Consider the following 72,089-nt stretch of genomic DNA (forward strand, 5'->3'; position numbering starts at 1 on the left):
TCCCTTAATGTCATTACTCCTTTAATGTCATTACTCCTTTAATGTCATTACTCCTTTAATGTCATTACTCCTTTAATGTCATTACTCCCTTAATGTCATTACTCCTTTAATGTCATTACTCCCTTAATGTCATTACTCCCTTAATGTCATTACTCCCTTAATGTCATTACTCCCTTAATGTCATTACTCCCTTAATGTCATTACTCCTTAATGTCATTACTCCTTTAATGTCATTACTCCTTTAATGTCATTACTCCTTTAATGTCATTACTCCTTTAATGTCATTACTCCCTTAATGTCATTACTCCTTAATGTCATTACTCCTTAATGTCATTACTCCCTTAATGTCATTACTCCCTTAATGTCATTACTCCTTTAATGTCATTACTCCCTTAATGTCATTACTCCCTTAATGTCATTACTCCCTTAATGTCATTACTCCCTTAATGTCATTACTCCCTTAATGTCATTACTCCCTTAATGTCATTACTCCCTTAATGTCATTACTCCCTTAATGTCACATTTTTAGGTGCAATTGAAAATGTCATGGGATGCATTTGCTCCATTGTTTTCTTTTGTTGAAATATTCCACTGTTTTATCATAAGTGCCTATATGTTTTACAGTCTAAATGATAAATTGTGCATTGCCTTGCATGTTGTTGCTGCTACATTTGTACATCTGGATGTGAAAATCATTGCGTTAAGTCTTCAGGGATTCTAACACAAATGAGTGTCACTATTGTCAAATGAATGCTTCTTAAATTCCAAAGACGGACCCCAATGCCCAGGGGCGGACTGGGACCAGAAATTGGCCCTGGCATTTCTAACACTCCAGCCCACACTGGCCCAGGCCCCCACAGTGGCCCATTTTGTTCATCAAGGCGCCCACACCGGCCTCCACACCGGCCCCCACACCGGTTCCCACACCGGAATTGTTTTTTTCTTGAGGACCCCATTTTTTGCCAGATAATGATAATTTTGTGCAAAATACCCTAGTTAGACAGGCACACTGGGTTAAACATGGACCAGCCCATCTGGCATTTGCCGAAATGCCCGAAATGTCCACCCCTGCCAATGTCATTTAGGACAACCTGTCACTCATCAGTCAATTTTGAAAGTTTCCCAATTCTATGGGTGCAGGACAGATTCCATTGATTATTTTATGCATACATCTGACTCCTTTTACGCATAATACAAAATAGGGGCATATTAGAAGTGAGAGAAGAGAAAGAGGAGGATAATTCCTTGTGGAAATGTCCATTCACTGCTTATCAACAACACCATCAAAATAAAAATAAATGTAAGCTCCATATCACTAATGATATGTAATGACTTGAAATGGCCTCTTGCAGGTTCGAAACCTTGTCTGAATACAGTAATACAATGCAAACTGGACAAACTACCCTCCAGTCCATTCTGCATTCTGCCTTGTTCCCTCCCTCTTGCTCCCTCTCTCTCTTGACTTGGTGACAGACCTAAAAGCCTTTTGTTGCAATCTTAGCCAATGGAGATGGATTACGACACGGAGGAGCAGAGATATATAAAGAGCCCTTTTAGGACGTACTTGCACACTTTTCAATGACACATCTTAACATTCGCACCAATGGACTTAATTGTTATCAGATATGGCAACCAAAACAACAACCATAGCATAAAAACGGCTTATGCTTAAAATCGATAGATAGGCTAAAGTAAAATACTGAGAAAACCCACTAGGACGGGCGCACCTTCCTACATTCACTGCTGTCCTACAATACAACCGTTTTAAGAGGCGACTATTTGAGTAGTTGCATATCATTGGTACCTTTGCAAGGTAAGGATACACAGGTTAAGAGAAGCAACATTTCAGAGGAGGGGATAACTCGAGCAGAAAGTTCTATAGTCTCACCAGTCATCATCATGCCGAGGTATAACTTTTTTCTGTGTTTGATGGTTTATATTTGTCTGGAACTGTCTGGGAGTGACGAACCTAACCTTTTTCTGCCACCAACGAGCGAGATGCCCACGGACGCCGGGCTGTCACTCCTTGACGAGGAGGCAGGCGCTCACGAATGTTCAGCATGCGTTTGGAGAGAGCAAAGTAAAGTCCTGAGGCTGGAAACCATCAAATCTCAGATCCTGAGCAAGCTGCGGCTCAAGCAGGCTCCTAATATTAGTCGGGAGGTGGTGAACCAGCTGCTCCCAAAGGCGCCCCCGCTCCAGCAGCTTCTGGACCATCACGACTTCCAGGGAGATGCGTCCTCCCAGGATGAGTTTATGGAGGAGGACGAATATCACGCCACTACAGAGTCCGTCATCACTATGGCCTCGGAGCGTGAGTAATGCAACTTTGCCCCATAGCTGCTGAAAATGATTAATTAGTTTGTAAACCAATACTGAGAGTGAGCAGCAAGTCGCTGTCAAATGTGTGGTGATTGTTATTATTATTGACATGCTTGGACAGAGGATATCCTGGTAACAACATCGGCACTTTGGACTTCTGAACATACTGCTGATGATTTTATGACCATCTTTTTACTCAAGTAAAATATGACAATCCACCCACAGAACCGTTTAAATAGGACAAATGATGCAGTGTCAGCTGTTTGTTACGGCTGTCAAAATATCCCAATGGATTAAGTGTGAATTTGATAAATCACTCAAGTCAATAAAGGGCCTCGTCACTATATGACAGAACCAGAGTAATTCACTTTGAGTAAGTCAAGCCATTATTATTATTATTATTCATATGATGCATGAATGCAACTCTCTTGCACATTCTATCTAGGCCTATGTGCATGAAGAGGGTGATTTGTTGTAGGATGGACTTCTAGGCTACAGCTGTGGTAGCCTGCACTGACAGCTCGTACGCGGCTTTAGCCAACGCGGTGCCTATGAACATAGACCGCAGAAGTATAGCCTACCCCAAATGATAGCATATGTTCTTACTTTTCCTATTATTTCAGGACCATACTTCTTGCGGTCTACTTTTAAGTAACTCTGTATCATGTTCGTATAAATAACTATTTTAAAAATCGTCGTTTAGGTTTTCTGACAATTCGGTGACTTCTATTTGTAATTTCAGTCATGTTTTGTGATTTGACTTTAATTAACCGTTTGGAGTGCATAAATCAATAATGATAATGTAACATTTGGTAGGCAGATGCATTGCACCGAGCCTATGCACATGATCCCTTATTTTACATATCCTGCATTTGTATGGCCAAAGTATAGGCAATCCTAATCGGCCTATATAGTTTACATAGCAGAGGGACCGTTAAAGCCTAATATGCCCTATCAAATAAGTATAAAATATCACGTTCAATGTCAACAGGAAGGTAGGCCTATAACCTACTGAACAAACCCTAACAACATTCCCTAAAATTATAGAGCCACAGCAGCTGTTCTCTATCGGTCCTTTATATGAGGGCTCTATCGGATTCCCTGCTGTTCATCGCAGTGAGAAAAAGTGTGTCCAAAAAAGCTGCCATTGTTTCCCGCATGCAGCAATCCCCCTAGACCGCACTTGCCTTTTTAAATGCGAGGTTTATAGGCACAGCTTGTTTTTTCCCTGTGAGAACACAAAGCCAGAGAAACAGTTGGGGTCGAGGGGAGTGTGTGACCTTTTCGCTGCGAATTGCTGGGGTTCAACAACATTTACACACGTAATGTATTCCGCACAAGGCGGACGAAAAGCCGTGCAAATAATCCGTTTTTTTCCAAGAGGGAACAAAGGATGCGTTTACACAGGCAGCCCAATTCTGCTATTTTTTTCACTAATTGGCCTTTTTACCAATCAGATCAGCTCTGAACAAGAGCTGATGTGAAACTATCTGATGTGATTGGTCAAAATACCAATTAGTGGAAAAAATATCAGAATTGTGCTGCCTGTGTAGACGCAGCCAAAGATTTGTTTGTGTTGCCTTAACTAACCTCTCCGTCAATTGTCATACAGCCCACGTCGTGCCCTTTCTTTTCTCGGCATAATGAACTTCACCAGTTTAACTGCTGCTTGGTGAGCGCCAAACGCATGTGAGATGATTTTTCAGTTGGCTATTATTGTCAGAGATGTTCGTTCTTCAAATAAGCAGTGGTTTAAACGTCAATAAATTACTTTTAATCGCCCTTATCCGTTAGTGTTAATAGACTGTCCCCTCCAATTAATCGCCAATTTTACTCATCAGAACTCCTTGTGATGGTAGCTGATCGTTCATGAATGATCCTCGTTATGCACATATGCCTACTTTGTGATGAATGACCTATTCTTGAATATCTGCTACCAAAACAACTGTGGCCCATGGTAATGAATATCTCAGTGTCAGTTGCTATTGACAACCTTCTAAGCAAGTTCAGCCTTTGGTTTGGTCCTCTGAGGGATGCATCGATGTTCTTGCCAGGCATGAGATCTTGACTGCTGTTGCATGCTGGCAGGCAGCTCACCATTGTGGAAAATGATTCCTATGATCAAGGACAATGTTTTTTTTAACAAGTAGTGCCTATAGTCTATGTTAGAGACTGGAGATGTGGAGGAAACATGCACAATTGTAGAACGGTAGCACATTTTGAAGCCTTTATCAAATCCTATGCATCACCATTTACATAGACTGAGCCTCATGCAGAGCATCATAAAGTTGTAGGATAGAAGCATTTATCAATATAATGATATGACTAATGTGATTATTTTATGTGATTGTCATGGCTCAGGTTTTTGAGGTCAACAGTGTGACGTGGAATGGTCAATGTAGGCTCTCCTCCGGGCTTAGTATGTCCAGCTGTCTCAACCAGTTAACAACATAGCTGTTTCCCCCATCACTCTGCATGTATGTTGTTAGTGGGACAAACCGGCATGGTTTTTTCCCCCTCTTCTCATGACCGAACCTGCGTAACAGTGTGTCTTGTTTGAGGGTTAGATAGCTGTGGTGCCTCCCTTTCAGTATGTTCTATCCAGGGTTGTTCTCTTTTTGTGTATGGACGTGTTGAACCTGTCTCTGCACTCTTCCTCGGGCCGGACGTGACATGACACAGCTGCTCCTGTCCTTTAGAGGAGAGATATGATGGGACTGGGCATTTAGCAGAGGCTTTTGTTTTGCTGGGGATTGGGCTTTGAGCGGGATGGATGGAAACCCCATGTTTCTGTTTCTCAATGGCTTGTTTATTAGACAGTTGTGGGCCGTGGTTATTGATAGGTCCATAAGATATCTCTATTAAAATGTCAGGCGTGGGAGCTGCTGCTTTGTTTTGAATGAATGGGAGTGCACTCTCTGACACTGGTGCAAGAAACATGTACTGTGCCGCTCTGCTCTGCACTGTTAGCAGGATGCCATGGGGCTACATTAGCATCTTTCCCTCTCTCTGTTTTCTCCTCTTCCTCCCACTCTACATTTTATCCTTTTTCATTTCTCACTTCGCTCTCTTCTCTCTTTATTCCTCATCTCTTTACCTCTCCCTCTGAACTCCCTCCATCATCACTCTCCTCTGGTGTTCACATTGAGAGGAGAAGGACTGCATCTCTCTTGCCTGTGGCGCTTCAGCAATCCCACAAGATGAAAAGCCCCTTTTCCGTCTCAGATAAAGCCAGGGAGGACTTCAAACGCTATTCCCTGCGCACCTCGAACCCAATCACCCTCTCATGGGCGTGCACACTGCCTTTGATGGGCCGTGCAGGTTCACACAGTACATGCTGAACTGGACCGGTGCCAGAGTTGCTTCTTAGTATTCGCTCAAGGTACGTGGGTGCCGCAGTGGGGGTTGAGAGGGGCCATGCTTTCTGGTCGCTAATTACACTATGAAATTTAATGGAAAAGCTATTTATATCCCAGTGCGGCACTGTAACGTACTGTAGCATTCCCTCCCCATACCGTGTGTTGAAAAGAATATCGATGCAGTGCACTACCCATGTACATGGAGCGAAGCTGCACACATAGAAACTGCATTGGTCCTATGTGGTTCATTTGTATCACAACATTGCGAATCACAGTGCAAAGGATTTGAAACTGTTTGTATATGTTTGATACACAGAAAGCTGTCTTATTTTGTACTTGAGCTGAGTCCTGTAAAAACAGGCTGTGTGTGTGTGTGTTGGTGCATGGTCTGCCTGGGCCAAGGAGGGGTATGACCCCAATAGGCCCTCATTTGTTACCTGTCCATGGCATTGAGACCAGATCTCTCTCTGTCTCTCTCTGTCTCTCTACAACTGCGTACATTTGGAAAACGTTTGTTGATAATTTGTCATTCCCCGTGTTTCTGGATTGTTTCAGTAATTGGCCCATCTTATTGCAATTTGAACACTTAAGTCCAACATCTGTTTAAGTTGCCATTTTAGCGCTAGTCTTAAGCAGGGTTCACACAGAGCAAACAGTTTGAGTTTCAAACAGGTTCTCTCCTTTGACTCGAGAACAATCAAATCAAAGTTTATTTATTTATTAAGTGCCTTTCAATGGGGTATGGTAGTAGGTGCCAGGTGCAGGTGTAAGGTGTCAAGAACTGCAATGCTTCTGGGTTTTTCACGCTCAACACTTTCCTGTGTGTATCAAGAATGGTCCACCACCCAAAGGACATTCAGCCAATTGTGGGAAGCATTGAAGTCAACATGGGGCAACATCCCTGTGGAACGCTATTGACACCTTGTAGAGTCCATGCCCCGACGAATTGAGGCTCTTCTGAGGGCAAAAGGAGGTGCAACTCAATATTAGGAAGGTGTTCCCCATGTCTCATGGCTTAAATATCCTTATTTAACCTGTCTCCTCCCCTTCATCTACACTGACTGAAGTGGATTTAACAGGTGACATCAATAAGGGTTCATAGCTTTCACCTGGAGTCACCTGGTCAGTCTGTTATGGAAAGAGCGTGTGTGTGCGTGTAGAGAGTATGTGTGCATATGACGAACAATCCTCTTCATTCTTTTCATTAGCACCTGTGCATCAAACATTTGAATGGAGTTATTTGAATGGAGTTATTGCTTTATCAGTCATCCTCAGTGCCATGACACAAGTTTCATCAGAGCTTATTGACAGGGGAGCCAGCAGAGTGCAGAACTTCTCTCTCTCTCTCTCTCTCTCTCTCTCTCGACACTTGCATTTTCAGTTGCTGTATTGGTAATGTTGGTAAAGTTCTTTCTATTTTTGTACACTGAACAAAAATATAAACGCAACATGTAAAGTGTTGGTCCCATGTTTCATGAGCTGAAACAAAAGATTGCACAAATTTGTTTACATCCCTGTTAGTGAGCATTTCTACTTTGCCAAGATAATCCCTCCACCTGACAGGTGTGGTATATCAAGAAGCTGATTAAACAGCATGATCATTACAGAGGTGCACCTTGCGCTGTGGACAATAAAAGGCCACTCTAAAATGTGCAATTTTGTCACACAACACAATGCCATAGATGTCTCAAGTTGAGGGAGCGTGCAATTGGCATGCTGACTGCAGGAATGTCCACCAGAGCTGTTGCCAGAGAATTTCATGTTTATTGTTCTATCATAAGCCACCTCCAATGTCATTTTAGAGAATTTGGCAGTACGTCCAACCAGCCTCACAACCGCAGACCACGTGTAACCATGCCAGGCCAGGACCTCCACATTCGGCTTCTTCACCTGCAGGATCATCTGAGACCAGCCACCCAACAGCTGCTGAAACTGTTGGTTTGCACAACCAAAGAATTTCTGCATAAACAGTCTCAGGGAAGGTCATCTGCGTGCTCGTCGTCCTCACCTGGGTCTTGACCAGTTCGGCATCATAACCGACTTCAGTGGGCAAATGCTCACCTTCAATGGCCACTGGCATGCTGGAGAAGTGTGCTCTTCACGGTGAAATCCCGGTTTCAACTGTACAGCTTGTATGGCATCGTATGTGCGAGCCGTTTGCTGATGTCAACATTGTGAACAGAGTGCCCCATGGTGACGGTGGGGTCAAGGTATGTGCAGGCATAAGCTACAGACAACGAATACAATTGCATTTTATGGGTGGCAATTTGAATGCTCAGAGATACCGTGACGAGCTCCTGAGGCCCATTGTCGTGCCATTCATCCACCTTCTCATCATGTTTCAGCTTGATAGTTGAGCATGTTTGGGATGCTCTGGTTTTGACATGTATGATGGCGTGTTCCAGTTCCCGCCAATATCCAGCAACTTCACACAGCCATTGAGGAGGAGTGGGACAATATTCCACAGGCCACAATCAACATCCTGATCAACTCTATGCGAAGGAGATGTGTCACACTGAGGCAAATGGTGGTCACACCAGATACTTATTGGTTTTCTGATCCGAGCCCCTACCTTTTTTTAAAGGTATCTGTGACCAGCAGATGCATATCTGTATTCCCAGTCATGTGAAATCCATAGATTAGGGCATAATTCATTTATTTCAATTGACTGATTTCTTTATATGGGCTCCCGAGTAGCGCAGCGGTCTAAAACTGCATCTCAGTGCAATAGGCGTCACTGCAGTCCCTGGTTCGAATCCAGGCTGCATCACATCAGGCTGTGATTGGGAGTCCCATAGGGCGGCGCACAATTGACCCAGCATTGTCTGGGTTTGGCCGGGGTAGGCTGTCATTGTAAATAAGAATTTGTTCTTAACTGACTTGCCTAGTTAATTTATTTTATTTAACCTTTATTTAATATGAACTGTAACTCAGTAAAATCTTTGAAATTGTTGTGTTTTTATACTTTTATTCAGTGAGTATTAACAATGGAGAAACATAAGAAAATAGGTAATCTGGTCTACACACGTGTGGGCACATGCAGGTACACGTATGCCACACACACACACACACACACTGGACAACTGTCTCCCTTTTGACAAAAAGGGTCAGAGTTCACAGCTATGTGATATATTGGACGAGGAGCCAATTAACCTCACCGGGCCTCTTTCTTTGGCAGCAAAGGAAACTGGTAGTAGCTTACACAGCATTACCCCCACCCCCATGCACACACACATGCGCGCACACACACACACCAACCACTCCCACCAAAAAAAAACAAGTCTTTTATAGTGTTGACCCTATAAAAGGGTCATTTCCTGAAGGTGCAGGAACCATAAACATTAAGAGGGAGAGCGCTAAAAGAACAGGCCAGCAGAAGCTGGACTGTCTTCAGCCTACTGGCCAGTGTTTGCGGGAAGTCGATGAGTATGTGAGGTTTTTATCCATTCCATGGAAGGCTATATTTGATGGTAACACCTGTTCCCGTCCACTGAGGGAGCCATAGAAGGGAAAGACATACCACTGAGGGAGCCACAGAAGGGAAAGACATACCACTGACGGAGCCACAGAAGGGAAAGACATACCACTGACAGAGCCACAGAAGGGAAAGACATACCACTGACGGAGCCACAGAAGGGAAAGACATACCACTGAGGGAGCCACAGAAGGGAAAGACATACCACTGAGGGAGCCACAGAAGGGAAAGACATACCACTGACGGAGCCACAGAAGGGAAAGATAAACTTTGGTGATGACTTGTTGGGACGCCTGGTCATTACTGGTTTGTTTAAGAAGAAAATAAAACTTTCTAGGCCTGTTGAAATAGCACAACACGCTGTCAATTATATGGCTAATAAAATTTCAAAGGGCCAAAGTCTTAATACGAGGGGCGAAATTTCACCAGCACTTTCAGGAATCTCACTCCCTCCACCTTTCATTCCGTATTCCCACGCTCCCATGTCCCCACCACACCAACTAGTGCCCACCCTTTCTCTGGGAGACTTAACTTAAAACATGGGTCCCACACACACGCACATATGCATGCACATATGCATGCATGTACACACACACACACACACACACACACACACACACACACACACACACACACACACACACACACACACATACACTATACATTCAGGAATCACACTTATAATACAGCTTCCTTACCTCAGCAGATAAAATGTCACAGTACATTGCACCAATATCAACTATACATTGAGTTTGATGTGCATAGCAGTATAAAAGGGACATTTTTATGAGATCCTGGATCATTGTCACAATTATGGACCAATAAATGCATAAATTCCTCCTGCCGTGTGTGTGTAGTGAGCTGGAATGCTGCTGAGTGCCTGTTAAAAGGGATTCAGGGAGCTAGCATCCAGCTTGCTGCGCTGTATGTGCCCCATAGTGCGTGGGCATGTAGTGATGGAGGGATTCATGGAGGAGTGTTGAGGAGGGGGTCCACAGGGAGCAACAAGCAGCCTAGTCCTATCCTTAAGGGACAAAATCACGGAGGGGCTTTTATAGGTACACTTAAAAAGACCTGAAACACATGTTATGTCTCACTAATAAAGGAAATAATTACTTCCCACCAGTAATTAAGCACTGTGTACAGGAGGGACACAAGGGAAGAAAGGAGAGAAAATATAAAATGGAGAGCATTGAGGGGAAATGACTGACTGGCGAGTCGGGCTTTGCTGCGGAGACGTTTTATGGAGGAGCCCATTAATCCTAAAAGAAGGCGTCTCTGATCAGAGGAAATACAGCGTGGACACAACGTCGGATCCCACCAGGATTCCGATGTGCCTGAAAGAGGTTTGGACGGTGCGCATTGAGTGGCTCGCCGGCGCCACAGCTGATGAATATCTAAATTAAATGTTAATTAGAGCCCTTCTAAGTGGCCCTGAGAGTTACTGTATTCATCCATCGCCTATGGTTGCCTGCACTTCAGTTTCAGTATGCCGAGAGCCGAGATCAACTCAGGAAGTTCATTATATGGAAGCAGCACATTGTCCAAACGTCAAAATGTTCTTTAGGCCTGGAGCCAAGTTTGATTCTATTAATGTACAGTGCTGGTGGAGAAAAAAAAGAGCTGTGACAGATTTAGAATGGGATAACAGATACTCCCACATTGTATGGACATTGTCGAGTGAATAGTATGGACAGAAAAGGGATTGAAAGGAGGGGGGGAACGTCACTCTGGCTGACAAGGCCTGGTCACGCTGACTTTGTCCACAGTGAAAATCCTTGGCTGAGGCTTTGGGCTTTGAGTGTGCTTCAGGGAGGCCTCAATAGCTCAGTGAGGCAAACAGAGAGGCCAAACTCACATCATCACCCAAAGACAGGGGGCAAGGAGGGAGTGCATCAAAACATCTTGCCTTTTGTGGGTCCCTCTGGCCTCTGCACCCCCTCAGCCCATTTGGGTGCAGGAGAGAGGGACGGGGAGAGGGAGTGATAGAGGGATATGGGGAGAGAGCAAAAGGGTCAAAGGACACACTAAAGCAAAGCTTTGTCAATGTCATCAGTCCTTCTCTGTGTTGTTTGTGTTGTACACTGACTTAGCTCACCTCATGCACTCACTAAGGGACTTTAACTGATATATCATCTCATGCAGTAGGGTGGCAGGTAGTCTAGCGGTTAAGAGCATTGGGCCAGTTATCAAAAGGTTGCTGGTTCAACTCCCAGAGCTGACTAGGTGAAAGATCTGTCGATGTGCCCTTGAGCAAGGCACTTAACCCTAATTGCTCCTGTAAGTCACTCTGGATAAGAGCATATGCTAAATGAATAAAATGTAATGAATTATGGATTTTGGTGCAGAATACTTTTTAGTTCTAAGTATGACGCTGTATATGACGCAGATTGCCTGTGGGCTCAAAAACGTTAATTTCATTAGTGACACTACTGGTGTGATTCACTTAGGTGAGAATCTCCCATGCAGGAGTTTATGGGTTACATTCAACAGCTAATTTTACTAACTCCATAGAGGACGCCATGAGGACATAATGCAGGGTATAATGTAGGAGAGATTAAAAAGACGTCATTCAGATCACAACGCTTCTGTCAGGAGACAGAATGTAGCTGAAATGAATGGACATTGTGGTGTTAAAGGATTTGGCAGTAAAAACCCCAACTATTTTCCTTTGCACAATCAGTTGCTTTGCAGAATTGATCATAATATCCCTTCTCAGTCAGAATCTATCAGAACACACATGCGCACGCACACATACAAAACCCTGGTCGTTTCCTGCTGTCCGGCTTATTTCAGCTCACTGCTTTCTCTCTCTCTTTCTCCCTCCTGCAGTTCTGCATGCATTTCTGTGGTTCAGTTATTTTCTGTGTAAGGGTTATATTATTATTGTAAGACTCCTATCGCTGTCTTGGGGAGAGAGTCTGTTTGGGGCCTGTGTGTGTGTGTGTGTGTGTGTGTGTGTGTGTGTGTGTGTGTGTGTGTGTGTGTGTGTGTGTGTGTGTGCCCTCACTGGGTTGGAACAGGCAGTGGCCGTTCTAGACCATTTCAACTGGGGGGGCCAAGCTGGGGCCAGTTGTACTGTTAGAGGGGCCAGTTACATTAGACGTTATTGTTGTCATATCGTTTTCTTCACTGCATTGCAGGCATTAGCAGACAAAAGACCATGTTCATAATCATTCAACAATTTATTTGCATTTTCTGTCTAATAACGGATGTAAAAAACGAACGATAGCAAAAATTAGTTATGTAAAATTATTTCATACTCCACATTTAGGGGGGCCACAAGGGGGTCCAAAATTGTTGTCACAGGGGCACTGCCCCCCCCCCCCCCCCAGAACCGCTAGTGGGAACAGGGAGTATTAGGAGGTGTCTTTTGTTGCTCCTGGGGGGCTCCTGTGCTCAGTCCTAATAGGAGTCTTGTGCCTGCCGTTGTCCCAGGGGAGGGGGCCTGAATGAGGGGTCCAACTTCACCCCCCCCCACTCTCCTCCCCCTTTGGGACAGGCTGAGAGACAAAGAGGGAGTGGGGCTGGGATGGTTGAGGGGGTGCACTGTGGCCTCTGTCTTATTAGAAGGGTCGTGAACGTGTCACAATGATTAATTTGCCGAGGTGCGCAGGGATACCCTAGAGTCACATTTATCTAACGCCAGGGCTCCCAAACGCGCACTCACCACAAAATGGCACATTTGCATTTCCCATTAAGAAAAGAAAATACAGATATATATATGCAAATGCTATCCCCATCTTGGTTTATGCCATTATGCTCTGTCGTTTCGGACATTCACAATGGATGACCGTTTTTCTTTATTTTTTCACAATTTTTTTGGCAGTCTATCTATTGAACCTGATTGGCATGCTGTTCCTTTTTTTACTGCACGTGTGGACACGGACACACTCTCACACAGCCCAGAGTGCCTTCATACAAATAGGACTGGAGAGGTTGGATGTGGTGTCTCCATCAAATATTCCATCAACTTAATCTACATTCTCTATGTGCCTCCTATCAGACCAAGCAGAAGGCTCCATTGTGAACTGTGCATAACAAAGCAATGGGATTGTCTGTTTGCCATCTTTCAATCTAATGTCAGCCTAGTTTTTTTGTGTCTGGTTCGGGGACACTCTCTGAGGTCAGCTCATGGTGAAATGTTCTGATGTGTTGTTGTGTTTTGCAACACAGCATATGGTGTGAATAATATAGCCTACACTCTTCTCTCTCTGTGTAAAACGTATATACTGTGTGTGGTCATCACGTTCATTCTTCTCTTGCCATGTTCACGCAGCACCACCTGGTAGTATTACTGCCAACCATTAAAACATGGCATGCTTTGAAATGGCCTCGGAGGTATTTGAATGAACAGATGACAATGGTGAATAAACCCTTACACTTAATAAGTGTTCCCTTACATGAACATAGAGCGCCTCGAGCTAGCGTTGGAAAACATGTACCCAGGGAGTGGGCCAGATGTTCAGTAGTCCCACCTGCAGACCTGCTGTGCCTTGGCAGTTAAAACTCATGTGCTACATATCTCTCATCACACCGTAGGGAAATAAGCTGTTACAGTAATGAAGCAGAGCAGCACTCCACACTGCAGTAGTGGAAACAGGAGAGAAGAACAAAACAGGCACATGTCCTATAGGAAAAACACTGCTCACACTCACATGTATGCGTCCTTCTTGGTTGTCTTTGTAACCAGAAGTAGGTGAAGGTTGATATCTCAGTCAACAATTGAATTGTGTTTGAGAGGTGGTAGGTAGGAGGGACTCCGATGAGAGAGGGGTTGTCATTGCACCAGTAGGTGGTGCTGTATGCAAAACCTGCGCTTGTGCCCCCAGGTTTGGATAAAGGGGTAAAGGGACTGGGGGATTGGGGAGGGGTCTTCTGTTATAAAGAAATGGGTACAGGAAATGAAGACACATAAATGTTACTACACCCCACGGGCAGGAAAATACTCAACTCTTTTCATCAGTAATATTTCCTGGCAACGGGGATTGAGCTATTTCAGGTCAGGGCTTAAAATCCCCTTGGTTTTGAGTGATCTTTACAAGCCTCCCTCATTTAATATGGGTGGAAAGTTCTGCCAAGATATATGGCATAATTAGGCTGCAGGTATGCACGTTTCACTGAGTTCCCCTCCATTGTATTCCCATTCACGCTCTATGAAGGCACAAATTGATATTACCCATCGATGCTCTCATTGTTTAGCATGATGTAGCTCATATGTTGTGCATGTGTGTTTAATAACTTCCTGTTATATGGCACTAAATTTAGCATGACCAGCAGAACCTGCATCTCAGATTACGTAGGAAACTGTAGGGCTTATCTTATTGCAGGCAACATCTAGGAGAAAGTGATTTGCCAAAGCAACTCAAACCGGTTGCTTCAAGTGAGTCTTTCAATTCAGCTGTTGGTTAGTGGTTCATGTGGATAAAAGAAAGTGCGTAAAGCCATTGTCATAGTTTCACCATTCACTATGCAGCAGAAAAACCACAACAAATAGTAACCTCAAGTAAGCCCGGAGAAACTGCAGAATCATTCATTCCCGGTTTGGTGATGATGAGCAAACACAACAACACGTTAATTGCTGCGACCCCAGCAACCTACCAAAAGGAACATTGACATATTGTTTGTCCAGCGTGAGACACTGTTTAATTTACACTCACTAATGACTGGCCCTCATAATACAGGCTGAAGGACCTTGGCACTTATTCAATGTTCCTCTGGACTCTTCTAATGGATATGGTTTTATCTCATTGAATTCATATCCCTCTATGCATGCCTGCTAAATCAATTACAACACTCTGATAAACAAATCACCATTGGCTGCTAAAACCCCGCCCCAAACACAACAAAAACAAATTGCGGCTGAGTAAGTTGAGTTGTATATCTTTGAAATATGAAATGGGTGTGAATAGGTGAAAGAACTGTTGTGAAGAAAAACATATATTACCATCGCCATAGGGTCGACCTTGACCTTCAAACTCAATTTGGCTATTAGGACTGCCCCTCCCCAGCACCGCGGGATGTAAAAGGCTGACGGTTTTGACCCCTGATCCCATTTCTTAACTAGGCCGAGGTGCCAAAATGACCTTTTGACCCAGGAAGCCTTTGCAGGTTGCCTGAGCAACCTCAGATTTAACAATGATTGACAGGTCCCTGCGCTTTCTGTTTAAAATGAGGCAGCAACACACTTCTCAGCAGAGAACAATGAGCGGGAACACAAGCCTCCATTCAGCTCAGTCTAGATCATTAACACTCTCGGCTGTCTGCTTCAAAACCAAACTATCGGCAGTCTACCAACTGGTGAATTCGGTGGAAAGTTGCTGTCAATTTTGAATGTACAGTACCTCATTGATAATATTTGGCTCCATTTAAATGTAAGCACTGGATTTAGGAAGGGGCCCTTCAATGCATTGAAATAAATATGTCAACAGAATAAATGCATTTTTTAAATATGCATGCCTCCTTTAAAAACAACGTGATGCCATTTATGGGCGGCAGGTAGCCTAGTGGTTAGAGTGCTGGACTAGTAACCAAAAGGTTGCAAGATCGAATACCCCGAGCTGACAAGGTAAAAATCTGTTGTTCTGCCCCTGAACAAGGCAGTTAACCCACTGTTCCTAGGCCACCATTGAAAATAGGAATTTGTTTTTAACTGACCTGCCTAGTTAAATAAAGATAAAATAAAAAATATGTTATCTGGTATGGTGTCGTTAAACAAGATTATCTGCTAATAAATCTTGACGGCATACATTTTCACCTAATTCATGATAGACAGAATGCATTACATTGAAATAGGCGTTGGGTACATGTCATTATTCTTGATGGGCAGTCTATACAAATGAGTCAGAATGCGAATGACAATATGTTGTACACAACCACAGCCAGTCACATAAGTGGTAGCCTACATCAGTGAAATACTCTGAATGAAGGCCAAGTACTAAGATATGAATAGTCAATGGATATCCAATGGTTTAAAAGCTTCTCTTTTCTTTCAAATGTTTTTTTTGCTTCTGAGACTGCAACAGTAACCATAACTTGTCATTTGGGTATTGTCCCTAAATTACTTTATAATACAGCTCAGCTCTACAGAGCCCATTAAAATCTCCACAAATGTTAGTTAATCTAGACTGGTAGTGGCTCCAAAACGGCTAATTATTTCAAACTGATGGCTCCATCATGAGTTTGCTCAGGGGATCTAGTAACCATTTTATGGTTAGTGCTGCTTAGCTGTTTTCCTGCCTCTTCTGTCTCCCATCTAACTCCCCCTCACTCCTCCTGCCTGTGATTTTGGTGGCAGCTGTGCAGAGATCTGTTTTGACCTGTGAACCCCACAGGCGGGATCTCCATGCTGCGTCAGACATTTACTGATGTAAACCAATGGCAGCTCTTGGATTTGGAGTGGAGAGCTTCTATCATTCGGTGATATAAGTCAGTTGCAAAATGTTAAATCGACCCTAGCCACTTCCCCCTAGGCACCGTGTATAACTGAAAGGATTGGATAGGTATAAAACAATGCGATAATATCTCCCGTGCTCCACCATGATATGTGATATCTTCATTATGACATCTGGCAAATCCACTCATTGGATTTAGAGGCTTCGTTTGACCAGTCCTCTTAGTTAGCTGTAACATTTACTACATTTTGTAGTCTCTCAAATGTTTCTTTGAAGCTGTTTTTTCAAAGGCATTACCTTTTTTTCATCTTAAAGTATGAAAGATATTGACAACATAGACAAAAGGTTTAACCTTTTTTTAACTAGGCAAGTCAGTTAAGAACAAATTCGTATTGACAATGACGGCCTGACCAAAAGGTAAAAGGCCTCCGGCGGGGACTGGGCCTGGGATTAAAATAAAAACTAATATAGGACATAACACACATCATGACAAGAGAGACACCACAACACTACATAAAGTGAGACCTAAGACAACAACATAGCATGGCAGCAACACATGACAACATGGCAGCAGCACAACATGGTAGCAGCACAAAACATGGTACAAACATTATTGGGCACAGACAACAGCACAAAGACAAAGGTAGAGACATCAAGCGAAGCAGCCACAACTGTCAGTAAGTGAACATGATTGAGTCTTTGAATGAAGAAATGGAGATAAAACTGTCCAGTTCGAGTGTTTTTTGCAGCTAGTTCCAGTCGCTAGCTGCAGCAAACTGAAAAGAGGAGTGACCCAGGGATGTGTGTACTTTGGGGACCTTTAGTGTTGTATGTGGAGGATGAGGGCTGCAGTGGAGGGTGAGGGCTGCAGTAGGTATCTCAGATAGGGGGAGTGAGGCCTAAGAGGCTTTTATAAATAAGCATCAACCAGTGGGTCTTGCGACGGTATAGAGTGCAGTGATGTGTCCTATCAGGAGCATTGGTGGCAAATCGAATGGCCAAATAGTAAAGAGCATCTAGCCGCTCGAGAGAACCCATACCTGCAGATCTATAAATGACGTATACGTAACCAAGCATGGGTAGGATAGTCATCTGAATCAGGGTTAGTTTGGCAGCTGGGGTTAAAGAGAAGCGATTACAATAGAGGAAACTAAGTCTAGATTTAAACTTAGCCTGCAGCTTTGATATGTGCTGAGAGAAGGACAGTGTACCGTCTAGTCATACTCCCAAGTACTTATATGAGGTGACTACCTCAAGCTCTAAACCCTCAGAGGTAGTAACCACACCGGTGGGGAGCGGGGCATTCTTCTTACCAAACCACATGACCTTTGTTTTGGAGGTGTTCAGAACAAGGTTAAGGGCAGAGAGCTTGTTGGACACAAAGAAAGCTTTGTTGTAGAGCGTTTAACACAAAATCCGGGGAGAGGCCAGGTGAGTATAAGACTATCATCTGCATATAAATGGATGAGAGAGCTTCCTACTGCCTGAGCTATGTTGTTGATGTAAATTGAGAAGAGCGTGGGGCCTGGGATCGAGCCTTGGTGTACTCCCTTGGTGACAGGCAGTGGCTGAGACAGCAGATATTCTGACTTTATACATTGCATTCTTTGAGAGAGGTAGTTAGCAAACCAGGCCAAAGACCCCTCAGAGACACCAATACTCCGTAGCCAGCCCACAAATATGGAATGGTCTTCCATATAAAAAGCTTTGGCCAAATCAATAAAAATAGAGCACAACATTGCTTAGAATCAAAAGCAATGGTGACATAATTTAGGAGCTTTAAGGTTTCAGTGACCTGAGCGGAAACCAGATTGCATACCAGAGAGAATACTATAGACATCAAGAAAGCCAGTCAGTTGATTATTGACAAAGGACGCACTGAGGCTGCCTTCCAAGCAATGGGAACCTCCCCAGAGAGGAGAGACAGGTTAAAAAGGTCAGAGATAGGCTTGGCGATGATAGGGGCAGCAAACTTAAAGAAGAAAGGATATAAACCATCTGACCCCAATGTTTTCTGGGGGTTAAGTTTTTAAGGAGCTCCTTTAGCACCTCAGAATAAGTGAATGCCTGCAGAGATAAGCTTTGTAGCGGGGCAGGGGAAAAAGAGGTAGTCGCATTAGAAGGGCTGGGAGATGAGGAAATGTTGGACGGGCAATGAGGCATGGCTGAGTCAAATAGGAATCCTGACTTAATGACGTGGCGATTAAAGAGCTCAGCCATGTGCTCCTTGTCAGTAACAACCACATCATCAACATTAAGGGACATGGGCAGCTGTGAGGAAGAGGGTTTATTCTCCAGGTCTTTAACTGTTTTCCAGAACTTCTTGGGGTTAGACCCACAGAGAAAGAGAACTGCTCCTTTAAGTAACTAACTTTGGCCTTCCGGGTAGCCTGAGTGCACTTATTTCTCATTTGCCTGAACGATAGCCAGTCAGCCTGAGTATGCATGTGCTGAGCCTTTCACCAAATAGAATTCTTGAGATGGAGTAACTCTGCCAAATCACAGTCGAACCAGGGGCTGAACCTGTTTTTAATTATCATTTTCTTTATGGGGGCGTGTTTGTTAACAATACCACTGAAAATAGAAAAAAAGAAGGTCCAAGCGTCTTCGACAGAGGGGATCAAGCTTCTATACCAATTTACAGAGGCCAGGTCATGAAGGAAGGCTTGCTCATTAAAGTTTTTTAACAAGCGTCTATGACAAATCAGGACAGGTCGTTTCACTGAGCAGCCATTACGAACACAGGCTGTAAAACAGTGATCACTAAGGTCATTACAGAAAACACCAGACTGATACCTATCAGGATTATTTGTGAGGATAACAAGGAGAGTAGCCTTTTCTGGGTGTTTGGAGTCATACCTTGTGGGATTGGTAATAATCAGAGAAACTTTTAGGGAGTCCCATTGCTTTAGGACTTGGTCAGGGGGTTTAAGCATGTCCCAGTTTAGGTCACCTAGCAGGACAAATTCAGACTTAGTGTAAGGGGCCAGGAGAGAATTTAGGGTACAGGCCAGTGCTGATGGTGGATGATAACACCCAGCCAACAAAGAGCTATTTGAAAGTTTAATGCTTAAAACCAGCAAATCAAATTGCTCAGACTTGACGGAGACAACCGAGCACTGAAGGTGTTCCTTGGTAAAGTTTGCCACTCCACCACCTTTGGATGATCGCTCTTGCCGAAAAAGGTTATAACCAGAAAGGTTAACATCAGTGTTCAAAACACTCTTCCTTAACCACGTCTCAGTAATGACCAACACATCTGGATTGGAGCTGTGAACCCACACTTTCAACTGATACATTTTAGGTAATAAGCTTCTAGTGTTAACGTGCAGGAAACTCAGGCTTTTACGAGAGCAGAAATCTGTGAAACAGATATCAGAGCACAAGTCAGAATTGGGGCCAAGGTGTATATGCACATTTGAAGATATCATCAGCAGTAATGCAATCAGGCCATGGCAGAGGACAAGGAGAGCACTGCAGTGTTTTTTAATGACATTTGAATGTGCATCAGATGGAAACAAGATAATATTGTACAGCAATTTCATCAGGTAACATGAATACAAAGCCAGCAGGAGGTGGTTAGAATAGGATGGGAGGCCAAGAGTCCGTGTAACAAATAGAGTCAGAGTCCCGAGGATGGGACCAAACAGTCTGTCCCACGGTTGGGTAAACAAGCACGTTCATAGTCAACAAGGCACACAGGAGTCATGAGGCAAATAGCATAAAACACAAGAAAAAAATATAAACCTTTATTAATGTAGAAACCCTGTCTGTGTTTCTCTATCCCACAGCGGAGCCCTTGGTGCAGGTGGACGGCAAGCCCAGCTGCTGCTTCTTTAAGTTCAGCCCCAAACTCATGTTCACCAAGGTGCTGAAAGCTCAGCTGTGGGTGTACCTTCGGCCGCTGCAGCAGACTTCCACCGTCTACCTGCAGATCCTCAGGCTGAAGCCTGTCACGGAGCAGGGCAGCCGCCACATCCGCATCCGCTCATTGAAGATCGAGCTCAATTCACGTGTGGGCCACTGGCAGAGTATCGACTTCAAGCACGTGCTGCAGAACTGGTTCAAGCAGCCGCACACCAACTGGGGGATCGACATCAATGCCTTCGACGAGAGCGGCAACGACCTGGCAGTGACCTCGCTGAGACCAGGGGAGGAAGGGCTGGTAAGGACCCTCAGACCTGTCGCAGCCTTACACACTGACACTTTGTCAATTAATCTATCCTCAATTCCTGGCATCCTCTCTCCACACCTCATATTCAAAATGCATTGGAGAAGTAGGTCCAAAGGGAGGTACCTTGGACCTTCTCCTCCAATACGGTTGAGAATTATGCAGGGAGATAGGATGCAAGGAATCAAGGAAAGACCACTTGAGATACAGTTGAAAGTTTACATACACCTTAGCCAAATACATTTGAACTCAGTTTTTCACAATTCCTGACATTTAATCCTAGTAAAAATTCCCTGTCTTAGGTCAGTTAGGATCACCACTTTATTTTAAGAATGTGAAATGTCAGAATAATAGTAGAGAGAAAGATTTATTTAATCTTATTTATTTCGTTACATTCCCAGTGGGTCAGAAGTTTACATACACTCAATTAGTATTTGGCAGCATTGCCTATAAATTGTTTAACTTGGGTCAAATGTTTCGGGTTGCCTTCCACAACCTTCCCACAATAAGTTAGGTGAATTCTGGCCCATTCCTCCTGACAGAGCTGGTGTAACTGAGTCAGGTTTGTAGGCCTTCTTGCTTGCACACGTTTTTTCAGTTCTGCCCACAACTTTTCTATGGGATTGAGGTCAGGGCTTTGTGATGGCCACTCCAATACCTTGACCTTGTTGTCCTTAAGCCATTTTGCCACAACTTTGGAAGTATGCTTGGGGTCATTGTCCATTTAGAAGACCCATTTGCGACCAAGCTTTAACTTCCTGACTGATGTCTTGAGATGTTGCTTCAATATATCCACATAATTTTCCTCCCTCATGATGCCATCTACAGTGGGGGAAAAAAGTATTTGATCCCCTGCTGATTTTGTACGTTTGCCCACTGACAAAGAAAGGATCAGTGTATAATTTTAATGGTAGGTTTATTTGAACAGTGAGAGACAGAATAACAACAAAAATATTCAGAAAAACGCATGTTAAAAATGTTATAAATTGATTAGCATTTTAATTAGGGAAATAAGTATTTGACCCCCTCTCAATCAGAAAGATTTCTGGCTCCCAGGTGTCTTTTATACAGGTAACGAGCTGAGATTAGGAGCACACTCTTAAAGGGAGTGCTCCTAACCGCAGCTTGTTACCTGTAAAAAAGACACCTGTCCACAGAAGCAATCAATCAGATTCCAAACTCTCCACCATGGCCAAGACCAAAGAGCTCTCCAAGGATGTCAGGGACAAGATTGTAGACCTACACAAGGCTGGAATGGGCTACAAGACCATCGCCAAGCAGCTTGGTGAGAAGGTGACAACAGTTGGTGGGATGATTCGCAAATGGAAGAAACACAAAAGAACTGTCAATCTCCCTCGGCCTGGGACTCCACGCAAGATCTCACCTCGTGGAGTTGCAATGATCATGAGATCGGTGAGGAATCAGCCCAGAACTACACGGGAGGATCTTGTCAATGATCAAGGCAGCTGGGACCATAGTCACCAAGAAAACAATTGGTAACACACTACGCTGTGAAGGACTGAAATCCTGCAGCGCCCGCAAGGTCCCCCTGCTCAAGAAAGCACATATACAGGCCCGACTGAAGTCTGCCAATGAACATCTGAATGACTCAGAGGACAACTGGTGAAAGTGTTGTGGTCAGATGAGACCGAAATGGAGCTCTTTGACATCAACTCATCTAACCGTGTTTGGAGGAGGAGGAATGCTGCCTATGACCCCAAGAACACCATCTCCACCGTCAAACATGGAGGTGGAAACATTATGCTTTGGGGGTGTTTTTCTGCTAAGGGAACAGGACAACTTCGCCGCATCAAAGGGACGATGGACGGGGCCATGTACCGTCAAATCTTGGGTGAAAACCTCCTTCCCTCAGTCAGGGCATTGAAAATGGGTCGTGGATGGGTATTCCAGCATGACAATGACCCCAAACACACGGCCAAGGCAACAAAGGAGTGGCTCAAGAAGAAGCACATTAAGGTCCTGGAGTGGCCTAGCCAGTCTCCAGACCTTAATCCCATAGAAAACCTGTGGAGGGAGCTGAAGGTTCGAGTTGCCAAACGTCAGCCTCGAAACCTTAATGACTTGGAGAAGATCTGCAAAGAGTCGTGGGACAAAATCCTTCCTGAGATGTGTGCAAACCTGGTGGCTAACTACAAGAAACATCTGACCTCTGATTGCCAACAAGGGTTTTGCAATCAAGTACTAAGTCATGTTTTGCAGAGGGTTCAAATACTTATTTCCCTCATTAAAATGCAAATCATTTTATAACATTTTTGACATGCGTTTTTCTGGATTTTTTTGTTGTTATCCTCTTACATCTAGACGTTCCGCTAGCGGAACACCTGCTCCAATATCCAATGATGGGCGTGGCGCGAAATACAAACTCCTCGAAAATCCGAAAACTTCCATTTTTCAAACATATGACTATTTTACAGCATTTTAAAGACAAGACTCTCGTTAATCTAACCACACTGTCCGATTTCAAAAAGGCTTTACAGCGAAAGCAAAACATTAGATTATGTCAGCAGAGTACCCAGCCAGAAATAATCAGACACCCATTTTTCAAGCTAGCATATAATGTCACAAAAAACAAAACCACAGCTAAATGCAGCACTAACCTTTGATCTTCATCAGATGACAACCCTAGGACATTATGTTATACAATGCATGCATGTTTTGTTCAATCAAGTTCATATTTATATCAAAAACCAGCTTTTTTACATTAGCATGTGACGTTCAGAACTAGCATACCCCCCGCAAACTTCCGGTGAATTTACTAAATTACTCACGATAAACGTTCACAAAAAACATAACAATTATTTTAAGAATTATAGATACAGAACTCCTCTATGCACTCGATATGTCCGATTTTAAAATAGCTTGTCGGTGAAAGCACATTTTGCAATATTCTCAGTAGATAGCCCGGCATCACAGGGCTAGCTATTTAGACACCCAGCAAGTTTAGCCTTCACCAAACTCCGATTTACTATTAGAAAAGTTTGATTACCTTTGGTGTTCTTCGTCAGAATGCACTCCCAGGACTTCTACTTCAATAACAAATGTTGGTTTGGTCCAAAATAATCCATAGTTATATCCAAACAGCGGCGTTTTGTTCGTGCGTTCAAGACACTATCCGAAGTGTAAATAAGGGTCACGAGCATGGCGCATTTCGTGACAAAAGATTTCTAAATATTCCATTACCGTACTTCGAAGCATGTCAACCGCTGTTTAAAATCAATTTTTATGCCACTTTTCTCGTAAAAAAGCGATAATATTCCGACCGGGAAAGCGTTTGTACGTACAAAGAGAGAGAAAATAAAAGCATGCTATCCCCTCGTGCACGAGCCTGAGTCTCATAGTACTGTTACTGGCCACTACCCAAACGCGCTAATGTTTTTCAGCCAGAACCTGCAAAGCCACGATTCTGCTTTTTGCCGCCTTCTGAGATCCCATGGGAGCCGTAGGAAGTGTCACAGCAGAGATCCCCTGTACTGGATAGAGATAATCAACAAGGGCAAGAAATGGTCAGACAGGGTACTTCCTGTACAGAATCTTCTCAGGTTTTGGCCTGCCAAATGAGTTCTGTTATACTCACAGACACCATTCAAACAGTTTTAGAAACTTTGGAGTGTTTTCTATCCAAAGCTAATAATTATATGCATATTCTAGTTTCTGGGCAGGAGTAATAATCAGATGAAATCGGTTACGTTTTTTATCTGGCCGTGAAAATACTGCCCCCTAGCCATAACAGGTTATTCTGTCTCTCACTGTTCAAATAAACCTACGATTAAAATTATAGACTGATCATTTGTTTGTAAGTGGGCAAATGTACAAAATCAGCAGGGGATCAAATACTTTTTTCCCCCACTGTATTTAGTGAAGTGCACCAGTCCCTCCTGCAGCAAAGCACCCCCACAACATGATGCTGCCACCCCCGTGCTTCACGGTTGGGATGGTGTTATCCGGCTTGCAAGCCTCCCCCTTTTTCCTCCAAACATAACGATGGTCATTATGGCCAAACAGTTCTATTTGTGTTTCATCAGACCAGAGGACATTTCTCCAAAAAGTACAATCTTTGTCCCCATGTGCAGTTGCAAACCGTAGTCTGGCTTTTTTATGGCGGTTTTGGAGCAGTGGCTTCTTCCTTGCTGAGCGGTATGTCAATTATAGGACTCGTTTTACAGTGGATCTAGATACATTTGTACCTGTTTCCTCCAGCATCTTCACAAGGTCCTTTGCTGTTGTTCAGGGATTGATTTGCACTTTTCGTACCAAAGTATGTTTATCTCTAGGAGACAGAACGCGTCTCCTTCCTGAGTGGTATGACGGCTGTGTGGTCCCATGGTGTTTATACTTGCGTACTATTGTTTGTACAGATGAACGTGATACCTTCAGGCGTTTGGAAATTGCTCCCAAGGATGAACAAGACTTGTGGAGGTCTACAATTTTTTTTCTGAGGACTTAGTTGATTTCTTTTGATTTTCCCATGATGTCAAGCAAAGAGGCACTGAGTTTGAAGGTAGGCCTTGAAATACATCCACAGGTACACCTCCAATTGACTCAAATGATGTCAATTAGCATATCAGAAGTTTCTAAAGCCATGACATCATTTTCTGGAATTTTCCAAGCTGTTTAAAGGCACAGTCAACATTGTATATGTAAACTTCTGACCCACTGGAATTGTGATACAGTGAAATAATCTGCCTGTAAACAATTGTTGGAAAAATGACTTGTGTCATGCACAAAGTAGATGTCCTAACCGATTTGACAAAACTATAGTTTGCTAACAAGAAATTTGTGGAGTGGTTTAAAAATGAGTTTTAATGACTCCAACCTAAGTGAGTGTATGTAAACTTCTGACTTCAACTGTAGTTGACGTTTGTATTTATTTGGGATCCCCATTAGCTGCTACTCTGCCTGGGGTCCAAAAACATTAAGGCACTTACATCACACATAAAACAAAAGATAACAGTACATCATATAACATTATTACACCACTGCATATCTACAATACAAAGTGTATAATACCACCATACAATATTTCAATGTACGTGTGTGCTAGCTTATGTATGCGTGTGTTTGTACGTGTGTGTCTCTTCACAATCCCCACTGTTCCATTTTTATCTTTTTTTACCTGATGTGGAATAGAGTTCCATGTAGTCAAGGCTCTATGTAGTACTGTGCGCCTCCCACCGTCTGTTCTGGACTTGGGGATTGTGAAGAGACATGTCTGGCATGTCTTGTGGGGTACGCATGGGTGTCTGAGCTGTGTGCTATTAGTTTAAACAAAAAGATCAGTGCATTCAGCTTGTCAACACTTCTTACAAAACAAGTAGTGATGAAGTCAATCTCTCCACTTTGAGCCATGAGAGATTGACATGCATGTCTTAATGTTAGCTCTCTGTTTACATTTAAGGGCCAGCCGTGCTACCCTGTTCTGTGCCAAGTGTAGGCCAATTCACCATCCCTCTTGGTGAACAGACATTTTAGCTACTGTTGTATTAACATGTTTTGACCATGACAGTTTACAATCCAGGGTTACTCCAAGCAGTTTAGTCACCTCAACTTGCTAAATTTCCACATGATTCATTACAAGATTTAGTTGAGGTTTAGGGAAATATTTTGTCCAAAATACAATGCTTTTAGATTGAAATATTTAGGACTAACTTATTCCTAGCCACCCATTCTGAAACTGCAGCTCTTTAAGTGTTGCAGTCATTTCAGTCGCTGTAGTAGCTGACGTGTATAGTGTTGAGTCAGCCGCATAGACACTGGCTTTCCTCAAAGCGAGTGGCATGTCATTAAAGATTGAAAAAAGGGGCCTAAACAGCTGCCCTGGGGAATTCCTTATTCAACCTGGATTATGTTGGAGGTTTCCGTTAAATAACACCCTCTGTGTTCTGTTAGACAGGTAACTCTTTATCCACAATATAGTGGATGGGTGTAAAGCCATAACATACATTTTTCCAGCAGCAGACTGATGTCAAAAGCCACACTGAAGTCTAAAAAGACAGCTCCCACAATCTTTTCATCATCAATTTCTCTCAGCCAATCAGTGTAAGTGCTGTGTTTGTTGAATGTCCTTCCCAAAAGTTTACGAAGGGTTGGTAACTGGTTGATTGGATGGCTATTTAAGCCAGTAAAGGGGCTTTACTATTCTTAGGTAGCATAATTACTTTGCTTCCATCCAGGCCTGAGGGCCCACTTTTTGTAGGCTTAAATTGAAGATGTGGCAGGTATGAGTTGCAATATCGTCCGCTATTATCCGCAGTAATTTTCCATCCAAGTTGTCAGACCCCGGTGGCTTGTCATTGTTGATAGACAATTTTGTTCACCTCTTCCATACAAAATTCAAAATTACGATGCTCGTCTTTCATAATATGGTCAGTTATACTTGGATGTATAGTGTGTGCGTTTGTTGCTGGCATGTCATGCCTAAGTTTGCAAATTTTTTTATAACTTTTAGCCCATTTCTCAATCGTGGTATCCAATTGATAGTCTTGTCTCATCGCTGCAACTCCCCTACAGACTTGGGAGAGGCGAAGGTCGAGAGCCATGCGTCCTCTGAAACACGACCCTGCGTTACTTTTGACACAAGCTGACACGGAAGCCAGCCGCACCAATGTGTCGGAGGATACACTATCCAACTGACGACAGAGTTCAGCTTGCAGGTGCCTGGCCCGCCACAAGGAGTTGCTAGAGTACGATGAGACATGGAAATCCCGGCCGGCCAAACCCTCCCCTAACCCGGACAATGCTGGACCAATTGTGCTCCACTTCATGGGTCTCCTGGAACCAAAGGCTGTAGTGACGCCTCAGCATTGATGCAGTGCCTTAGACCGCTGCCCTACTCGGGAGTGGAAGTTTGCTAATCTTGCCAATGAAATGGGTGGGGGGAAGCAGGCGCTGAGACACAAAATGCTGGTTGACTTGAACAAACAAGACAAATTGGCACAGACAGACAGAAAACACAGGTATAAATACAAAGGGGATAATGGGGAAGATGGGTGACACCTGGAGGGGGGTGGAGACAATCACAAAGACAGGTGAAACAGATCAAGATGTGACAATATTAGGCTCAGCCTTTGGAACTTTGATATGGCTACTATATTGTGATCACTACAGCCAATGGCTTTACATACTGCTTTAAAGCAAATTTCAGCAGCATTAGTAAAGATGTGATCCATACATGTTGAGGATTTCATTCCTGTGCAGTTTGTAACTACCCTTGTAGGTTGACTGATACTGGATACATTTTGAGGCCTTTTCTTGAGTGGGCAGCTTGATAAAATCCAGTAAATATTTAAAATCACCCAGAAAATGTACTTCTGTGGAAATCACATATTATCAAGCATTTCACACATATTATCCAGATACTAACTGTTAGCACTTGGTGGTCTATAGCAAGAATGGGCTTTAGGTGAGGCAGATGAACCTGTAGCCATATTACTTCAACAGTATTTAACATGAGATTCTCTCTAATCTTTACAGGAATGTGGTTCTGAATATAGACCGCGACACCGCACCCATTGGCATTTCTGTCTTGTCTGTAGATGTTAAAGCCATCTTCTGCACATCTACCATTCCAGTGTTTAATTGCTATATTGTAATTACTTCGCCACCATGGCCTATTTATTGCCTTAACTTACCTCATTTGCACTCACTGTATATAGACTTTTTGTTTTCTTTTGTTCTACTGTATTTTTGACTGTGTTTTGTTTATTCCATGTGTAACTCTGTTGTTGTATGTGTCGAATTGCTACGCTTTATCTTGGCCAGGTCGCAGTTGCAAATGAGAACTTGTTCTCAATTAGCCTACCTGTTTAAATAAAGGTGAAATAAAATAAAAATAATTGTTTTTTTATTGCTACCACTGTATCAAAGGTATTATCTAAGTGAGTTTCAGAAATATAATATTAATGTCATCTTTTACGAGCAAGTTATTGATTTCATGAAACTTGTTTCTTAGGCTACATCTGTTAACGTGGGCTATTTTTAGCACTTCTCTGGGATGCTTGTTTTAATTGCTTTACTGGGAAGCTTATCAGAAGTAGACATGACAATGTTATTTATATTCGAGCTGATAGTACAGGGTGAGCTGCACACAGTGGACTTCCTAGTAGGGCACGTCCGTGGTATTAGTAAAACTCTGGTTTATAGGCACATGATTACTGCATACAATAGCTGTAGGATCAACAGAGACATGCAGGGCAGTTAGAGGGACATAAATTAAGTTACTTACATTGTGTCTTCCAACACCCCTGGGACAATGTACATTAGCAGCAGCACTACAACAACTTAGCGACACAATGGTAGGGATCATCTGAGCTGGGCTTGGGTCATTTGTCTCAATGCAGCCTTGAAATGTGTGGACAGGAGCCAAGATGATTTGGATGGACTCCGTCATTCCTGTAGAGCATCTTCTGTTTCCAGAAACTGTCAAAGTTATCTATGAAAGTGATTCCAGCAGAGCTAGCGTAATCTTTTAGCCAAGTGTGTAATGCCAGTAGGCAGTAAATATTTCACACCCACGGCCCAACGATGGTACCGGACCTGAAATAATTGGCCGCTTTTTAAAAATCTTTCACTGCTAGAATCAGTTCTTTAAAATCAATTTTCAGCAGTTCCGAGCTACAACTCCTAATATCGTTTGACCCCACATAGACTACGACAGCATCAGCTCCCGCCATCTGTTGTAGAACGGTCGAAAGCAGCCTTGTAATATCCTGTACTCGTGCTCTAGGATAGCACAGGATTTTTGCCCCAGGAACCATGATGTTTCTTACCATAGAACTGCCAATGATGACAGCTGGTGCAATGGCTGAGGAGGTCCAGCCGTTGTTTCGCCTCAAGTGGTTTCAAAAACCCCTCGAGGACCGAAGGGCGGTGGGGCCAGATGGACCCGAGCCAGCTGTAGTATCCACCATGGATGATGAATTGGCCGGAGTCTTGGACAGTCTCACTGTCTGATGAGGGTGAAAGCTCTGAGGATCTGAACCCGATGTAGAAGCCACCGGAGAGGGAAACAGAAAAGAGGATGAAGGCGCAGGTAACCTCTGGATACGATCTCGAATTGGAAGCCCCCAGGGAAGAAGTTGCCGGAACCTCTGGATCCTGGGCGGCGAAGCTATTTCTGGTCTGTGTCCGGTCCGGGCTTAACATCTCCAAGGAGGCCCCCGTTGCCAGAGGACGCTGTTTTCGACTTCCACAGCAGGTGACATATTTCCATGGCTGATTGGTAGGATCGAGAACAGGAACATCCACCAAGTCATCAAGGAACATCCTACTAGCTCCATTCTCCAGGGAAGGGGGGGACCCCTTCGGGGAGGGATCCCTGCAGAGTACCTGCCAGTCGGCTGCAGAGATCTGACACGGTGGCGACACTTCCACCAGGCCAGAGCGGCGTCTGGCTACTGTGGTTGAAAAGAAAGAAATGTAGGCAGGTGTGGATTCCCCTGTAGCTTGTGTAGGTTCGCTACTTGTTTGCTGAGAGTAGCCACTTAGCCCCTGTAGTTCTCTGCAAGCAAACAGTTGCTACATTGTAAGTCAGGACAGTCCACATTGTCTCAGAATAAAGCAAAATAAACACATCCTGCAGCTTTTAAAATGTTTGTTAGTGTCCTTCATTTGAGGCTCCAGGCCTGCTAGGCTAGTTAAGCCTCCTGGGCCTACATGTCACTCGTTTTGACAGGGAATTCTCAACTTATCCGAGAGAGAACCACACGGCTATTAAAAAACGTCAGGCCAAGGTAAGCCTACACCAATCACACAATTAATTTGATTTGTTTTTACATTCACGATGTGAAAAATGAATGGTGGTGTAGAGTATTATAACTCAGGCTAGCAAAACACGTTTCATCAACAACATAGTGTGTTGATGGAGTAATTTGGTTTGTTAAAATTAGATTGACCCAGCCAATGGTTGTTTCTGACTATTAAAACAAACAACAAATTAACCTCTTTTCTTGGATAAAAAAGTATCCAAGACATGGTTTTGTCTACTCAAATATAGCTTAGCATTAGCATCGTTACGGGCAACACAAGCCAATGCCAGCAAACAAGTTATTTTACATGACAATTTAAAGTAACAGTTTACTTGAATGATGCAAAATCCAGCCTGCAAACTGTCTTTATAGAACTCACCACCTTCTATTCCTAAAAATTTTTTTTTTTAAATGATCTTGTTCGTGCAGCCATTCATATTGGCAAAATTAATGGGGAAAGAATAGAGTTTTGGAATAAATGCCGAAAAGGTCTGCGAATAACAGGTTTATGAAATCTTATAGGTTTTGTTCTATGAGATATCAGTCAGTTAACATGACCTTTATGTGTATGTTTATTTTATTACATAAAGCCTTCAAAAAGTGACATTAGCTGTTGAAGATTATCTCATAGAACAAAACGTATAAAAAAGCCCATATTTACCACGGACCTTATTTTCAGCATTTATTAAATAACCCTACAAAAATTACATTAATTTCCCCATAGGCTTTGTTCAACGAACCATGGCAGAGTTAGTGCCTACAAAAAGACACCATTACGATTGCTCTCTATAATACCAATCCTTTTATCAATGCAATTTTTTTTTTATCTGATGTGCATTATGCATCTGAAGTCAGCTTCACTATTCATAAACTGTCTGTACTGTCATATATATATATATATATATATATATATATACATATATATATATATATATATATATACACATACATACACATACATATATATACACATACATACAGTGGAGGAAAAAAGTATTTGATCCCCTGCTGATTTTGTACGTTTGCCCACTTAAAGAAATGATCGGTCTATAATTTTAATAGTAGGTTTATTTGAACAGTGAGAGACAGAATAACGGAAAAATCCAGAAAAACGCATGTCAAAAATGTTATAAAATGATTTGCATTTTAATGAGGGAAATAAGTATTTGACCCCTCTGCAAAACATGACTTAGTACTTGGTGGCAAAACCCTTGTTGGCAATCAGAGGTCAGACGTTTCTTGTAGTTGGCCACCAGGTTTGCACACATCTCAGGAGGGATTTTGTCCCACTCCTCTTTGCAGATCTTCTCCAAGTCATTAAGGTTTCGAGGCTGACGTTTGGCAACTCGAACCTTCAGCTCCCTCCACAGATTTTCTATGGGATTAAGGTCTGGAGACTGGCTAGGCCACTCCAGGACCTTAATGTGCTTCTTCTTGAGCCACTCCTTTGTTGCCTTGGCCGTGTGTTTTGGGTTGTTGTCATGCTGGAATACCCATCCACGACCCATTTTCAATGCCCTGGCTGAGGGAAGGAGGTTCTCACCCAAGATTTGACGGTACATGGCCCCGTCCATCGTCCCTTTGATGCGGTGAAGTTCTCCAGTCCCCTTAGCAGAAAAACACCCCCAAAGCATAATGTTTGACGGTGGAGATGGTGTACTTGGGGTCATAGGCAGCATTCCTCCTCCTCCAAACACGGTTAGTTGAGTTGATGCCAAAGAGCTCCATTTTGGTCTCATCTGACCACAACATTTTCACCAGTTGTCCTCTGAGTCATTCAGATGTTCATTGGCAAACTTCAGATGTGCATGTATATGTTTTCTTGAGCAGGGGGACCTTGCTGGCGCTGCAGGATTTCAGTCCTTCACAGCGTAGTGTGTTACCAATTGTTTTCTTGGTGACTATGGTCCCAGCTGCCTTGAGATCATTGACAAGATCCTCCCGTGTAGTTCTGGGCTGATTCCTCACCGTTCCCATGATCATTGCAACTCCACGAGGTGAGATCTTGCATGGAGCCCCAGGCCGAGGGATATTGACAGTTCTTTTGTGTTTCTTCCATTTGCGAATAATCACACCAAATGTTGTCACCTTTTCACCAAGCTGCTTGGCGATGGTCTTGTAGCCCATTCCAGCCTTGTGTAGGTCTACAATCTTGTCCCTGACATCCTTGGAGAGCTCTTTGGTCTTGGCCATGGTGGAGAGTTTGGAATCTGATTGATTGATTGCTTCTGTGGACAGGTGTCTTTTTTACAGGTAACAAGCTGCGGTTAGGAGCGCTCCCTTTAAGAGTGTGCTCCTAATCTCAGCTCGTTACCTGTATAAAAGACACCTGGGAGCCAGAAATCTTTCTGATTGAGAGGGGGTCAAATACTTATTTCCCTCATTAAAATGCAAATCAATTTATAACATTTCTGACATGCATTTTTCTGGATATTTTTGTTGTTATTCTGTCTCTCACTGTTCAAATAAACCTAACATTAAAATTATAGACTGATCCTTTCTTTGTCAGTGGGCAAACGTACAAAATCAGCAGGGGATCAAATACTTTTCCCCCCCACTGTGTATATATATACTCCATTTTACATATAAACTCCATTTTGATACCCATAATTTTGCAATGAGATATTCGATGACCAGGTGTCCACATACTTTTGGTCGTGTATGTGTGTGTGTGTGTATATATACATTTATACACACACATACACACACGACCAAAAGTATGTGGACACCTGGTCATCGAATATCTCATTGCAAAATTATGGGTATCAAAATGGAGTTTGCTGCTATAACAGGTTTCACTCTTCTGGGAAGGCTTTCCACTAGATGTTGGAACATTGCTGCGGGGACTTGCTTCCATTCAGCCACAAGAGCATTAGTGAGGTCGGGCACTGATGGTGGGCGATTAGGCCTGGCTTGCTGTCGGCGTTCCAATTCATCTCAAAGGTGTTTGATGGAGTTGAGGTCAGGGCTCTGTGCAGACCAGTCAAGTTCTTCCACACCGATCGACAAACCATTTCTGTATGGACCTCTGTGCACAGGGGCATTGTCATGCTGAAACAGGAAACAGCCTTCCCCAAACTGTTTCCACAAAGTTGGAAGCACAGAATCATCTAGAATGACATTTTATGCTGTAGCGTTAAGATTTCCCTTCACTGGAACTAAGTGGCCTAGCCCGAACCATGAAAAACAGCCCCAAACCATTATTCCTCTTCCACCAAACTTTACAGTTGGCACTATGCATTGGGCAGGTAGCATTCTCAGATTCTTGCGTTGGACTGCCAGATGGTGGAGCGTGATTCATCACTTCAGAGAACACGTTTCCACTGCTCCAGAGTCCATTGGACGCAAGCTTTTTTTCCATTGCTCCAGCCAACGCTTGGCATTGCGCATGGTGATCTTAGGCTTGTGTGCGACTGCTCCGCAATGGAAACCCATTTCATGAAGTTCCCGACGAGTTCTTGTGCTGACATTGCTTCCAGAGGCAGTTTGGAACTCGATAGTGAGTGTTGCAACCGAGGACAGACCATTTTTACACGCTACACGCTTCAGCAATCGGCGATCCCGTTCTGTGAGCTTGTGTGGCCTACCACTTCGCAGCTAAGCCGTTGTTGCTCCAAGACGTTTCCACTTCACAATAACAGCACTTACAGTTGACTGGGGCAGCTCTCGCAGGGCAGAAATCTGACAAACTGACTTGTTGGAAAGTAGTATGACGGTGCCATGTTGAAAGTTACTGAGCTCTTCAGTCTATGGAGATTGAATGGCTGTGTGCATGATTTTATACACCTGTCAGCAATGGGTGTGGCTGAAATAGCCGAATCCACTAATTTGAAGGGGTTTCCACACACACACACACACACACACACACACACACACACACACACACACACACACACACACACACACACACACACACACACACACACACACCCACACACGTATATATTGCCTTCGGAAAGTATTTAGACCCCGTGACATTTTCCACATGTTGTTACATTACAGCCTTATTCTAAAATGTATTAAATTATACCCCATAATGACAAAGCAAAAACAGGTTTAGAAATGTGTGCTAATTTATTACAAATAAAAAAATGAAATACATTTACATAACTATTCAGACCTTTTACTCAGTACTTTTTTGAAGCACCTTTGGCAGCAAATACAGCATAGAGTCTTCTTGAGTATGACACTACAATCTTGGCACACCTGTATGTGGGGAGTTTCTCCCATTCTTTTCTGCAGATCCTCTCAAGCGCTGTCAGGGATTTTCAGGTCTCTCCAGAGATGTTCGATCAGGTTCAAGTCCGGGCTCTGGCTGGGCCACTCAAGGATATTCAGAGTGTTTCCCATGCTTGTTCAATGAACCATTAACAATTAATGAACATGCACCAGTGGAATGGTCGTTAAGACAATAACAGCTTACAGACGGTAGGCAATTTAAGGTCACAGTTATGAAAACTTAGGACACTAAAGAGGCCTTTCTACTGACTCTGAAAAACACCAAAAGAAAGATGCCCAAGGTCCCTGCTCATCTGCGTGAACGTGCCTTAGGCATGCTGCAAGGAGGCATGAGAACTGCAGATGTGGCCAGGGCAATAAATTGCAATGTCCGTACTGTGAGATGCCTAAGACAGTTCTACAGGAAGACAGGACGGACGCTGATCGTCCTCGCAGTGGCAGACCACGTGTAACATCTGCACAGGATTGGTACATCCAAACATCACACCTGCGGGACAGGTACAGGATGGCAACAACAACTTCCCGAGTTACACCAGGAACACACAATCCCTCCATCAATGCTCAGACTGTCTGCTATAGGCTGAGAGAGGCTGGACTGAGGGCTTGTAGGCCTGTTGTAAGGCAGGTCCTCACCAGACATGACCGGCAACAACGTCGCCAATGGGCACAAACCCACCGTCGCTGGACCAGACAGGACTGGTAAAAAGTGTTCTTCACTGACAAGTCGTGGTTTTGTCTCACCAGGGGTGATGGTTGGATTCGCGTTTATTGTCGAAGGAATGCTTGTTACACCGAGGCCTGTACTCTGGAGCGGGACCAATTTGGAGGTTGAGGGTCCGTCATGGTCTGGGGCAGTGTGTCACAGCATCATCGGACTGAGTTTGTTGTCATTGCTGGCAATCTCAATGCTGTGCATTACAGGGAAGACATCCTCCTCCCTCATGTGGTACCCTTCCTGCAGGCTCATCCTGACATGACCCTCCAGCATGACAATGCCACCAGCCATACTGCTCGTTCTGTGCGTGATTTCCTCCAGGACAGGAATGTCAGTGTTCTGCCATGGCCAACGAAGAGCCCGGATCTCAATCCCATTGAGCACGTCTGGGACCTGTTGGATCGGAGGGTGAGGGCTAGGGCCATTCCCCCCATAAATGTCCGGGAACTTGCAGGTGCCTTGGTGGAAGAGTGGGGTAACACCTCACAGCAAGAACTGGCAAATCTGGTGCAGTCCATGAGGAGGAGATGCACTGCAGTACTTAATGCAGATACTGACTGTTACTTTTGATTTTGACCCCCCCCCCCCTTTGTTCAGGGACACATTATTCAATTGCTGTTAGCCACATGTCTGTGGAACTTGTTCGGTTTGTCTCAATTGTTGAATCTTATGTTCATACAAATATTTACACGTTAAGTTTGCTGAAAATAAACGCAGTTGACAGTGAGAGGACATTTCTTTTTTTGCTGAGTTTAGAAAGGTGCCTTTCCAAATCATGTCCAATCAATTGAATTTACCACAGGTGGACTCCAAGTTGTATAAACATCTCAAGGAGAATCAATGGAAACAGGATGCACCTGAGATCAATTTTGAGTCTTACAGCAAAGGGTCTGAATACTTATGTAAATAAGGTATTTAAAAAATATATATATAAATTAGAAAACATTTCTAAACCTGTTTTCACTTTGTCATTATGGTGTATTGTGTGTAGGTTGCTCAGGATTTTTATTCGTTGAATCTATTTTAGAATAAGGCTGTAATGTAACAAAATGTGGAAAAAGTCAAGGGGTCTGAATACTTTCCGAATGCACAGAACAAAAATATAAACACAACAATTTCATTGATTTTACTGTTACAGTTCATATGAGGAAATCAGTCAATTGAAATAAATTCATTAGCCGCTAATCTATGGATTTCACATGACTGGGAATACAGATTCGCATCTGTTGGTCACAGAAACCTTGAAATGAGGCTCACAATGGGCCTCAGGATCTCGTCACGGTACTTTTGAGTGTTCAAATTGCCATCGACAAAATGCAATTGAGTTCGTTGTCCGTAGCTTATGCCTGCCAATAACATAACCCCACCATGGGTCACTGTTCACAACGTTGACATCCGCAAACCGCTCGCCCACATGACACCATACACGTGGTCTGCAGTTGTGACGCCGGTTGGACATACTGCCAAATTGTCTAAAACGACGTTGGAGGTGGCTTATGGTAGAGAAATTAACATTAAATTCTCCGCCAATAGCTCTGGTGCACATTCCTGCAGTCAGCATGCCAATTGCATGCTCCTTCAAAACTTGAAACATCTGTGGCATTGTGACAAAACTGCACATTTTAGTGGCCTTTTATTGGCCCCAGCACAAGGTGCACCTGTGTAATGATCATGCTGTTTAGTCATCTTCTTGATATGCCACACCTGTCAGGTGGATGGATTATCTTGGCAAAGGAGAACTGCTCACTAACAGGGATGTAAACAAATTTGTGCACAAAAATTGAGAAATACACTTTTATTTCAGCTCATGAAACATGTTGTGTTTTTGTTCAATGTATATATTCTGGACTCTGACATTGCTCATTCTTTAATTTTGCTGGACCTGTGATTCCATCTTAAAAATATGCTTACATGACCAATACAATTTTATTTGATATGAGCTATCCAATCTCAAACCCAAATTACTACATACAGTATGTCAAGTTTATGCTAGTAATACAAACACATGAACTGTCTGTTACAGGCTTTGGTTTTTCCATGTATTTTTTAGAGGTTGAACATTAGCATGTTAGCACGTGGGGCGCACAGATTGGTGTCACCTCGTTAGTCAGTATGCGTTATACCTGTGTTGGTTTGTCCATATTGTTAGTCGGACGCTGTTTCACTTGTGCTGTCCCAGGTGATATTTAAGAGTGGCTGGCCCAGAGCTCCAGTTGGCTTGAGAGATGTGGAGGGTTAATAACACCATTAGTTGGAGCTCCCTATTTAATTTATTGAAAAACAATCCTTTATCTGATCTTCCCTGTGTTCGTTTTGCTTCCTGACTTTAAGTTTGGTGTGGGGTTTTATTTTGTTTGCATCTTCTTTGTGGGCGCTCATGGTGCGTGACTTACATCCCAGTTGTTGTTGCTCGTCACCTTCAGTGGACACCCCCATGAGTGTCTTTCTGAACCCCTCCTAAAACCACCTGTTTTGGTTGTTAGTGACTCTGTTAGCTCCCCTTTCAGTTTGAGTGACAATTTTTTATTTCCTTGCTGGGGAACGTAACAAAATGGGGGCTCGTCCAGGATATTGTTTCCCATGAGTATGGTAGTTGCTCTAATCACCTACTCTGAAGCTCTGCTGTGTCCAGATATTTAAGTGTCACTGACGGGTAACCCTGAAGGGTTATAAGATTGGTGGAATAATTTTGAAAGTTGCATAAACACACAAGATAATAAAAAAAGAGCCATGGACTTTAAGTTGGAAGCGTTGGTGGAAAGCTCTACATGGGAGATGCTAGATAAATGTACGAAGGCGAATCAGCTCGTCATTGCAAAGCGTTGACATAAAAGTTGCACATACATTTACGTCATTTAGCAGACGCTCTTATCCAGAGCGACTTACAAATTGGTGCATTCACCTTATGATATCCAGTGGAACAACCACTTTACAATAGCACATCTATATCTTTTTTGGGGGGGGTGGGTAGAAGGATTACTTTATCCTATCCCAGGTATTCCTTAAAGAGGTGGGGTTTCAGGTGTCTCCGGAAGGTGGTGATTGACTCCGCTGTCCTGGCGTCGTGAGGGAGCTTGTTCCACCATTGGGGTGCCAGAGCAGCGAACAGTTTTGACTGGGCTGAGCGGGAAATGTGCTTCCGCAGAGGTATGGAGGCGAGCAGGCCAGAGGTGGATGAACGCAGTGCCCTTCTTTGGGTGTAGGGACTGATCAGAGCCTGAAAGTACGGAGGTGCCGTTCCCCTCACAGCTCCGTAGGCAAGCACCATGGTTTGTAGCAGATGCGAGCTTCAACTGGAAGCCAGTGGAGTGTGCGGAGGAGCGGGGTGACGTGCGAGAACTTGGGAAGGTTGAACACCAGACGGGCTGCGGCGTTCTGGATGAGTTGTAAGGGTTTAATGGCACAGGCAGGGAGCCCCGCCGGCAGCGAGTTGCAGTAATCCAGACGGGAGATGACAAGTGCCTGGATTAGGACCTGCGCCGCTTCCTGTGTAAGGCAGGGTCGTACTCTACGAATGTTGTACAGCATGAACCTACAGGATCGGGTCACCGCCTTGATGTTAGCTGAGAACGACAGGGTGTTGTCCAGGGTCACGCCAAGGCTCTTAGCACTCTGGGAGGAGGACACAATGGAGTTGTCAACCGTGATGGCGAGATCATGGAAAGGGCAGTCCTTTCCCGGGAGGAAGAGCAGCTCCGTCTTGCCGAGGTTCAGCTTGAGGTGGTGATCTGTCATCCACACTGATATGTCTGCCAAACATGCAGAGATGCGATTCGCTACCTGGTTATCAGAAGGGGGAAAGGAGAAGATTAATTGTGTGTCGTCTGCGTAGCAATGATAGGAGAGACCATGTGAGGATATGACAGAGCCAAGTGACTTGGTGTATAGCGAGAATAGGAGAGGGCCTAGAACTGAGCCCTGGGGGACACCAGTGGTGAGAGCACGTGGTGCGGAGACGGATTCTCGCCACGCCACCTGGTAGGAGCGACCTGTCAGGTAGGACGCAATCCAAGAGTGAGCCGCGCCGGAGATGCCCAACTCGGAGAGGGTGGAGAGGAGGATCTGATGGTTCACAGTATCAAAGGCAGCAGATAGGTCTAGAAGGATGAGAGCAGAGGAAAGAGAGTTAGCTTTAGCAGTGCGGAGAGCCTCCGTGACACAGAGAAGAGCGGTCTCAGTTGAATGGCCAGTCTTGAAACCTGACTGATTTGGATCAAGAAGGTAATTCTGAGAGAGATAGCAAGAGAGCTGGCCAAGGACGGCACGCTCAAGAGTTTTGGAGAGAAAAGAAAGAAGGGATACTGGTCTGTAGTTGTTGACATCGGAGGGATCGAGTGTAGGTTTTTTGAGAAAGGGTGCAACTCTCACTCTCTTGAAGACGGAAGGGACGTAGCCAGCGGTCAAGGATGAGTTGATGAGCGAGGTGAGGTAGGGGAGAAGGTCTCTGGAAATGGTCTGGAGAAGAGAGGAGGGGATAGGGTCAAGCGGGCAGGTAGTTAGGCGGCCGGCCGTCACAAGTTGCAAGATTTCATCTGGAGAGAGAGGGGAGAAAGAGGTCAAAGCATAGGGTAGGGCAACGTGAGCAGGACCAGCGGTGTCGTTTGACTTAACAAACGAGGATCGAATGTCATCAACCTTCTTTTCAAAATGGTTGACGAAGTCATCCGCAGGGGGGGGGAGGGGGAGGAGGATTCAGGAGGGAGGAGAAGGTGGCAAAGAGCTTCCTAGGGTTAGAGGCAGATGCTTGGAATTTAGAGTGGTAGAACGTGGCTTTAGCAGCAGAAACAGAGGAAGAAAATGTAGAGAGGAGGGAGTGAAAAGATGCCAGGTCCGCAGGGAGGCTAGTTTTCCTCCATTTCCGCTCGGCTGCCCGGAGCCCTGTTCTGTGAGCTCGCAATGAGTCGTCAAGCCACGGAGCAGGAGGGGAGGACCGAGCGGGCCGGGAGGATAGGGGACATAGAGAGTCAAAGGATGCAGAAAGGGAGGAGAGGAGGGTTGAGGAAGCAGAATCAGGAGATTGGTTGGAGAAGGATTGAGCAGAGGGAAGAGATGATAGGATGGAAGAGGAGAGAGTAGCGGGAGAGAGAGAGCAAAGGTTGCAACGGCGCAATACCATCTGAGTAGGGGCAGAGTGAGAAGTGTTGGAGGAGAGCGAGAGGGAAAAGGATACAAGGTAGTGGTCGGAGACTTGGAGGGGAGTTGCAGTGAGATTAGTAGAAGAACAGCATCTAGTAAAGATGAGGTCAAGCGTATTGCCTGCCTTGTGAGTAGGGGGTGACGGTGAGAGGGTGAGGTCAAAAGAGGAGAGGAGTGGAAAGAAGGAGGCAGAGAGAAATGAGTCAAAGGTAGACGTAGGGAGGTTAAAGTCACCCAGAAATGTGAGGGGTGAGCCATCCTCAGGAAAGGAACTTATCAAGGCGTCAAGCTCATTGATGAACTCTCCAAGGGAACCTGGAGGGCGATAAATGATAAGGATGTTAAGCTTGAATGGGCTAGTGACTGTGACAGCATGGAATTCAAATGAGGAGATAGACAGATGGGTCAGGGGAGAAAGAGAGAATGTCCACTTGGGAGAGATGAGGATTCCAGTGCCACCACTCCACTGACCAGATGCTCTCGGGGTATGCGAGAACACGTCGTCAGACGAGGAGAGAGCAGTAGGAGTAGCAGTGTTTTCTGTGGTAATCCATGTTTCCGTCAGCGCCAAGAAGTCGAGGGACTGAAGGGTAGCATAGGCTGAGATGAACTCTGCCTTGTTGGCCGCAGACCGGCAGTTCCAGAGGCTGCCGGAGACCTGGAACTCCACGTGGGTCGTGCGCGCTGGGACCACCAGGTTAGAGTGGCAGCGGCCACGCGGTGTGAAGCGTTTGTGTGGCCTGTGCAGAGAGGAGAGAACAGGGATAGGCAGACACATGGTTGACAAGCTACAGGAGAGGCTACGCTAATGCAAAGGAGATTGGAATGAACACTCAATGACACTCAAATATAACTTTCCAACTTCCACTTTAGAAATTATAATTGATGTAAGCTACAGTGGTTCAATGTTCCCAGGAATAGGCTCAAACTTAGTTTATTCAGCTAGATAACTTGGTACAGTATTCTTCCAGCTTCTTCCAGTGCACCGTATCCTATGACGCCGTAGCTAACTAGCATGCTAGCATCCAATAACACACGGTTAGCACCAATACTTGGTTACAACAAACTACTAATGGATCATTCGTGTCCGTGTCTAGTACCTTTTATAACGCAGAAGTGATTAAACGTGCTGATTCAAAAGCAGTAATCAGCTTTGGTGGAGGAGGAAATCTGTCCGGAGAGGGAGGATGATGAAATATGTCCTAAAGATGGTAGAGTACACTCCATAGATGTGCACCGGTGAGAGGTAGAACTAAAAGCAAAATGGGAGCTTGAGCATAAGGAAAATGAAAGCGACTGTGAAGAGATTGGAGCAACAGAAATTAGAGTTTAAGCACAAGGAAAGGGAACAGGAATGTGAGCATGCCATTCGACTAAGAGAGAGATCTGGAAGCATTTCGAATCCAGGCAGGCTTGGTCGGAACAGCCAACTTGTACCGCCTTTCAATGAAAAGGAGATGGACGTATATTTTACTCTGTTTGAGCGGATTGCCACATCCCTAAAATGTCTGCGAGACATTTAGTCACTGCTCCTCCAAAGTGTTCTTGTGGGAAAAGAAAGTGTACGCTACTTTCTCTTGACCAGAGTTCAGATTTTGACACTGTTAAAACCTTGATGATTTAAAGACACTCATACTTCTCGAGCAGTTCAAGAATTGCCTTCACGAAAGGGTTGCTACCTACATTTGAGCACAAGGATCTCGCTCTTGAGAAAGCTGCAGTCCTTGCAGATGAGTTGTGTTGACACATAAAACTACCTTGATAAACAAAGCACCCAGTAGTTATACCTATGCAAAATCCAGAGAAGTCACCTCCTACCGCGAGGTTTCAATCTTTTTTTACAGTGCACAATGATCGGCAGAAAACTGTTTTTTCGTATCCGCCAGTTTTTCATTATTTCCATGAGAAAGGACACATTGCCCTAAATGAGTGAGGAAAAATACATTTTTTTAAATTTATTATGGATCTCCATTAGCTGCTGCCAAGGGGCTTTACTATTCTTAGGTAGCAGAATGACTTTTGCTTCCTTCCAGGGCACACACTTTCTAGTAGGCTTAAATTGAAGATATGGCAAGTAGAAGTTGCAATATCGTCCGCTATTATCCTCAGTAATTTTCCATCCAAGTTGTCAGACCCCGGTGACTTGCTGAAGTATCAGACAAAGACAAAACACCCTCCTAAATGGTCTGCCCCACTCCAGCCCATTAAGTCTCTGGATGGGACTGGTGTTTCTCCTTAACAAGATTTTGGATCAGATGTGAAACCGTTTGTTTCAGATGTGTTCTTGTCTCTGTAGAGTGGTTAAGCAGCCAGTGAAGATACTGTGACAATCCAGTCCTTCATTTTGGAGGGTGTTTTGCCTTTGTCTGATACTTCAGCAACTGGTTACAGTGTGTTAGGACAAGGCGTGGAGATTGGTTGCATGGAAGTTCCTTTCTATAATGTGGAACTCAAGTATGATCTTATTTCTGGTTCCGTTGTCGTTGGAGTGAGGTCTAGCCTACCGGTGAAGGGATCTCATTAATTTTGAGAAATAATTTGGCTGGAGGGAAGGTCGTGCCAAAACCTGTTGTTTGGAAGGAACACAGAGTAGAGGAACCTAATGGGTTATCAGAAAAGTACCCTAGCATGTTCCCAGCGTGTGCCATTACACGCGTTATGTCTAAGAAAGTTTCTGGGAGCAAGTTTAGTGTTGAGGAGGTTGTCAACGATCCCACCATGGTTGATCTCTCTGAGACGTTTATGGGTGATCCTGATTTCGGTAAAACCCCTGAGTTGACCTCTCCTTTGAAAACCCCCCTTTGAAAAACCCAAAGGTGAGTGAGTTTGTAGGACCGCTGAAGGAAGAGGGTCCCTACAGTTGACACGTCTAGGAAGCAGCTGATTGCTGAACAGAGAAACGCAGTTTCCCTCTCCTCTCTTTTTGCTGAGATACATCCAGAGGAGGAGTTTGATTAAGTTTGTGGGGGTTACTTTGACAGAGATGGTGTTCTAATGAGGAAATGGTGTTCTCGCACCACTTCTGGGCAAGACGATTGGCCCAGTGTACCTCAAATTGTCGTTCCAGTTACGCTTCGACAAGAGATACTGAGGTTGGCTCACAATGGTAGTATGGCAGGTCATCTTGGGGTCAAAAAGACGTATGACCGTATCTTGCGTAACTTCTTCTGGCCTGGTCTAAAACATGATGTTGTGTCTTACTGTAAATCCTGTCACGTTTACCAGCGGATGTGTAAACTGAACCAAACTGCACTGGTTGCACCTTTGTAGCCAATTCCTGCTTTTGACAAACCTTTCCACAGGGTTCTGGTGGTCTGTGTTGGTCCTTTGCCCAAAGCCAAGAGTGGTAACCAGTTTCTCTTAACCATCATGTGTGCTGCCAATCGTTTTCCTGAGGCCAATCCACTGAGGAAAATCACGAGGGGAAAGTTACAATGGATATTGCAGGAGTTTCCCCTTGAAATCAAACATGTCTGTGGTAAGGACAACTTCATTGCTAATTGTCTTTCGAGGGTGGGCAGTCATTACGTTTTGTGTTCAGCCAGTGTGTAGCCCTGGCTCACAATTTATTTTGACTGCACGCTTTGCCATTTTGGAGATTCATTTTGTTTTGGTTGGGCTTGCTCCAAGGGGATGAGAGTTATAGAAACGTATGTGATTTTACCTATGTTTCTCAACTTTAGAGTTTTAGGCAGTAAGGTTGTAAAAATAAAATTAAAATATATACAGTATATATAAAATAAGTGGCTGTTTTGTCTTGTATTTAATTGTCCAACAAAAAATATAACAGGCTTTCGTTTTTTCATTTATATTTCGAAGTTGGACATTAGCACGTGGGGCGCACCGATTGGTATCACCTTGTTATTCGGAAGTTGTTTCACCTGTGCTGTCCCAGGTGATATTTAAGAGTGGCTGGCCCAGGGCTCCAGTTGGCTTGAGAGATGCGGAGGGTTAACAGTTTTAGTTGGCTCTCCCTAGTTGATTTCTAGATAAATAATCCTTTACCTGATCTTCCCTGTTTCGTTTTGCTCCACCTTTTAGTTTGCTTCCTGTCTTAAGTTTGGTGTGGGTTTTTATTTAGTTTGCATCTTCTTGGGCAAAGGGGAAACTAACAAAGAGTCACTGACAACAACCAAAATGAAATAGGTGGAGTTTTAGAAAAGTTTCTGAAAGACACTCATGGTGGGTGTCTTAGATCCCAGTTGTTGTTGCTAGTCAACTTTCAGTGGACACCCCCGAGTGTCTTTCAGAAACCTTTCTAAAACCCCACCTATTACATTTTGGTTGTTGTCAGTGACTCTTTGTTAGTTCCCCCTTCAGTTTGAGTGACAATTTTTGGTTTCCTTGCTGTGGAACGTAACACTGTCATGAATGCATATGAAGTGTCATGTGTGTGACAGCACTATATAGGCCACATGATTGGCCCCATTAAGCATTACGAAATGGTATCCCACTGGTCATTTCATTTGGGTCAGTTCTAAACAGCACGGCCCAGGGGTTGACTCTGGCCTCTCGGCCAATGAATCCTTGCACAGCAGCAAGCTCTGTTTTCCTTCAGGAGAAGAAAGAAAAGATCAGAGATACAGAGGCCCGTGTACAAAAATAAAACAAAACACAAATCTAAAAACAAGGTTAACCCCCCAATCCTTTGCCCCCCAAAGAAAGCCCTAAGCTGACGTGGGTTGACCCTTCTGGCCTTTCAGCTTATTTCTTCTGTTGAAAGCGTCACAAAAAACTGTGCTCAAGTCCAGCTGGGTTTTCTGTGGAGAGATGAGGACTTTGTAAAATAAACATGCTTGTCACGTATACACCCTCTCCAACTCTTGAGGTCGTCAGGCTGCTCATTATTACGCACACGAGCCACCATCGTTACGCGCCTCATCAGACTCAATCACCTGCCTGATTACCTTCCTTATATATTGCACTCCCTTTGGTTCTTTCCCTAGGCGTTATTGTTTCTGTTCCGTTGTTTCATGTCTGTACGCTACTCGTGTTTCTTGTTTTGTTCCTTGTGTTATTTATTATAAAAGTCACTCCCTGAACTTGCTTCCCGGCTCCCAGCGTACACGTTACAGAATAATGCCTCACCAAAGGGGAGCATCAGGGAGTTTTTTTGTTTGTTTTCTGTGACTGTAGGTGACGTCGGATCCGGGTGCCGCAACCGGGGACGCCTCAGGTGGCTCGTCAGGCTTCCATGCCTCAGCTGGTTCATCAGATTTTCAAGACTCGGTTGCCCTGTCAAGCGTCTGTTGTCGTGTCTACTGAGGACGCCTCAGCTAGCTGGTCAGGCTCCCACGCCTTGGCTGGCGCAACAGGTTTCCCAAGACTCGGTTGGCTCGCCAGGTTCCCGCTCCTCACCAGGTCCCCGCGCCTCGGCCGGCCTCGCCAGGTCCATTCCTGGTCCCCGGGATCATCTCTCTGGTCGGCATCCTGCAGCTGGAGCCACGCATCAGGGAGGGGGTACAGTCACGTATACTCCCTCTCCGACGCTCAAGGTCGTCAGGCTGCTCATTATTACGCACACCTGTCACCATCATTATGTGCATCAGCGCCTCATCAGACTCACCTGGACTCAATCACCTGACTGAATAGAGGAAGATCATCATCCACGGCAAGATCCCTGGTATGGTGGTTGACAGGTGTGGCTGCTCTTAGACCCAACGGAAGTCATGCATACTCATGCACACCCAACTCTGCATTATTTCCACCCAGAACCCTGACTGAGACCTCCTCTGGCAGCAGACTTTATTCCCCCCTCTCACTCTACCACAAAACATCCCACTGGACCTCCATTCTCTTAGTTATTCATTTTAGTCCAACATGTAAAAAGGTAATATGAAATAGGAGTGAGGCTGAGTGGTAGATATATACGATTACGAAGGGGGTGTATCTGTGGAGCAGCTTAAGAAATTGATGGTAAACCTTCCCTACATATGTCACTCCCTTTTGGTTCTTTCCCTAGGATTTATTGTTTCTGTTCTGTTTCATGTCTGTACGCGTGTTTCTTGTTTTGTTCCCTGTTATTTATTATTAAAGTCACTCCCTGAACTTGCTTCCCGGCTCCCAGCGTACACGTTACAATGCTGGAGTAAAATAGTCACTGCTCTTGCAGTGCATAAGGGTCAAGGTTATGGTAACCTGCGGATCACCTCAGAGGTCATAGATCAAGCTAAGCGTATAGAATGTTGGCATTTCCATTGATGTTAAAAGGTCAGCTTTGCATCAACCGATACTACTCACATCTTCCTCGGTACTCCGTGTCTTTGAAACCAAAGTTAGTAAGGGGTATTTAGAGGAGTGCATCTTTTTTGTTTTCCTCCAGTGATGTTAATTGGTCCCAGTAACCCAAGATTTTTCTTAGAAGCGTTACTCGCCTCACTGTTTGAGTTCTCTTTTAATCACCTCCATTCTCCTCCTGTCGTCCCCCCCCCCCTGACTCCAGCAGCCGTTCCTGGACGTTAAGGTTCTCGAGACGACCAAACGTTCCCGACGTAACCTGGGACTGGACTGTGACGAGCACTCCACCGAGTCCCGCTGCTGCCGCTACCCGCTGACGGTGGACTTTGAGGCCTTCGGCTGGGACTGGATCATCGCTCCCAAGCGCTATAAGGCCAACTACTGCTCGGGTCAGTGTGAATACATGTTCATGCAGAAGTACCCACACACCCACCTGGTACAACACGCCAACCCCAGAGGCTCAGCAGGGCCCTGCTGTACCCCCACCAAGATGTCACCCATCAACATGCTCTATTTCAACGACAAGCAGCAGATCATCCATGGCAAGATCCCTGGTATGGTAGTAGACAGGTGTGGCTGCTCTTAGGCCCAATGGAAGTCATGCATACTCATGCACACCCAACTCTGCATTATTTCCACCCAGAACCCTGACTGAGACCTCCTCTGGCAGCAGACTTTATTCCCCCCTCTCACTCTGCCACAAAACATCCCACTGGACCTCCATTCTCTTAGTTATTCATTTTAGTCCAACATGTAAAAAGGTAATATAAAATGAAGATAGGAGTGAGGCTGAGTGGTAGAAATATATATATTGACGATTATGAAGGGGGTGTATCTGTGGAGCAGTTTAAGAAATTGATGGTAAATAAGACAACTATGTTTTCGTTAGTTTTGTGTTTTTTTTCTTTGAAAATGTTTATCAGGTTCTTTGAAAAGATGGTGTCTTTATTGAGATGTCTGGGATAGTGGATCCAGGCTGATGGAGGGAGACATTCCTAAGCAGTTACAGTATATTATAATTTTTCCACAACTTTCACTTTTAGCATCATTACAACAAAAAAATCCTTGTCTACTTTTAGACTAAAAGTTCATGAAATGAATACAAAATGTTGTTTAATAAAATAGTCATGTTCTAGAGATTGTGTTGAGATCCAAAAGCAAACTGTGTGCCGTCTGTAGATGTAACTTGCACCCCAGTGTGAAATTCTTGAGAATCCAAGAACCCTTTCACAGTTACTTTGATCTTATTTTACCTGTAATCTTGTAAAACATTAAAATAAGAAAATAGAGTTTTCACTACCTTAAAGTGAACAGGAAAGGGTTTCTATACTTTCTCCCTATGTTTTACTGCAGAAGCTCACATAACAGCTCAGATGACCTCAATATCAACCTGATATTAGATGAACTAAGACAAACATTATGTCAAAGTAACTCTTAATCTAGACCACACAAAGTTTTAAGAACACACAAAATAATTCAGGTTTTGGCTTGTTAGATCTTTGTATAGATCATATTTTATATGTAATAGACTAAATCCAAGAGCATTTTAAAATCAACAATATGGGAATCATGCAAGGGTGCCAGTTTACACTACTGTAATTGTCAGATTATTTTGTATGGAGTAAATTCAGAGTGAACGGGAACCCCACAAGTACCTTGACAAATGTGGTCCACATGAATATAGCCTACTTATATACTTTTGTCATTTTCACTCTGCACACTGCAATTACCATTCCCACTACTATCCAATACATTAATTTACACAAACAACCCCAATGAGTAGAGGACCAAATGTATTCTGGGAATGTTATGATGGTTGTGGCAAAGAAGACAACCTTGTGTTGGAAAGAAACTAAAATGCTTGATTGATATAGGCCTTTGTGCTACTAAGGGAAGAAGAGCTAGGTTGTGCATCATAAAAATAAGGAAAACACTGATACAGATGAGAATACAGCTGAAATGCCATTTCTAGTTTAGAGAACATATTATGATTGAATATCCCGGTGCCCCCATCCCCACCTGTAATATGCAGTAAATATTGGACGTGCTTGAAAGACTGTAGATAAGAAGCTTGAAGTCTGTCTTGTTTCCTGGATGTCAAAGTGAATATATCCCTTTGTTGTAAACGAAAGCACTACGCTGTTGGGAAAAGGAAGAGCCTTCTGACATAAATAATATATGTATATAATTAAAAGGGGTACAAAAAAATCCTTTCTGGGCACTACCTTACCAACAATAAATTTTGCACTATGGGACGTTCATAGCGTGAGGAGTCATGTTGTTGTTTGTGTTTGTATTTTACCTAATCAAGCACGAGCGTTTACAATTGAAAAAATAACTGTCCAAGCTTCTGGCAATACACCGTGTGGATAAACTAGTCAGCCTCTCACTTCTTTTGTTACCATCACGCTTTCCTGACTTCCTTTTTGTCTGAAGCGGAGGCCTGTCCATATTCTCACGCTCTTCTTACACCCAGAAACCTCGACTGACCAGCGGCCAAAGGCCTCATCGCCCTCCCGGGGTGATAAGTCATGTGTGTAACAAGTGTCTGGACCGATGAACATAGAACGCTTAAAACTGGAAATGCCCCTCCATCAACTTCAATCAATTTGTTATCAACTTTGACAGACTTTTGTCCTTTTGAATTTGAGCTACTTTTTGTGTTGACTGTCTAACACAGACACGTTTTGCCTTTGTGTGTTTTGAGTGAGAGTGCCCATATTAGAATGGGAAAAAGTATCCAGGGATCGTTAGCCAAAGTAGAGGATGACATGTTGTGTGCTGTAACTTTTGTAACTGCAGGAATATGCTAAACAATTTCAAAGGGAGAAAAAAATGTGTTATGGGCAGTGGTTGGAAACAATTCAACTGGTCAAGTGTATATTTATTCAGATCAAATCAATGAATTTCAAAGTATGTCTACCTCACTTTAGCATTGTGAAACCTTGCTTAAGAAATTGGACAGTTAGGTTTTGTTATGAGTTAATATGTACAAACATGTAACCAGAATAGTAAACCCAAAAACGTAGACTAAAGCCACAGGGTCACCTTGATCTCAGATCCAGATTGAGAAATTTACAGTGGAGTTCAAAAGAGTGACTGAAGCAAATAGCTAAAGGTAATTTGTGCTGACAAAAGAATAATAAATAGCTGTGCCCAGGACCATTGGTTAACTCTGGTTAATGCTGTGGATAAAGTTGCATCTTGACTTTGTGTATGTATACTGGTATGTACAGTGCCTTCAGAAAGTATTCACACCGCTTGACTTATACCACATTTCATTGTTAGAACCTGAATTCAAAATGTATAAAATATTTTCTCACCTATCTACACACAATACACCATAATGACAAAGTGAAAAAATGTTTTTAGACATGTTTGCGAAGTCTAATTACATAATATTTCACACCCCTGAGTCAATACATGTTAGAATCACCTTTGGCAGCGATTACAGCTGTGAGTGAGCGCTTCGCACACCTGGATTGCACAATATTTGCACATTCTTTTTTTAAATTCTTCAAGCTCTGACAAGTTTGTTGATTATTGCTTGACAACCATTTTCAAGTCCTGCCATAGATTTTCAAGCTGATTTAAGTCAAAACTAACTAGGCCACTCAAGAACATTCAATGTTGTCTTGGTAAGCTACTCCAGTGTATATTTGGCCTTGTGTTTAAGGTTATTGTCCTGCTGAAAGGTGAATTTGTCTCCCAGTGTCTATTGGAAAGAAGACTGAACCAGGTTTTCCTCTAGGATTTTACGTGCTTAGCTCTATTCCATTTATTTTTATCAACAAAAAAAACTCCCTAGTCTTTGCCGATTACAAGCATACCAATAACATGATGCAGCCCCCGCCATTGCTTGAAAATATGTTGTGTTTTGTTTTCAGCAAACATAACACTTTATTCAGGACAAAGTTAATTTCGTTGCCATATTTTTTTCAGTTTTACTTTAGTGCCTTATTGCAAACAGGATGCATGTTTCGGAATTTAAAAAAAATTCTGTACAGGCTTCCCTTCTTTTCACTCTGTCATTTAGGTTAGTGTTGTGGAGTAACTACAAAGTTGTTGATCATGGTGAAATCCCTGAGCGGTTTCCTTCCTCTCCGGCAACTGAGTTAGGAAGGATGCCTGTATCTTTGAAATGACTGGGTATATTGATACACCACCCAGTGTAATTAATAACTTCACCATGCTGAAATGGACATTCAATGTCTGCTTTTTTTTATTTTTACCCATCTACCAATAGGTGTCCTTCTTTGCAAGGCATTGGAAAACCTCCCTGGTCTTCATGGTTGAATCTGTGTTTGACATTTACTGTTCGACGGAGGTACTTTACAGATAATTGTATGTGTGGGGTACAGAAATTAGGTGGTTATTCAAAAACCATGTTAAACCCATGCAACTTGTGACTTTTTTACTCCTGAACTTATTTACGCTTGCCATAAAAGGGGTTGAATACTTATTGACTGAAGACATTTCAGCTTTTCATTTTGAATTAATTTGTACAAAAAACGGGTATTGCGTGTAGGCCAATGACACACTAAATTTTAATTTAATTTTAATCAATTTTAAATTCAGGCTGTAACAACAAAATGTGGAAAAAGTCAAGGGGGTTAATACTTTCTGAAGGCACTGTATGAGAAAGTGTTTTCATATATTTAAATATGAGAGGAAAAAAAATCTATGTAAATAAATACCCAAATGTTGACATTTTATGATGTTTTGGACAGGTTCTCCGCTTCTAATGTTTTTGCCCACTTTTATTTCTCTTTCATTTGTTCATGTTATGTAGATACAATTCAACCCAATGTTGTAGTTTAATGGTTTTGCATATGAATAACTGTTCCATTGTTATTTTGTTTTATTTTCTGTCTTATTTTGTACAATAAATCATTTATTTAGCTTACGAAATTCACAGCTGATTGGTCGTAATTTCTCCTTATCTCTGGCTACCACTACCCTAGCCCACTGCCACACCTTAATTGAAAAGCATTATCCAGCTCCTAACTCATCCACATGCCTGTAATGGCTCACATAAAATGAGCTTAGGAGGTCAGTGACTGCCTGGTGGTGCCCTGAATCTTGGGATGGGGGTGGGGTGGGGGGACAGGAAACAGATTAATTCTGAGTCTAATTGGTGGAAGAGAGAGAAGAGAGCAACCAGCCCGAAGAGAAAGGTTTAGTGTTGGGAGGCCATTGTTTAGATTTCGTATGGGATGCAGTATGACCCAATTAATATGTCACCTGATAGGAGGGCCTCTCATCAGCCTAATTTAGGGCAGCAATGAGGGACAAATAAGACTGAAGACGGAGCTCTTTACTGATGCAAATGCACAGACCACCCACCACAGAGAAGAGAACACGGACACCACCAATGACATAAACCTTACATGCTCAAACAGAAACCTTACCAAACAAACATTCACACACTCCTCTACCAAGAATCACACACACTGACATAATCACAAACTCCCACCTATGCACACATACATTGTAGCTAAATATTCAAGACTCATTTCTGGCCTATTGGACCACAGCTGCGGTTCATGACGTATTTTTTTTATATAAGCATGGCCTTATTTCTATTGCAGCATATTGGATGACTGTCATTCATATTCCATTCACTTAGCTAAATGTAACATCAATAGGTTTAGGTTACATGGTACTCGAATTTGCTCTATATAATACCCATCACGAGGTTGCTACAACCTAGCCTACAAATTAAAGTTAAAAATGTAGGTGCACAGGTTGAGATACAAATTGGAGTAATCAAGGTGAGACAGACATTCAATATCGCCTTTCACACTCTTGCCTGAATCTAGCCGATCTAGGGTCTAATCATTAGTCCAAACAGTTGCAACTAAAATTTGAGTTTCTATTGGACAAATTCGGGTACATCTCTCCCAGTTTCATTCTGTTTGCTTCCATTTAAGAAATGTTTTGCAACAGAATTGGTGGAATGAATAAACCCCTGATCACCCGCGCACACACAGTTCACTTTCATAGCAGGCACATACAGCATAATCACTTTGCTTGTTGTATAATTCCTTCTCGCACCTACGCGTTCTCCTCTCACCTTTTCCCTTCGCTTGTAGACTTCAGTGCACAAGACAACAGTGGTCTGTGACCAGTCGCAAAAACCTCTACCATGTTAACGTTATAGTCAACAAACTAGTAAACCCACAATCCAATCCATGTATACAATCACGAAGTACAGTGTACAGCAAGCAGTTTAGCAGTTACACCGGCAGGCCCGGTGCAAATAAATGTATAAAACCGAAAGCTTACTTTGACTTAAAAGAGTTGCCGTGTTGGATAGCCTTAGCCAGCTAGCTAACATAAACAGCATTAATCTCTGCTTGAGTCAGGTTGTGGAGTAGGCTAAATTAGCTGCTTTAGCTAAGGAGGTGAAAGGTAAATGAAGAAAAAAATATAAATTAAATATAGCTAGCTCTCGCTCTGCTGCTTCTCAAAACTGTTCCAACTGTTGTCTACTCACCACACTTTATGTACTGCAGTGCTAGCTACTAGCTGTAGCTTATGCTTTCAGTACTAGATTAATTCTCTGATCCTTTTATTATATGGACAAAATGTTAGTTCATACTGCAAGAGCTCTGATAGGTTGGAGGATGTCTTCCGGAAGTCATCATAATTCCTGTGTAAGTCTATGGAAGGTGGTGAGAACCAAGAGCCTCCAAGGTTTTGTATTGAAGTCAATGTGCCCAGAGGAGGATGGAAAACAGCTGTCCTCGCTACCCTAGAGGGTGCTGTTGAGGCTACTGTAGACCACTGCAAAACTGTTTTTAAATCAGTTATTTGGTGACGTGAATATTTAGAATAGTTTGATCTAAAAAAATAACTTAAATGTTTCACTTTTTTTCCTTCTAATATTCAACAAGTAGGATGGTTCTCCCCTTCCTCTGAGGAGCCTCCACTGATGGACCACTAAAAGCCACAGTTTTCTGTGATGTGTTCCATGAAAAACCATCAAACTAGCAGTGCCAGAATGGTGTGCAACGCCAGGGTTGTGGGTTCGATTCCCACGGGGGGCCAGTACAAAAAAAAGAAATGCATGAAATGAGAGGTATGCATTCACTACTGTAAGTCGCTCTGAATAAGAGCATCTGCTAATTCATTTGATGGAGAGCGCTCAATTTACATTTACATTTTAGTAATTTAGCAGACGCTCTTATTCAGAGCGACTTACAGTAGTGAATGCATACATCTCATTTCATGCATTTTTTTTTTTTACAGGCCCCCCGTGGGAATCGAACCCACAACCCTGGCGTTGCACACCATGCTGGCATTGCAAACACCATGCTCTACCAACTGAGCCACAGGGAATTCATGCATTTAAAGGACAATCAGATCACCTCAGGTAAGCTACAAGTAACAGGCACTGGTTAAAGTGGCAATTGTTCAGCCACTAACACGTTATGTCCAACTTGCACATCTACCCCTTATTATCATTAGTCATTTTCATTGGTACCACAAACATTACAGCTAAATTTGTTACTATACTTTACTGCATAAAATATTAAACCAATAATGGCTACAAAGGATATGATCGTGAACTACAGGAAAAGAAGGGCTGAGCACACCCCCATTCTCATCGACAGGGCTGTACTGGAGCAGGTTGAGAGATTCAAGTTCCTTGGTGTTCACATCCCCAATCATGGTCCAAACACAACAAGACAATTGTGAAGAGGGCACGACAACATCTATTCCCCCTCAGGAGACTGAAAAGATTTGGCATGGGTCCTCAGATCCTGAAAAAGTTCTACAGCTGCACCCTCGAGCATCCAGACAGGTTGCATCACCGCCTGGTATGGCAACAGCTCGGCCTCCGACCGCAAGGCACGACAGAAGGTAGTGTGTATGGCCCAGTACATCACTGGGGCTAAGCTCCCTGCCATCCAAGACAGTGTCAGAGGAAGGCCCTAAAAATTGCCAAAGACTCCAGTCACCCTAGTCATAGCGGTACCGGAGCACCATGTCTAGGTCCAAAAGGCTTCTTAACAACTTCTATCATGCATAGTCACTTTACCTCTACCTATATGTACAGTACCAGTCAAAAGTTTGGACACACCTACTCATTCAATGGTTCTTTTATTTATTTTTTACTATTTTCTATATTGTAGAATAATAGTGAAGACAAACAATGAAATAACACATATGGAATCATGTAGTAACCAAAAGAGTGTTAAACAAATCAAAATATATTTTATATTTGAGATTCTTCAAAGTAGCCACCCTTTTCCTTGATGACAGCTTTGCACACTCTTGGCATTCTCTCAACCAGCTTCATGAGCCAGTCATCTGGAATGCATTGTTAAAAGTTAATTTGTGGAATTTCTTTCCATGATGTGTTGGAGCCAATCAGTTTTGTTCTGACAAGGTAGGGGTGGTATACAGAAGATAGCCCTATTTGGTAAAATACCACGTCCATATTAAGGCAAGAACAACTCAAATAAGCAAAGAGAAACAACAGTCCATTACTTTAAGACATGAAGGTCAGTCAATGCGGAACATTTAAATAACTTTGAAAGTTTATTCAAGTGCAGTCGCAAAAACCATCAAGCGCTATGATGAAACTGGCTCTCATGAGGACCGCCACAGGAAAGGAAGACCCAGAGTTATCTCCGCTGCAGAGGATAAGTTCATTAGTTACCAGCCTCAGAAATTGCAGCCCAAACAAATGCTTCACAGTTCAAGTAACAGATACATCTCAACATTAACTGTTCAGAGACTGTGTGAATCAGGCCTTCATGGTCGAATTGCTGCAAAGAAACCACTACTAAAGGACACCAATAAGAAGAAGAGACTTGCTTGGGCCAAAAAACATGAGCAATGGACATTAGACTGGTGGAAATCTGTCATTTGGGCTGATGAGTCCAAATTTGAGATTTGTGGTTCCAACCGCAGAAGAGGTGAATGGATGATCTCTGCATGTGTGGTTCCCACCGTGAAGCATGGAGGAGGAGGTGTGATGGTGTGGGGGTGCTTTGCTGGTGACACTGTCAGGATTTATTAATTATTCAAGGCACACTTAACCAACATGGTTACGACAGCATTCTGCAGCGATACACCATCCTATCTGGTTTGCGCTTAGTATAATTTGTTTTTCAACAGGACAATGACCCAACACACCTCCAGGCTGCGTAAGGGCTATTTTACCAAGAAGCAGAGTGATGGAGTGCTGCATCAGATGACCTGGCCTCCACATTCACCCGCCCTCAACCCAATTGAGATGGTTTGCGATGAGTTGGACCGCAGAGTGAAGGAAAAGCAGCTAACTACTGCTCAGCATTTTCTTTAAATGTTTTACTTCAGTTCATTTCAGTAAATAATTTAACACGTATTTTTCTTAAACCAATAATGGCTACAAATAATGGCTCCTTCTGGTTAAGGGCTTGTAAGTATGCATTTCACTGTAAGGTCTACATCTGTTGTATTCAGTGCATTTTTATTTTATTTTATTTAACCTTTATTTAACTAGGCATGTGACATAAAATTTGAACTATAAAATACCTGTTCCACCCCCCACACATGCGGTGACCTGACCTGGCTTAAATGGTGCCTCTAGAGAAAAAAACCTTTCTCATCATCACTCAATGCCTAGGCTTCCTCCACTGTACTCACATCCTACCATATCCTTGTCTGTACATTATGCCTTGAATCTATTCTTCCGTGCCCAGAAATCTGCTCCTTTTACTCTCTGTTCCGAACGCACTAGACGACCAGCTCTTTTAGCTTTTAGCCGTAGTCTTATCCTACTCCTCCTCTGTTCCTCTGGTGATGTAGAGGTTAACCCCTGCAGCCCCCAGCATCACTCGCATTCCCCAGGCACTCTCATTTGTTGACTTCTGTAACCGTAAAAGCATTGGTTTCATGCATGTTAACATTAGAAGCCTCCTCCCTAAGTTTGTTTTATTCACTACTTTAGCACACTACGCCAACCCGGATGTCCTAGCTGTGTCTGAATCTTGGCTTAGGAAGGCCACCAAAAATCCTGAAATTTCCATCCCTAACTATAACATTTTCTGACAAAAATAGAACTGCCAAAAGGGGGCGGAGTTGCAATCTACTGCAGAGATAGCCTGCAGAGTTCTGTCATACTATCCAGGTCTGTGCCAAAACAATTTCAGCTTCTACTTTTAAAAATCCACCTTTCCAGAAACAAGTCTCTCACCGTTGCTGCTTGTTATAGATCCCCTTCAGCCCCCAGCTGTGCCATGGACACCATATGTGAATTGATCGACCCCCATCTATCTTCAGAGTTCGTACTGTTAGGTGACCTAAACTGGGACATGCTTAACACCCCGGCCATCCTACAATCTAAGCTAGATGCCCTTAATCTTACATAAATTATCAATGAACCTACCAGGTACAACCCTAAATCCGTAACCATGGGCACCTCTTAGATATCATCCTGACCAACTTGCCCTCTAAATACACCTCTGCTGTCTTCAACCAGGATCTCAGCGATCACTGCCTCATTGCCTGCGTGCGTAATGGGTCCGTGGTCAAACGACCACCCCTCATCACTGTCAAACGCTCCCTAAAACACTTCAGCGAGCAGGCCTTTCTAATCGACCTGGCCCGGGTATCATGGAAGGATATTGACCTCATCCTGCCAGTAGAGGATGCCTGGTTGCTCTTCAAAAGTGCTTTCCTCTCCATCTTAAATAAGCATGCCCCGTTCAAAAAATGTAGAACTAAGAACAGATATAGCCCTTGGTTCACCCCAGACCAGCACAAAAACATCCTGTGGCGTTCTGCATTAGCATCGAATAGCCCCCGCGATATGCAACTTTTCATGGAAGTCAGGAACCAATATACACAGTCAGTTAGGAAAGCTAAAGCTAGCTTTTTCAAACAGAAATTTGCTTCCTTTAGCACTAATTCCAAAAAGCTTTGGAACACTGTAAAGTCCATGGAGAATAAGAGCACCTCCTCCCAGCTGCCCACTGCACTAAGGATAGAAAACACTGTCACCACCGATAAATCTACGATAATCGATAATTTCAAGAAGCATTTTTCTACGGTTGGCCATGCTTTCCACCTGGCTACCCCTACCCTGGCCAACATCTCAGCACCCCCTGCAGCAACTTGCCCCCCCTTCACCAAAATCCAGACAGCTGATGTTCTGAAAGAGCTGCAAAATCTGGATCCCTATAAATCAGCTGGGCTACACAATCTGGACCCTCTCTTTCTACAATTATCCGCCGAAATTGTTGCAACCCCTATTACTAGCCAATTCAACTTTTCTTTCGTATCGTCTGAGATCCCCAAAGATTGGAAAGCTGCCGCGGTCATCCTCCTCTTCAAAGGGGGAGACACTCTAGACCCAAACTGTTATGGACCTATATCCATCCTGCCCTGCCTTTCTAAAATCTTCGAAAGCAAAGTGAATAAACAGATCACCGACCATTTCGAATCCCACCGTACCTTCTCCACTATGCAATCTGGTTTCCGAGCTGGTCATGGGTGCACCTCAGCCACGCTCAAGGTCCTAAACAATATCATAATCGCCATTGATAAAAGACAGTACTGTGCAGCCGTCTTCATCGACTTGGCCATGGCTTTCGACTCTGTCAATCACCGCATTCTTATCGGCAGACTCAATAGCCTTGGCTTCTCAAATGACTGCCTCGCCTGCTTCACCAACTACTTCTCAGACAGAGTTCAGTGTGTAAAATCGGAGGGTCTGTTGTCCGAACCTCTGGCACTCCCTATGGGGGTGCCACAGGGTTCAATTCTCGGGCCGACTCTTTTCTCTGTATATATGAATGATGTTGCTCTTGCTGCTGGTGATTCTCTGATCCACCTCTACTCAGACGACACCATTCTGTATACATCTGGCCCTTCTTTGGACACTGTGCTAACAAACCTCCAAACGACCTTCAATGCCATACAACAGTCCTGCTTCCGTGGCCTCCGACTGCTTTTAAATGCTAGTAAAACTAAGTGCATGCTCTTCAAAGACTGCTGCCCGCACCCTCCCGCCCGACTAGCATCACTACTCTGGACGGTTCTGACCTAGAATATGTGGACAACTACAAATACCTAGGTGTCTAGTTAGACTGTAAACTCTCCTTCCAGACTCACATTAAGCATCTCCAATCCAAAATTAAATCTATAAATCGGCTTCCTATTTCGCAACAAAGCCTCCTTCAATCATGGTGCCAAACATACCCTCGTAAAACTGACTATCCTACCGATTCTTGACTTCGGCGATGTCATTTACAAAATAGCCCCCAACACACTACTCAGAAAACGGGATGTTGTCTATCACAGTTTCATCTGTTTTGTCAACAAAGCTCCATACCCTACCCACCACTGCGACCTGTATGCTCTCGTTGGCTGGCCCTCACTACATATCCGTCGCCAAACCCACTGGCTCCAGGTCATCTATAAGTCTTTGCTAGGTAAAGCGCTGCCTTATCTCAGCTCACCATAGCAACACCCACCCGTAACACGCGCTCCAGCAGGTATATTGCACTGGTCATCCCCAAAGCCAACACTTCCTTTGGCCGCCTTTCCTTCCAGTTCTCTGCTGCCAATGACTGGAACGAATTGCAAAAATCTCTGAAGCTGGAGTCTTACATCTCCCTCTCTAACTTTAAGCATCAGCTGTCAGAGCAGCTTACCAATCACTGTGCCTGTATGCAGCCAATCTGTAAATAGCACACCCAACTACCTCATCCCCATATTATTACTTACCCTCTTGCTCTTTTGCACCCCAGTATCTCTACTTGAACATCATCATCAGCACATCTATCACTCCAGTATTAATGCTAAATTGTAATTATTTTGCCTCTATGGCCTTATTATTGCCTACCTCCCTACTCGTCTGCATTTGCACACACTGTATGTAGATTTTTCTATTTTTCTTTTCTATTGCGTTATTGACTGTACGTTTGTTTATGTATAACTCTGTGTTGTTGTTTTTGTCGCACTGCTTTGCTTTATCTTGGCCAGGTCACAGTTGTAAATGAGAACTTGTTCTTAACTGTCCTACCTGGTTAAATAAAAATGAAAGTAGATAAAAAGTAAATAAAAAAATGAAGTAGGAGTTAAATTTTAAATTATACAGTGAAATGTAATAAGAACATTTTGTCGGAAGTCTAATAAGTCCCAAAAACGTATTACATATTTATAAACAGTCAAATTATGAACTGTTTATACTGCAAGTAGTCTTTGGACAAGCAGTGACCAATCCATGCTTTGGTTTTGTTTACCTGGCTCCCGCCACCAAATGCCAACTAGCATTTCTGTCCAAAAAACAATGCCAAGTCAATATAGCATGTTTGAAATGCTATGTCTAAATCATCCCAAAGTGTCTGAAATTTGTGTAGCACAATTAAGTTGATTTGTGCATTTCTTGTTATGAAGTTAGCTTAAGTGTGCAACCAGGAATCTAAACTGCCAAACTATTGAAGAGGATATTTGATATAAAAATTCCCAACTGAACAGTACCTTAGTGCATCCACACTTGTTACAGCATGTCCATTGAGTGAGAAATGTCACAAACCAGGAGCAGTGGTACCCTACCACCTGGTTCGCAGGGGACTATTGCCAGGTTTAGCTAAGGTTGCTTAGCCATTATCCAATGGGGCTGGGTCACACCCAAATCCCTACCAGGGCACGTCAGCCGCTTCTCCCCCAGAGCAGAGAGTATACATTGTGCTACAACAGGACCATCCCTCCCCTGGTGGAGTTCCTAAGACATTTTCGCGAGAAGACCGATTTTTGGGATGTCTCCTTGGTCTGACAAACAGTGCTGTAGATCTGCCACATTCCACCGCAGACGCTGAAGGCCAACATAGGCAGATGTGGATTGAGACGCAGCCCAAACAAAAATTCTGATATCTCCAGTTTAAAACAGATGGATTTTGATAGGGATTTGTTTATTTTTGCGTCAAACGACTCTTAAGGATTAAGCCCTGATAGGAAAGTCTATCCAGAATCTACATTAACTTATTCCCCAACAGCTACAGTGGATATACAAAGTCTACACACCCCTGTTAAAATGCCAAGTTTTTGTGATGTAAAAGAATGAGACAAAGATAAATGTCAGAATTTTTTCTACTGTTAATGTGACCTAAAATGTGAACAATTCAATTGAAAAACAAACTGAAATCTTCGAGGGGGAAAAATAAAAACCTTACAATAACCTGGTTGCATAAGTGTGCACACCCTCTTATAACTGGGGATGTGGCTGTGTTCAGAATTAACCAATCACATTCAAACTCATGTTAAATAGAAGTCATTACACACCTGCCATCATTTAAAGTGACTCTGATTAATCACAAATAAAGTTCAGCTGTTCTAATAGGATTTTCCTGACATTTTCTTAGTTGCATCTCAGAGCAAAAGCCATGGTCCGCAGAGAGCTTCCAAAGCATCAGAGGGATCTCATTGTTGAAAGATATCAGTCAGGAGAAGGGTACAAAATAATTTCCAAAGCATTACATATACCATGGAACACAGTGAAGACAGTCATCATCAAGTGGAGAAAATATGGCACCACAGAGACATTACCAAGAACTGGACGTCCCTCCAAAATGTATGAAAAGACGAGAAGAAAACTGGTCAGGGAGGCTTCCAAGAGGCCTACAGCAACATTAAAGGAACTGCAGGAATTTCTGGCAAGTACTGGCTGTGTGCTACATGTGACAACAATCTCCCGTATTCTTCATATGAATGGGCTATGGGGTAGGGTGGCAAAACAGAAGCCTTTTCTTACAATGAAAAACATCCAAGCCCAGCTGAAGTTTGCAAACACAAACATCAAGTCCCCCAAAAGCACGTGGGAAAATGTGTTATGGTCTGATGAAACCAAGGTTGAACTTTTTGGCCATAATTCCAAAAGGTATGTTTGGCGCAAAAGCAACACTGCACATCACCCAAAGAACACCATACCCACAGTGAAGCATGGTGGTGGCAGCATCATGCTTTGGGGCTGTTTTTCTTCAGCTGGAACCGGGGCCTTAGTCAGGGTGGAGGGAATTATGAACAGTTCCAAATACCAGGCAATTTTGGCACAAAACCTTCAGGCATCCGTTAGAAAGCTGAAGATGAAGTTCACCTTTCAGCACGACAACGACCCAAAGCACACATCCAAATCCACGAAAGCATGGCTTCACCAGAAGAAGATTAACGTTTTGGAATGGCCCAGCCAGAGCCCAGACCTGAATCCAATTGAACATCTCTGGGGTGATCTGAAGAGGGCTGTGCACAGGAGATGTCCTCACAATCTGACAGATTTGGAGCGCTTTTGCAAAGAAGAGTGGGCAAATATTGCCACATCAAGATGTGCCATGCTAATAGACTCCTACCCAAAAAGACTGAGTGCTGTAATAAAATCAAAGGGTGCTTCAACAAAGTATTAGTTTAAGGGTGTGCACACACCCTTAAACCAGGTTATTGTGAGTTTTTAATTGTAAAATTTTCCCCCTCAAAGATTTCAGTTTGTTTTTCAATTGAATTGTTCACGTTATAGGTCACATTAAAGGTGGAAAAAGTTCTGACATGATTTATCTTTGTCTCATTATTTTACATCACAAAAACCTGGCATTTTAACAGGGGTGTGTAGACTTTTTAAATCCACTGTATAGGACAAGTTTACTCAAGGGTTATTAGGACACTTGTGGGAAATTGGAAAAGATCTTTAATTTCCAAACTTTTACATACTGTAAATATTTGTTCTTACTAAACAGCATAGGTTGGTATTTTACCACTGTAAAACAAGAGTTACAAGTTTAAAAAATACAATGACATTTTAAAAAAAGTAAGAAAAATTGTCAAATTGAATCAATTATTTCCAAATCGTTCTGCGCGTTTCCTCTTCTTTGCCTGAAATGGGGGAAAAAAACTGAACATGTAAGGAACATTCTACATAAATGTTGTCATGTGTGCCAAATGTATACAGAAGAGCATATACAAAATTAATTGTAAATTGTGACTCCACAGAATCGGGATTTATATTTGAAGTATATGCATGTGTAACAACAATAAATAGATCTTTCTTAAAATTGGTGAATTATTATATGAATGATGAGTGGTGGTGAGGAAACAAACATTACGTCAGAGTATCAAGTCAGTATGAAGACTACCAGGCCTGATACCTGCAACATTAGAACTGTAAGCATCATCCTTACATACACTACCGTTCAAAAGTCGGGGGTCAAAACAAATGTCCTTGTTTTTGAAAGGAAAGCATTTTTTGTCCATTAAAATAAAATAAAATTGATCAGAAACACAGTGTAGACATTGTTAATGTTGTAAATGACTATTGTAGCTGGAAACGGCACATTTTTTATGGAATATCTACATAGGTGTACAGAGGCCCATTATCAGCAACCATCACGCCTGTGTTCCAATGGCATGTTGTGTTAGCTAATCCAAGTGTATTATTTTAAAAGGCTAATTGATCATTAGAAAACCCTTTTGCAGTTATGTTAGCACAGCTGAAAACTGTTGTTCTGATTAAAGAAGCAATAAAACTGGCCTTTAGACTAATTGAGTATCTGGAGCATCAGCATTTTTAGGTTCGATTGCAGGCTCAAAATGGCTAGAAACAAATAACTTTCTTCTGAAACGCGTCAGTCTATTCTTGTTCTAAGAAATGAAGGCTATTCCATGCGAGAAATTGCCAAGAAACTGAAGATCTCGTACAATGCTGTGTTCTACTCCCTTCACAGAACAGCGCAAACGGTCTCTAACCAGAATAGAAAGAGTGGGAGGGCCCGGTGCACAACTGAGCAAGAGGACAAGTACATTAGAGTGTCTAGTTTGAGAAACAGACGCCTCACAAGTCCTCAACTGGCAGCTTCAACAGTGAAGAAGCGACTCCGGGATGCTGGTCTTATAGGCAGAGTTGCAAAGAAAAAGCAATTTCTCAGACTCGCCAATAAAAATAAAAGATTAAGATGGGCAAAAGAACACAGACACTGGACAGAGGAACACTGTCTAGAAGGCCAGCATCTGGGAGTTGCCTCTTCACTGTTGACGTTGAGACTGGTGTTTTGCGGGTACTATTTAATGAAGCTGCCTGTTGAGGACTTGTGAGGCGTCCGTTTCTCAAACTAGACACTAATGTACTTGTCCTCTTGCTCAGTTGTGCACTGGAGCCTCCCACTCTTTCTATTCTGGTTAGAGACAGTTTGCGCTGTTCTGTGAAGGGCGTAGTACACAGCTTTGTACGAGATCTTCAGTTTCTTGGCAATTTCTCGCATGGAATAGCCTTCATTTCTCAGAACAAGAATAGACTGACGAGTTTCAGAAGAAAGTTATTTGTTGCTAGCCATTTTGAGCCTGTAATCGAACCCACAAATGCTGATGCTCCAGATCCTCAACTAGTCTAAAGAAGGCCAGTTTTATTGCTTCTTTAATCAGAACAAGTTTTCAGCTGTGCTAGCATAATTGCAAAAGAGTTTTCTTATGATCAATTAGCCTTTTAAAATTATAAACTTGTATTAGCTAACACAACATGCCATTGGAACACAGGAGTGATGGTTGCTGATAATGTGCCTCTGTACACCTATGTAGATATTCCATTAAAAAAAACTGCCGTTTCCAGCTACAATAGTCATTACAACATAACTAAGTCATCATTTGATGACTTAGTTATGCATAATAATTCATAACCATATTACATGCTAGACAACATAACAGCAGACGTAAGCAAAAATACTGGATGACTATATAGGTCATCGACACGCTCAGATATTCTCTGGAATTCATGTGTATATTCAAGGAAACATCACAATCATTCCATTTTTATTTATTTTTTTAACTATCAAGGTAAACACTTTGAACTGTTAAGGTAGACTCTAGGCTTGTATACCCCTATGAACTATGGACATTTTCCAAGAATATGGATTTTGTTTCTGTGGAAAGAAAGCCATAATTTACGCTTGTAAATGACTCACAATACACTTACCCAACAGATTTTCACATCTATTGACTCAAAATCGGTTCACAATATCAATTAAATGTTTGAGTTTGATTCTCTTTGAAACACTGGCTAAATATTGAGGTATTGCCCAATTACAGTTCCTTCAGAACTAGGCAATTCTTCGTTCTTTCTGTTCTAGAACATTCTAATAGCGACTTACAAAACATTCTAATACCCCCCTCCCCAACACACAACAACGTGAACATTCCGTTCACTTATTTTGAATGTTTCTCACAGCAGTGTTTGATCACTTGAAAGTCAGTCCGACCAGCTCTCTTTTGGCAACAACAGGTCATAGCCCAGGAACATGAAAACAAAACCTTTTGTACCTCACTGTCTTCAGCCCCAACTGCAGCAGCAGCGGTGAGAATCCCAAACCTCTCCTTCCTCTTTTTCAGTTTCTCATCAACTTCAACCTGCAACACAACATCAGACAAGGATGAGGAGACTTCCAATGGTGTTTCGAAAAAGCAACAAACAAATGGCATTACATTGAATAAGGGTGGAGAAAAATACCCCCAAATTCTTGGTGTGAATTTCTAAGATTTAAAGGCTGAAAATCTGGTGGCCTGGTGAATAATTTTAAAAGGTTATGCGAGGACACAGCAAGCTTTCCTCACACACTGCGTTCTGGCAAGAGATTGCCAACTAGAACAAACTGACAGATTCCAGGTCATTGGTCAAACCTCCAAAAACACAACCCCCGAGGTCGGCTCCATCCCAATCTCCATCCCGGAAACCAAAGTGAGGAGCAGGAGGGGCTGAGTGGGATGCCTCATACAGCTGCAACAGTGATGGACCAGATTTAGGCTATATCCAGATATTTTCCATCCTTCTCCAAAAGTGTGCACTTGCACACTCACTATCATGGATTTATGAATTTGCATATATGGAATTAAGGAAGTTCATGATCTTTGTTCTGCAACAATACTACACAGCAAATTGGCCAGTGTTACCTTGTGTTGATTTTCAGTGAACATTTCTAGTGTTGATTCAGTTGTTAAATTAACACTGTGTAAAATAACCAGTATTAAACCAAAACCACACCAATCATATTTCCTCATGCTCTATTGCAGGTAGATTTTTTGAATTGTTTGTTTCAATATCTGTTTTTGCATGTACACGGTTTGATTAATTAATGGTATGTTACTCAAATACACACATTTTCTAAACTACAGTGCATTCGGAAAGTATTCAGACCCCTTGACTGTTTCCACATTTTGTTACATTACAGCCTTATTCTAAAATGTATTCAATATTTTTTCCCCCATCAATCTACACACAATACTCCATAATGACAAAGCGAAAACAGGTTTTTAGAAATGTTTGCACCTAAGTATTCAGACCCTTTGCTTTGAGATTCGAAATTGAGCTCAGGTGCATTTTGTTTCCACAACTTGATTGGAGTCCACCTGTGGTAAATTCAATTGATTGGACATGATTTGGAAAGACATACACTGTCAACTGTGGGACCAGGTGTATGTCAGAGCAAAAACCAAGCCATGATGAGGTCAAAGGAATTGTCCGTAGAGCTCCGAGACAGGATTGTGTCGAGGCACAGATCTGAGGAAGGGTACCAAAACATTTCTGCAGCATTGAAGGTCCCCAAGAACACAGTGGATTACATCATTTTTAAATGGAAGAAGTTTGGAACCACCATGACTCTTCCTAGAACTGGCCCCAGGCCAAACTGAGCAATCGGGGGAGAAGGGCCTTGCTCAGGGAGGTGACCAAGAACCCAATTGTCACTCTGACAGAGCTCTAGAGTGCCTCTGTGGAGATGGGAGAACCTTCCAGAAGGACAACCATCTCTGCTCCACCAATCAAGCCTTTATGGTAGTGGCCAGACAGAAGCCACTCCTCAGTAAAATGCACATGACAGCCCGCTTAGAGTTTGCCAAAGGCATACCCAAGAAGACTCAAGGCTGTAATTGCTGCCAAAGGTGCTTCAACAAAGTACTGAGTAAAGGGTCTGAATACTTATGTAAATGTGATGTTTAAAAAAAATGTATACATTTGCAAACATTTCTAAACACCGGTTTTTGCTTCGCTATTAGGGGGTATTGTGTATCGATTGATGAAAAAAAATCATATTTAATCAATTTTAGAATAAGCCTGTAACGTAACAAAATGAGGAAAAACTCAAGGGGTCTGAATACTTTTCGAATGCACTGTAGTTCAATCTCTTACTTGTACTTATTGCACCAGTTACTGAAATGGTTGTTCCAGTTTAGATGGTTTAGGTAGTCTCATATCTCAGTCTTCCCAACCTGGCAGTTATTCTGAATGCAGGTTGCAGGTGAATATAACTTCAAAATGTTGGATATCCCCACCCTGGCTGGATTCCAATAGGAATTACATATCACTTGCAAGCCATCATAATGTGACTTGCAGGCCTGAAAACCATGAGTTTAAGGCCTTCCTAAATACTTGTTGTATTGCATTAAATAATACAAAATGTATTAACATGTATAGGAAATATGCAAATAAGGCTTTACACTAATCTTAAAAGTGAAAAGTATAGACACTTGACCAGTGTTAAATTTACGCAATGGCGGCAGATCCGACTTTTCTCAAACCTTTTTTTCTTCTGCATATGTGTTTATTCTCTACTTTACGCACACTCTGCTCTAGCGAATGCTGCTCATTTAATAAAGTTGGATCAAAACTGAATCAATGTCTGTAAGATCATATAATGATAGTATTCTACATAACAGAATCGAATATAATGGCATAGTATTAGGTTACTGTAAGACAAAAACACCACTGCATTTGTCTCTCACATGGCCAAAACTCAACAGCATGCACCACTCAGCAAAGTACACAGGTAGGCTATGCCAGCCTTTCTCAAACTTTTTTTGTGCAAAGGACCAGCAAGGCATGGCCTTTTTTACCGCTTTGGTAAAAAATAATTGACAATTGCATGTTTATAAACACCAATTATATTGCATTTATTTTGACTTTCACTAAATGAATGAACTTTGTATATACTTGGCTGCCTTCATGGTTTGTCTGTCTGTCTTGTACTCATGGGAAGTGTCTCTCTCTGTGCTTTCTTCGGGGGCTGTCTGTATCTGTCCTTCTGTATGGGCTGTCTTCAGAGGCTGACAGTCTAAATGACAAAACAATTTAAAAAAATTTAATTATACACAATGTAACCACAATTCAATTTTTATAAACAAATAATCTTGCATTCTTTCAATATATACACTATTTAAAAAAATATAATAGTTAAACATGTTTGACTCACCTAATCAATTTGAGATGGGTGTGCCTGTCTCTTGGACACTTGTCAAACCTCGGAGGGAAGGAGGAGAGGGATACTCTCAAAGTGTTTAACAGCCAGTCTGCTGCGATATTTTAATTTTGTTGCAGCAAGAGAGGAAAAGCTGGTCTCACATAAGTATGTGGAATAAAAAGGGATTAACGTCTTCACTCCCATCTCGCTGAGTTGCTGAACAGCCAGAATGTGGAAATGCCTATCTCATTAAAATGAGTGTGTATGCCTTGGTCACAGGACAGCTCCAATAGTTTATCCTAAAGAACAGGTGACAAGCTGAGTCTCTTCAGTGTTGGTGAACGGACTACTCATCCATCGCTTCCCGAGCGGGGATAAGATTGTGAGGGGAAGTAATCCTCGAATTTGATCAGAGTTTGGCTCAGATGTGACCCCATCAATTTACGCATGTGATCAATGTCCACATCCCCCTTGTCAGCCAGAGTTGAGAATAGGGGGGGAACATATCGAAAATGCCTCCATCCACTTGGTCTCTCCTGATGCCCAGCTTTTTTTGGAAAGTGGCAACTAAACTCAGCAAAAAAAGAAACGTCCCTTTTTCAGGACCCAGTCTTTCAAAGATAATTCGTAAAAATCCAAATAACTTCACAGATCTTCATTGTAAAGGGTTTAAACACTGTTTCCCATGCTTGTTCAATGAAGCATAAACAATTAAATGAACATGCACCTGTGGAATGGTCGTTAAGACACTAACATCTTACAGACGGTAGGCAATTAAGATCACAGTTATGAAAACTTAGGACACTAGAGGCCATTCTACTGACTCTGAATAACACCAAAAGAAAGACACCCAGGGTCCCTGCTCATCTGCATGAACGTGCCTTAGGCATGCTGCAAGGTGGCATGAGGTGCAATCCATGAGGAGGAGATGAACTGCAGTACTTAATACAGCTGGTGGCCACACCAGATACTGACTGTTACTTTTGTTCATGGACACATTATTCCATTTCTGTTAGTCACATGTCTGTGGAACTTGTTCAGTTTATGTCTCAGATGTTGAATCTGAGACATACAAATATCTACATGTTAAGTTTGCTGAAAATAAACGCAGTTGACCGTGAAAGGACGTTTCTTTTTTTGCTAAGTTTATATACAAGAAGTTGGGCTGCATTTGAAATGTCTGTCTCATCTAATTGGATTGCAAAGCAATTTGATGAGTGTGCTCGGTCTAAAACCTGTGACTCAATATCATCTGCCATATCCTGGATTCTACACATGACATTGTCATTGAAAAGTGGTATTTCACTGATCTTTGTAGCAGCAATTGGGCCCAAAATCTCTCGGCAAGCATCCACGACTGAGGGAATGACCAACTTTTCAACTATAGCGAAGGAAGCCTGGCACTTGGAAATTTTATGAGAGAGTAAGTATGAAGCCTTCAGTAAACTCTCGTTGTCTGTGAAAATATTGTACAGCATTTTTGATTGGTTGGTCAGCTCACCTCGTTCGTTTAACCTTGAGATGTGGATGCTTTGTTTCTAAATGTCTGCACATTTGATGGCTTCATAGCATGTTGCGGAGGCAAGTCTGACATCACAGACTGGTGTTGGCAGGCAGCTGTTATTTGAAACAAATCCAAACTTGATGTAGCATGGAGCGTACTATCAAGTGAATGGATGATACTTTCTTGCCTCAGTGGACCTAAAAAATTTACCTTCTTTTACATTAAAATACTAATCTAGTTGCTTTTGTTTAGAGCAGGCCATGGTTAACTAAAAGGGAGAGCAAGAGCGTGCAGGCTGCACAGCAGGGTTAGCTTGTGTGTGTGTGTTTGGTGTGCTATACTTCGTCATGGCAACACAATTTGTTTACTGCAGCATGCATAGTTAAGTAGGCCTAGGGCAAGAATTTAGTCAAGACAAATATTCCAGGGACTGACAAGCATTCCTCCACGGACTGGCGCCGGTCCACGGACCAGGGTTTGAGAAGGGCTATGCTACATCTTGTTAACGTCATCTGCTCTGAAATTCACTCACTATACATCATTCAAAACAACACTGTAGACTAGTTCGAAACACTGTATAACTCAAGATCTAAATGCATGTCCCCATGAAACTGATTGAGATCAAATGGTTGATATGCAGATGCTGCATGGACGGTTCACCAGTAAAACTTGAATTATCATTCACAAATCGACAGTGAGAAATGTGAAAGGAGACCACAAAAATGTGTGTGTAAAGTAGAGGTAAAGAAACATGTGCAGAATGTGACCCGCATATAAAAGAAAGTCTGGAAAAAGTTGGAGCCACAGCCTTAAATTTAACACTGTCTGTTGATTTAACACTGGAGAATTTGCTGCGTAGCTTAAAAGACCAACAAAGAAGGTGAATAATTGCTTTTGAAGACGGATATGAAGGAGGTTGCACTACCACCAGAATTGTTGAAATAAGAAAATTAAGATGGTCAAAGTTCCATCATTTTCTGAAGTTTACATTTGTGGCCGATGGCCATAGGCTACATATACTGCTTTGCTTAATTCAACTGCATGTCATTGCAATTACAATTCTGTGCACTGTGGTTTCAAGTGAAGATTACAAGGCAAAGATTAGAAGCAGAAATATATAAAAGTAACATTTTGGTGCCGAAACCCAGACTAAAGAGTATGGCACCCAGATGCCAATTTTATCTCTACAGAGCCAAATATACTGACAATTTAAGTTGCCACTTGATTTACCATTCAAGTTATGTCCAAAAGAGTGGGATTACACATGCAATTCTCAAATCAGGATTGTGGATGTACAGCCACACACAATTATTCATAGATAGTTTATTTCATCTTTACCATAGATTGGAGAATAAAAAAATGAATCTTTGCTTGCACATTGACTTTTCCTTTCCAGTTACTTGACACAACATTCTCACAAAATACTACTAAAGAACACAATCATGGACTGAGAGGATGTGTTTGTCACAAAATATTGAGTAGAGGGAAGGGGTTGGTTTATGAAAAGGGTTGTGCATTTCTTTAAGGCCTGCAGTCAGTGAAAGGCTCTGTGGGGTCTCCATAGTTCACATGGCAAACTCTCAAAAACTGTGCGAGGGGGGTGTTGTCCTCCTGCCCCTGTCATGCCTTAAGCAGAGGCCAGTGTTGACACAGTGCTGGCCAATCTAATTTTGATTGTCAGGAGCAGGGAACGGCAATCCCCCCCTTCACCCCCTTGAGATCATCAAGTTCATTTCTCTGGCTGCAGTGTTATTTTTTTGTGCCCCCCCCAAGGCCTCTCTATCCTCCCTCTCTCTCTCTATTCACAAAGCCATTCTAGAACAGCTTGAATTAGTGACAGTTATTATTCAGACTAATGAGTAAAAACTCAGAGGCTACAACAGTTTAGCTAAATGCAAAGAAGTGGAGGGAAAAGGAAAGGAATCGGTCAGAGTCAAGATGACGGGTATAATACTTCATTCAACTCTTTTAGTATAAAGTAACTTTATCCACAAATAACAACCAAGCCCACAGAAACACTAAAATACCAGTTCAGACATCACTATTTATGATTAATAGAAACTGACAGAGTTGACGATCATCTCTGTAGTTCCCTTTGTGAGAGACAGGGATGACATCAAATTCTGAGTGAGATGAAATTTTGACATGTCAAGGAGCCTTCATTGTTTTCCCAGATCTGTATGGCCAGAGAGGACAGATGGCCCTCTATACAAAAGTGTGTGCGTACATTTGAGTGTGTGTGGTTCCATACACTTTGTGGGGGAAAAGGGTATTATCATTCCAGATTCAAATGCACATAGAGCTGAGTCTGGCCAAGCACTCTTCTCTTTAAAAATCCCATGTAAATGATGGTCCTTCAGATGAGTAGACAAATGCCTTGTCAACAGTGCCTTCAGAAATAATTCATACCCCTTGATTTATTCCACATTTTGGGTTACAGCCTGAATTCAAAATGGATTAAATAGATTTTTTTTCTCGCCCATCTACACACAATACCCCATAACGACAAAGTCAAAACATGTTTAGAAATGCAGAAATCACAAGTATTCACACCCCTTTGCTATGACACT

General features: G+C 42.9%; 2 protein-coding genes across 5 annotated transcripts in view; one reads left to right on the forward strand and one right to left on the reverse strand.

The window, feature by feature from the left end:
* Window positions 1-1,294: 1,294 nt before the first annotated feature.
* Window positions 1,295-49,972, forward strand: LOC115150456 (growth/differentiation factor 11). 2 transcript variants are annotated; one of them, XM_029693769.1, is made up of 3 exons: window positions 1,295-2,314; window positions 20,342-20,715; window positions 47,018-49,972. In XM_029693769.1, exons 1-3 carry the CDS (start codon window positions 1,900-1,902, stop codon window positions 47,396-47,398), a joined length of 1,170 nt encoding a protein of 389 aa, XP_029549629.1. In that variant the 5' UTR covers window positions 1,295-1,899; the 3' UTR covers window positions 47,399-49,972. The 2 variants fall into 2 exon arrangements, with proteins under 2 accessions (XP_029549629.1, XP_029549630.1); XM_029693770.1 differs by having other exon boundaries at window positions 47,021-49,972.
* Window positions 49,973-62,465: 12,493 nt separating this feature from the next.
* The window catches only part of LOC115150458 (SAP domain-containing ribonucleoprotein), a 49,298-nt gene continuing 39,674 nt past the window's right edge, over window positions 62,466-72,089 (reverse strand). For all 3 annotated transcript variants that reach the window (XM_029693774.1, XM_029693773.1, XM_029693772.1), the window contains exons 10-11: window positions 65,107-65,193; window positions 62,466-62,673 (exon numbers count right to left, since the gene is read on the reverse strand). In XM_029693774.1, coding sequence (XP_029549634.1) covers window positions 62,632-62,673; window positions 65,107-65,193 — 129 coding nt within the window. In that variant the 3' untranslated portion in view covers window positions 62,466-62,631. The remainder of the gene's footprint in view (window positions 62,674-65,106; window positions 65,194-72,089) is intronic.

This window comes from Salmo trutta, chromosome 16, assembly GCF_901001165.1.
Source record: "Salmo trutta chromosome 16, fSalTru1.1, whole genome shotgun sequence".
In the NCBI taxonomy this organism is placed as follows: Eukaryota; Metazoa; Chordata; class Actinopteri; order Salmoniformes; family Salmonidae; genus Salmo; species Salmo trutta.

Bases quoted from the DNA above. Each gene is read 5' to 3' on its own strand.
- LOC115150456 (XM_029693769.1), top strand. From the start codon at position 1,900: ATGCCGAGGTATAACTTTTTTCTGTGTTTGATGGTTTATATTTGTCTG. The intron at 2,315-20,341 runs GTGAGTAATGCA...TCTATCCCACAG, and splicing joins CATCACTATGGCCTCGGAGC to CGGAGCCCTTGGTGCAGGTG. The intron at 20,716-47,017 runs GTAAGGACCCTC...CCCTGACTCCAG, and splicing joins GACCAGGGGAGGAAGGGCTG to CAGCCGTTCCTGGACGTTAA.